This window comes from Theropithecus gelada, chromosome 1 (genome assembly GCF_003255815.1).
Source record: "Theropithecus gelada isolate Dixy chromosome 1, Tgel_1.0, whole genome shotgun sequence".
Classification (NCBI taxonomy): domain Eukaryota; kingdom Metazoa; phylum Chordata; class Mammalia; order Primates; family Cercopithecidae; genus Theropithecus; species Theropithecus gelada.
In genome coordinates this window covers 72,597,725-72,666,503 of record NC_037668.1, presented here as the reverse complement: position 1 = coordinate 72,666,503, position 68,779 = coordinate 72,597,725, and the positions used below count along the sequence as shown (strand labels likewise).

The window sequence follows — 68,779 nt, the reverse complement described above, 5'->3', positions numbered from 1 at the left end:
TGGTAGGGCTTTCTCTTGCCCCCGGTTTTGCGGCGCTTGTGCCAGTTGTCCCGAGAAATGCCTGCATGTGGAAGCGGGGAAGGAAGCTTGAGCCACTGTGACTCGGTGGTAGCGACTCGCCAGCTCCCGACCCCCGCGCCGGCAGGCCGCACGCTCAGCTCTCCAAGGTTGGCTTCCCCACCGCGCACTCGGGAGTATGCAGCATTACCGAGTCGTCATCATACACGTGCGGCCCAGCCGGGGCCACCTCCGCGCGGCAGCCATGTTAGCGCCGCTTGGAGCCTGCAGCCCGCGGCCCGGAACTCGGAGTCCAGAGCCTTCGCAGCCCCCAGAGAGGGGCTCGGCGGCCGAAACCCGAGGGCCACCACTCCTCGTGGCTGTCCCTGGCCGGGGGTCGGGGCGCCTGGACTCCTCAGTAGGCTGTGAAGCAGGATGGGGCCTGATTGAGCTCAACCCCCCATCACGCGCCTAAACGCAGAGCGACACTCACCCATCGCTCGGCGCTGGCTGGAAAGAGAAATCGCAAAGATTCACGGTACGGTTTGTAAAACGCTGCCCCGCCCCTTTACTTTACGTCATTTCTGAGCGCCGAAACAACGTCGGGCGACTAGACTTACGTGTTTGCTGCCGCGCCTAGGGCAACGAGTCTGGGAGGCTCCCGCAGGCTGCCTTCATCCGCAGACCCTAACCGACCCGCCTCCGACCTTGGGTTGGGGGAAGGGGGTCTGCGGCGTCGGCACATCCGGGCGTGTTGAGACTAGTTTCAGAGGCTGCTGCGGTCGTTTAGGATGAGATGTGGGTGCGGCTGCGTTGAAAAAGGGTGGAAGGCAATGGAGTTGGAAACGACTGTGGACTTGGGTTTTGTTTTGAAGGGTTTGGTGGTAGGTTGGACATGGGGATTGAGGGAGAGGGTGGTGTCAAGGATTCCTAAGATTCTCACTTGATCAATCGAATAAATATTGGGGCCACTTACTGAGATGGGGTAGGCTCCTAAGGTAGGAGCTGTTCTGGACACGTTCATTTTGAGATCTTGCTAAGTCATGTAAGTGGGAATGACAGGTAGGAAGCTGGTCATCCTTATAAGGGACCTGCACTGAAGATGTTTTGGGAATCGTTAGTTTATAAATGCCACCAGAATGAACGGAACTTAGAGAGTATAAAGAAGGGATCAGTTAACTTTTCTGAGCTGGAAGAATATATATATGTTTTTGTTTTTTTTTTTGAGACGAAGTCTCGCTCTGTCGCCCAGGCTGGAGTGATTGGCGCTATCTCGGCTCACTGCAAGCTCCGCCGCCTCCCGGGTTCAAGCCATTCTCCTGTCTCAGCCTCCGGAGAAGCTGGAACTACAGGCGCCCGCCACCACGCCCGGCTCATTTTTTTTTTTTTTTTTTAGTATTTTTAGTAGAGACGGAGTTTCACCGTGTTCGCCAGGATGGTCTCGATCTCCTGACCTCTTGATCCGTCCGCCTCGGCCTCCCAAAGTGCTGGGATTACAGGCGTGAGCCACCGCGCCCGGCCGGGTATATATTTTTTAATAAAAAAAAAAAAAATTTTAGGCCTGGCGCAGTGGCTCACGCCTGTAATCTCAGCATTTTTGGGAGGCGGAGGCGGGCGGATCGCGAGGTCAGGAGTTTGAGACCAGCCTGGCCAACATGAAGAAACCACGTCTGTACTAAAAAAATACAAAATTTAGCTGAGCATGGTGGCGCTCACCTGTAGTCCCAGCTACTCAGGGAGGCTGAGGCAAGAGAATCGCTTGAACCCGGGAGGCGGAGTCCAGCCTGGGCAACAGAGCTAGACTCCATCTCAAAAAAAATTTTTTTTAATCTTTGTGGGTACATAGTAGGTATATATATTTATGGAGTACATGAGATAATTTTGTTTCAAGCATGCAGTGTGAAGTAAGCACATCATGGAGAATGGGGTATCCATCCCCTCAAGCATTTATCCTATGAGTTACAAACAATCCAATTAATCCTAGCACTTTGGGAGGCTGAGGCGGGCAGATCACTTGAGGCCAGCAGTTTGAGACAAGCCTGGCCAACATGGCTAAATCACGTCTTTCCTAAAAATACAAAAGTTAGCTGGGCATGGTGGCGGGTACCTATAATTCCAGCTACTTAGGAGGCTGAGACAGAAGAATTGCTTGAACCCAGGCCGGGCGTGCTGACTCACGCCTTTAATCCCAGCACTTTGGTAGGTCGAGGTGGGCAGATCACCTGAGATCAGGAGTTCAAGACCATCCTGGCTAACATGGTGAAGTCCCGTCTCTACTAAAAATACAAAAATTAGCTGGGCATGGTGGCGTGTACTTGTAATCCCAGCTACTATGGAGGCTGAGGCAGGAGAATCGCTTTAACCAGGAGTCGGAGGTTGCAGTGAGCTGAGATCGCACCACTGCACTCCATCCTGGTGAGAGTGAAACTCCGTCTCAAACAAAATAAAACAAACAAAACAAAAAAAATTAGCCGGGCGTGGTGGTGGGCACCTGTAATCCCAGCAACTCGGTTGGGAGGCTGAGGAAGGAGCATCGCTTGAATGGGGAGGTGGAGGTTCCAGTGAGCCGAGATGGCACCAATGCACTCACTCCAGCCTGGGTGATGGAGTAAGACTGTGTCTCAAAAAAATAAAATACACAATTAAGTTATTGATTATAGTCACCCTGTTTTGCTATCAAATAGTAGGTCTTATTTATCCTGATATTTTATTTTTGTATCCATTAGAGATCCCCACTCCCCCCCACCCTCCCACTACCTTTTCTAGCCTCTGGTAACCATCCTTCTACTCTCTAGAGGTCCATGAGTTCAATTGTTTTGATTTTTAGATCCCACAAATAAGTGAGAACATGCGATTCTCTTTGCATGCATTTGTCTTTCTGTGCCCAGCGTATTTCACTTAACATAATGACCTCCAGTTCAACCCATGATGTTGCAAATGACAGGATCTCATTCTTTTTTATGGCTGAATAGTAACCCATTGTGTATATGTACCACATTTTATCCATTCATCATTTTTTTTCTTCTTTTTGAGATGGAGTCTTGCTCTGTCACCCAGGCTGCAGTGCAGTGGCATGATCTCAGCTCACTGCAACCTCTGCCTCCCAGGTTCAAGGAATTCTCCTGCCTCCTGAGTAGTTGGGATTATAGGCATGCGCCACCATGCTCGGCTAAATTTTTGTATTTTTAGCAGAAACAGGGTTTCACCATGTTAGCCAGGCTTGTCTCGAACTCCTGACCTCAGGTGATCTGCCCAACTCGGGCTCGGCCTCCCAAAGTGCTAGGATTACAGGTGTGAGCAACCACGCCCAGCCCCATTCATCTTTTTTAATTTTAATTTTAATTTTAATTTTTTTTGAGACAGTCTTGCTCTGTCGCCCAGGCTAGAGTGCAGTGGTGCGACGTTGGCTTGCTGCAACCTTCATCTCCCGGGTTCAAGCTATTCTCCTACCTCAGCTTGCCAAGTAGCTGGGGTTACAGGTATGGGCCACCATGCCTGGCAAATTTTTGTATTTGTAGTAGAGATGGGGTTTCACCATGTTGGCCAGGCTGGTCTTGAACTCTTGACCTTAAGTGATCCGCCCACCTAGGCCTCCCAGAGTGCTGAGATTACAGGTATGAGTCACTGTGCCCAGCCTGATTTCCTTTCTTTTGAGCATATACCCAGCAGTGTAGGAACCTCCAAACTGTTCTGCATAGTGGTTGTACTAATTTACATTCCCAACAACAGCGTAGGAGGGTTCCCTTTCCTCCACATCCTCGCCAGCATTTGTGATTGCCTGTGTTTTAGAAATAAGCCATTTGAACTGGGGTGAGATGATATCTCATGGTAGTTTTGATTTGCATTTCTCTGATGATCAATGATGTTAAGTACCTTACATATGCCTGTTTGCCATCTGTATGTCTTATTTTGAGAAATGTCTTCAAATCTTTTGCCCATTTTTTGATTGGATTATTAGTTTTTTCCTGTAGAGTTGAGCTCCTTATATATCCTAGTTATTAATCCCTTGCAGATGGGTAGTTTGCAAATATTTTCTCCCGTTTTGTGGGTTGTCTCTTTACTTTGTTGATGGTATCCTTTGGTGTGCAGAAGCTTTTTAACTTGATGTGATCCCATTTGTCCATTTTTGCTTTGGTTGCCTGTGTTTATGGGGTATTGCTCAAGGAATTTTTGTCCAGACCAATATCCTGGAGATTTCTCCCAATGTTTTTTTTGTAGTAGTTTCATAGTTTGAGGTCTTAGATTTAAGTCTTTAATCCATTTTGATTTGATTTTTGTACACATTCAGAGAAACTTTCTTAGCAACAAAGTATAGAGATGATCCCTAAAGTATAGTCTTTAACATTTCTTTTTTTTTTTTTTTTTTTTTTGAGACTGAGTCTGGCTCTGTCGCCCAGGCTGGAGTGCAGTGGCCAGATCTCAGCTCACTGCAAGCTCCGCCTCCCGGGTTCACGCCATTCTCCTGCCTCAGCCTCCCGAGTAGCTGGGACCACAGGCGCCCGCCACTTCGCCCGGCTAGTTTTTTGTATTTTTTAGTAGAGACGGGGTTTCACCGTGTTAGCCAGGATGGTCTCGATCTCCTGACCTCGTGATCCGCCCGTCTCGGCCTCCCAAAGTGCTGGGATTACAGGCTTGAGCCACCGCGCCCGGCCTAGTCTTTAACATTTCTTAAAAAGAATATGTAGGAGGCCAGGGGCGGTGGCTCACACCTGTAATGCCACCCTGTCGGGAGGCTGAGGCAGGTGGATCACGAGGTCAAGAGATCAAGACAATCCTGGCCAACATGATGAAACCCCGTCTCTATTAAAAATACAAAAATTAGCTGGCCGTGGTGGCGTGCATCTGTAGTCCCAGCTACTTGGGAGGCTGAGGCAGGAGAATCGCTTGAACCCGGGAGGCAGAGGTTGCAGTGAGCCGAGATCACGCCATTGCACTCCAGTCTGGCGACAGAGCAAGACTCCGTCTCAAAAAAAATAAAAATAAAAAAACGTAGCAGCCAGGCATGGTGGTATGCACCTGTAGTCCTAGCTACTTGGGAGACTGAGGCTGTAGGATTACTTGAGCCAGCAATTCAAGGTTACAGTGAGCTATGATCATGCCACTGCACTCCAGCCTAGGCAACAGAGCAAGATCCTGTCTCAAAAAAAAAGAAAAGAAAAGAATTGACCTAAGCAGCCTCTCCAGCTGCCTTTAAAAAAGTAATAATAAAATAATAAAAAATAAAAGAAATACAAGAAAAAAGCATAGGTCCAAGGCTTTAAGAATGTCTACATTCCGGCCGGGTGCGGTGGCTCATGACTGTAATCCCAGCACTTTGGGAAGCCAAGGTGGGCACATCACCTGAGGTCAGGAGTTGGAGACCTGCCTGACCAACATGGCGAAACCCCATCTCAACTGAAAATACAAAATTAGCCGGGTGTGGTGGCACACGCCTGTAATCCCAGCTACTCAGGAGGCTGAGGCAGGAGAATTGCTTGAACCCGGGAGGCAGAGGTTGCAGTGAGCCGAGATTGCGCCATTGTACTCCAGCCTGGACAACAACAGCGAAACTCCATCTCAAAAAAAAAAAAAAAAGGAATGTTGTCATTTCAAGGCCAGATAGAGAAAAACAGCTGGTAAAGGACACAGAAAGAGAAATTAGAGTGGCTAGAGGAAAGCCAGCACAGGGTGCTGCCATAGCTTAATGCTTCTGTGGATGCTAGTTAAAATGAGGACTAAAAAGTGATTAGGCTGGCCGGGCGCGGTGGCTCAAGCCTGTAATCCTAGCACTTTGGGAGGCCGAGACGGGCGGATCACGAGGTCAGGAGATCGAGACCATCCTGGCTAACACGGTGAAACCCCGTCTCTACTAAAAAATACAAAAAACTAGCCGGGCGAGGTGGCGAGCGCCTGTAGTCCCAGCTACTCGGGAGGCTGAGGTAGGAGAATGGCGTAAACCCGGGAGGCGGAGCTTGCAGTGAGCAGAGATCCGGCCACTGCACTCCAGCCTGGGTGACAGAGCGAGACTCCGTCTCAAAAAAAAAAAAAAAAAAAAAAGGTGATAAGGCTGGGTGTGGTGGCTTATGCCTGTAATCCAGCATTTGGGGATGCCAAGCAGGTGGATCACCTGAGGTTAGGAGTTCGAGACCAGCCTGGCTAACATGGTGAAAACCCATCTCTACTAAAAATACAAAAATTACTCGAGTGTGGTGGTGGACGCCTATAGTCCCAGCTACCCTGGAGGCTGAGGCAGAAGAATCGCTTGAACCTGGGGGGCAGAGGCTGCAGTGAGCCAAGATCACTTCACTGCACTCTAGCCTGGACTACAAGAGCGAAACTCTGTCTCAAAGGAAAAAAAAAAAAGGTGATTATTGGATTTAGTAACCTGAAAGTCCTTGGTGATATTGGCGAGAGCAGTTTCTGTGTAGTACAGTGAGAAAAATCTTGAAATAGACTGGAAAGTTAAAAAATCCAGTGTATGTAGACGATTCTTTTGAGAGGTATGACTTTAAAGGGGAAAGAGAGAATTAGGTTGTTGACTGGAAAGGAATGTAGAGCAGAAGGGTAGTGTTTTTTTTTTTTTTGAGAAGGAGTCTCGCTCTGTCACCCAGGCTGGAGTGCAGTGGCCAGATCTCGGCTCATTGCAAGCTCCGCCTCCTGGGTTCACGCCATTCTCCTGCCTCAGCCTCCCAAGTAGCTGGGACTACAGGCGCTCGCCACCTCGCCCGGCTAGTTTTTTGTATTTTTTAGTAGAGACGGGGTTTCACCGGGTTAGCCAGGATGGTCTCGATCTCCTGACCTCGTGATCCGCCCGTCTTGGCCTCCCAAAGTGCTGGGATTACAGGCTTGAGCCACCACGCCCAGCCAGAAGGGTAGTTTTTTAAGGGAGTAAACTGATGAGTAGCTTCTGCTACACTTGGCTGCAGATCCTGTGGAAGAAATTCTCTTAACTTTATCCCTTCTTTTTTTTTTTTTGTGATGGAATTTTGCTCTTGTCCCCCAGGCTGGACTGCAATGGCGTGATGTTGGCTCACTGCAACCTCTGCCTCCCAGATTCAAGTGATTCTCCTGTCTCAGCTTCCTGAGTAGCTGGGATTATAGGCACACACCACCATGCCCAGATAATTTTTGTATTTTTAGTAGAGACAGGGTTTCACCATATTGGCCTAGCTGGTCTTGAACTCCTGACCTCAAGTGATCCGCCCACCTCAGCCTCCTAAAGTGCTAGGAGTATAGGCATGAGCCACAGTGCCCGGCCTATCCCTTCTTTCTTGTATCTTCAACCTTCCAGTGGTTTCCCAGCACATTTAGAATAAAATCTAAATTCCTTACTTGGGCCTAGACAACTCCAGTGTTAGGCCTCTGCTTATCTCTTTGCTTATTTCCTATCTCTCCAATCTCTCGCACATGGACATTGCTGTGCCTGCCTTAAACCTTCAGGCTGTGCCTCAGGCCTTCTTGCTCTGGCAGGAAATGCTCTTCACCCAGGTCTTAGCATGGCTCCCTCCTTCAATTCATTCAAGTCTGCTCAGAATGTCACCCCTCTACACACACTGGGAGGCCTTTTCTGAGCCTGTTTTTTGTTTTGTTTTGTTTTGAGACGGAGTTTTGCTCTTGTTGCCCAGGCTGGAGTGCAATGGTACAATCTCGGCTCACCACAACCTCTGCCTCCCAGATTCAAGCGATTCTCCTGCCTCAGCCACCCGAGCAGCTGGGATTACAGGCGTACACCACCACGCCCGGCTAATTTTTGTATTTTTTTTTTTTTTTAGTAGAGATGGGGTTTCTCCATGTTGGTCAGGCTGGTCTTGAACTCCCGACCTCAGGTGATCTGCCTGCCTCAGCCTCCGAAAGTGCTGGGATTACAAGTGTGAGCCACCATGCCTGGCCTTTTTTTTTTTTTAAATTTTAGACACAGGGTCTCATTATACTGCTCAGGCCAGAGTTCTGAGTCTGCTTTCTAAAGTAGCGACACTCTCTCATCTTTCTCTACCCACTTACTACCTATCATTTGTTTACATGCACATTATCTGTTTTCTCCACTGAAATACAATGTACATAAGGGTAGAAACTTATTCTTATTCACTGCCATATTTCTAACACCTATACATAGAATAATGCTTGCTATTTAATAAGTACTCAATACTTTTTTTTTTTTTTTTGGAGATGGAGTCTCACTCTGCCTCCCAATCTGGAGTGCAGTGGCGTGATCTCGGCTCACTGCAAGCTCTGCCTCCCGGGTTCATGCCATTCTTCTGCCTCAGCCTCCCAAGTAGCTGGGACTAAAGGTGCCCACCACCACACCCAGCTAATTTTGTGTGTGTGTATGTATTTTTAGTAGAGACGGGGTTTCACCATGTTAGCCAGGATGGACTCGATCTCCTGACCTTGTGATCTGCCCGCCTCGGCCTCCCAAAGTGCTGAGATTACAGGCATGAGCCACCGTGCCCGGCCTTTTTTTGTTTTTGATACGGGGACTGGCTCTGTCGCCCAGGCTGGAGTGCAATGGTGCAATCTCAGCTCATTGTAACCTCTGCCTCCCAGGCATAAGCCATCCTCCCACCTTACCCTCCCAATGAGTTGGGACCACAGGCACATGCCACCATGCCTGGCTTATTTTTATATTTTCTTTAGAGATTGGGTCTCTTTTTTTTGAGATAGCCTCGCTCTGTTGCCCAGGCAGGAGTGCAGTGGTGCGACCTCAGCTCACTGCAGCCTCTGCCTCCCAGGTTCAAGCGATTCTTCTGCCTCAGCCTCCCGAGTAGCTGGGATTATAAGCGTGCGCCACCACATCCAGCTCATTTTTGTAGAGACAGGGTTTCACCAGGTTGGCCAGGCTGGTCTCCAACTCCTGGCCTCGTTTTCCGCCCATCTTGGCCTCCCAGAGTGCTGGGATTATAGGCGTGAGCCACAGCACCCAGCCAAGACTGGGTCTCATTTTGTTGCCCAGAATGGTCTTGAACTCCTGAGCTCAAGCAGTCTGCCCGCCTCGGCCTCCCAGAGTACAGCACTCAATAAATATTTAAATGGCACTTAAATATTCAATCTAATTATTGTTCTACTCACATTGTATTTACTTGGTTTTCCCAGGTTTAATATAGCATATTAATGGAGTAAAGGAAGAAACAAAACTACATGATCACTTCAAAACACAGAAAAAGCATTTGACAAAATCCAATACCCTTTGGCGATTAAAAGACTCAACAAACTAGAAATAAAAGCAAACTCCTGGCGTAGTGCAGTGGCTCATGCCTGTAATCCCAGCACTTTGGGAGGCTGAGGTAGGAGGATTGCTTGAGGCCAGGAGTCTCTGTGACTGAGGGCTTCCCAAACACTCATTTGCTTGTATGGTTCCTAGGTTAAACCTTTTAGTGGCACTTCATTACCATTCCGATAATCCATGCTCCATGACATGGAATATAGAGTTCTCCAGTTCCTAAACTGTTCATGCCCTGTGACTGGGCCCTCAGTCCACTGGGCAGACTTTTTCTTCAAGACCAAATTGGTGTTTCCCTTTGGATCCTTCCCTGACCAGCAGGTTAAGTGCTTTATTCAGCCTTTGTATGAATGGTAATGAGGCATCACTAAAAGGTTTAAGGCTAGGAACCATACAACCAAATGTGTGTTTAGGGAGCCCTCAGTCAGGGAGACTCCTTGCCTCAACCCCACAGAATCTAACAGGCCCTGGGCTGACTATAATAGGGTGCCTTCTTTTTCTTTTTTTTTTTTTTTTTTGAGTTGGAGTTTTGCTCTTGTTGCCTGAGCTGGAGTGCAATGGCGTGATCTTTGCTCACCACAACCTCCTCCTCCTGGGATTACAGGTATGCGTCACCACGGCCAGCTAATTTTATATTTTTAGTAGAGACAGGGTTTCTCCATGTTGGTCAGGCTGGTCTTGAACTCCTAATGTCAGGTGATCTGCCCGCCTCAGTCTCCCAAAGTGCTGGGATTACAGGCATGAGCCACCGAGCCTGGCCTTTTTGTTTCTGTTTTTTGAGACGAGTCTTGCTCTTGTTCTCCAGGCTGGAGTGCAATGGCACAATCTCAGCTTACTGCAACCTCCACCTCCCGGGTTCAAGCGATTCTCCTGCCTCAGCCTCCTGAGTAGCTGGGATTACAGGCGCCTGCCACCACGCCCGGCTAATTTTTTGGATTTTTTGTAGAGATGGGGTTTCACCATGTTGGTCACAAACTCCTGACCTCAGGTGATCCGCCCGCCTCGGCCTCCCAATGTGCTGGGATTACAGGTGTGAGCCACCATGCCCGGCTTTCTTTTTTTTTTTGAGACAGAGTCTTGCTCTGTCATCTAGGCTGGAGTGCTGTGGCACAGTCTTGGGTCACTGCAACCTCCACCTCCCAGGTTCAAGCAATTCTCCTGCCTCAGCCTCCAGAATAGCTAGAACTATAGATGCGTGCCACCATGCACTATGCCCGGCTAATTTTTGTATTTTTAGTAGAGATGGGGTTTCGCCACGTTGGCCAGGCTGGTCTCGAACTCCTTACCTCGAGATCTGCCCGCCTTAGCCTTCCAAAGTGCTGGGATTATAGGCGTGGGCCACCATGCCTGGCAGCCATCTTCCTTCTACTTAGAGTTCCTGTTCCCAGGCCTACTAAGCATCTCATAGACATCAAACAAGTCACGGGAGTCTTCAGCTTGTCATTGGAATTATAGGCATGGATATGGCCTCCTGGAAGTACAGAATTAGTACTACCGAGAGGCCAAACGTACAGTCATGTCCTTAGTCCCAGAAGGCTCAGACATATCCCAGGCCCTTTCCACACAAACAGCTAATTTATTTTTTTCTCTTTATTGTTACATACAATGTATAAACACATAAAACGGAAAACAGTAGGGATCCTCTTGGATCTCTAGGAAGACAGTAAGGTAGAAAGTCATCTCAGAAACATTTTTTTGAAGTACAAGACATTCAGTGCTCGGACCAAAGGTGTAGAAGGTTTAGAGCCAGCAGATAGCTGGACTAAAGGCTCCCTCTCTCTCCCCAGAGCCAGGACAACCCCAGGGAGCTCTCCATTAGCAGCCAGTCCACACAGGCAGGATGCTGTGGAGAAAGCTCTATGCTGAGAACATTCTCCTTGATGGGAAGAAGGGCAACACAAAAGGGTAACTAAGAGCTCCTTCCTCCCACGAGGGCGACAACCGAGGAAAAGAAAAGGAGTGTTCCATGTCACTCGGACCCCTCCCCAGCTGCTTGGGCCCAGATGCCCCCATATGTGGCGTTTACCAGAACCTGTCCCAGCTCAGACCCTGCCTAGACCCACCAGGTGCCCAAAATTCTCTGGGGAGGGCCAGGGAAGAGGCTGGGTGTCAAAGCAAACAGATCTTTATTTGCAGTCATCACTGGGGCCGTTTCTTGCTGCTTATTTGTCTGCTAGCCTGCTCTTCCAGCTGCATGGCCAGGCGCAAGGCCTTGATGACATCTGGAAGAAAGGGGTAGTGGTACATATGGGGTTAGTGAGAGTCTGAGGAGCCCCCATTCACTCAAGGCAGAGCTGCTATCACTTGCAGCTGCCCAAGAGCCAGCAGAGGCCACCATCGTCCACCTGCACCCCATCCAGCCATACCCACCTCGCAGGGCCGAGAAATGCTTGGCTTGCTGGGCCAGAGCAAATTCCGCTTTGTTCACAAAGGTCTCTAGGTCATAGTCCGGCTGCTCAGTCATCTCAGAGAGCTCAAGCCAATCTGGTCCTTGCTACAACACAGGGAGGACCTTGTCAGTTCAATAACCATTTAGCAAATCATTCCTGGGGTCCTAACAACTGCAATGCAGACAACTGAGCAAGATGCCTTACCTCTGGTCCATGACCCACAACCTGCCTGTGCACCCTCTTCCCAAGGAAATCTTTAGCTTGAATTCACCCTCTTCCTACCCCAAGCTTCTTTTTTCTTTTTTTTGAGACCGAGTTTCACTCTTGTTGCCCAGGCTGGAGTGCAATGGTGCGATCTCGGATCACCACAACCTCCACTCCCCGAGTTTAAGGGATTCTCCTGCCTCAGCCTCCCAAGTAGCTGGGATTACAGGCATGTGCCACCATGCCCGGCTAATTTTGCATTTTTAGTAGAAACAGGGTTTCTCCATGTTGGCCAGGCTGGTCTCGAACTCCCGACCTTAGGTGGTCCACCAGCCTCAGCCTCCCAAAGTGCTGGGATTACAGGACTGAGGAACCATTCCTGGCCTCCTACCCCAAGCTTATCCCCATCTCTTATATCAAACGAATAACATCATTGGTCCTGATGCCCAAGCTAGAAATTTGAGTGATTTTTATTTGTTTTGAGATGGAGTCTCACTTTGTCACCTAGGCTGGAGTGAAGTGGCGTGCAATCCTGGCTCACTGCAACTTCCGCCTCCCAAGTTTAAGCGATTCTCCTATCTCAGTCTCCCGACTAGCTGGGACTACAGGTGCACGCTACCACACCCAGCTAATTTTTTTTTTTTCTTTGAGACAGAGTCTTGCTCTGTCGCCAGGCTGGAATGCAGTGGCGCGATCTCGGCTCATTGCAACCTCCGCCTCCCGGGTTCAAGCGATTCCCCTGCCTCAGCCTCCCAAGTAGCTGGGACTACAGGTGCGTGCCACCACGCCTAGCTAATTTTATTTTTTAGTAGAGATGGGATTTCACCATGTTGGCCAGGATGGTCTCGATCTCCTGACCTTGTGATCCACCTGCCTCAGCCTCCCAAAGTGCTGGGATTACAGGCGTAAGCCACCATGCCCAGTCTGAGTGACTTTATTCTTTCACCCTACTTGTCACCAAATCCTCCCCAATTCTGCTCCCTAAATGGTTCTTTTTATTACAATTTTTGCTGCTCACACTACCTTTGGGATATTTATTTATTTTTATTTTTTGTAGAGATGGGGCCATGTTGCCCAGGCTGGTCTCGAACTCCTGGGCTCAAGTGATCTTCCTTCCTTGACCTCCCAAAGTGTTGAGATTACAGGCATGACCCACTGCACCTGGCCAAATGATTATTTTATTTTATTTTTGAGACAATCTTGCTCTATCGCCCAGGCCTGAGTGCAGTGGCACTATCTCGGCTCACTACAACCTTCGCCTCCCGGGCTCAAGTGATTCTTCTGCCTCAGCCTCCCAAGTAGCTGGGATTACAGGCACCTGCCACCACGCCTGGCTAATTTTTGTATTTTTAGTAGAGACGGGGTTTCACCATGTTGGCCAGGCTGGTCTCGAACACTTGACCTCAGGTGATTGCCTGCCTGATCACCTGATTCTTTTTAAATAATAAATATACAGCCGGGCGCAGTGGCTCACGCCTGTAATCCCAGCACTTTGGGAGGTCGAGGCGGGTGGATCACCTGAGGTTGGAGTTCGAGACTAGCCCGACCAACATGGAGAAACCCTGTCTCTACTAAAAATACAAAATTAGCTGGGCGTGGTGGCACATGCCTGTAACTCCAGTTACTTGGGAGACTGAGGCAGGAGAATTGTTTGAACCTGGGAGGTGGAGGTTGTGGTGAGCCGTGATCGTGCCATTGCATTCCACCCCCAACCCAAAAACAAGCAAACATAAAACAACCAGATAATAGGCTGAGCATGGTGGCTCACACTCGTAATCCCAGCACTTTGGGAGGCTGAGGTAGGCGGATCACTTGAAGTCAGGAGCTCAAGACCAGCCTGGCCAACATGATAAAACCCCATCTCTACTAAAAATACAAAAAATGGCCGGGCGCGGTGGCTCAAGCCTGTAATCCCAGCACGTTGGGAGGCCGAGACGGGCAGATCACGAGGTCAGGAGATCGAGACCATCCTGGCTAACACAGTGAAACCCCGTCTCTACTAAAAAATACAAAAAACTAGCCAGGTGAGGTGGCGGGCGCTTGTAGTCCCAGCTACTGGGGAGGCTGACACAGGAGAATGGCGTGAACCTGGGAGGCGGAGCTTGCAGTGAGCTGAGATCCGGCCACTGCACTCCAGCCTGGGCGACAGAGCAAGACTCTGTCTCAAAAAAAAAAAAAAAGGAAAAATTAGACGGTTAGACGGGCATGGTGGCAAGCACCTGTAATCCCAGGTACTCAGGAGGCTGAGGCAGGAGAATTGCTTGAACCCAGGAGGCGGAGGCTGCAGTGAGCCAAGATTGCACCACTAAACTCCAGTCTGGGTGACAGAGTGAGATTCTCTCAAAAACAAAAACATATATATAGAGAGAGTACATATTTTGGGGGGTACCTTTTAAGATTTTGATGCTTGTATATCTAAATGGTTTGTGAATCTCAAGCCCTCATTCCAATCCCATGAACACGGACACAGCTTGGTCTAGGCACTAGTTTCTCTCTTTTTTTTTTTTTTCCCCCGAGATGGAGTCTTGCTCTGTCACCCAGGCTAGAGTGCAGTGGTGCGATCTCGGCTCACTGCAACCTTCGCCTCCCGGGTTCAAGTAATTCTCCTGCCTCAGCCTCCCAAGCAGCTGGGATTACAGGCACCCGCCACCACACTTGGCTAGTTTTTTGTATTTTTAGTAGACATGGGGTTTCGCCATGTTGGCCGGGCTGGTCTCAAACTCCTGACCTCATGATCCACCTGCCTCGGCCTCCCAAGGTGTTGGGATTACAAGCATGAGCCACCGTGTCTGGCCGGCACTAGTTTTTCTTGAACCCTTTCCAACAATCTCCTAACTGCCTCTACTTTTGCTTTTCCCAAGCTCCCAAACCAGGCTCCACATGGTGACCATATGATCTATCTAAAGCTCTGACATGCCCATGTCACCACTCTGCTTAACACCCTCCAAAGGCTTCCACTGTCCTCATGATGCAGTCCAGGCCTGTGACCATCTAGAAGGCTCTTTAGCATCAGATCCCTGCTGACCTGTCCACAGCCTTAATTACCCGCCATCACCTCTTCATTCCTTTTGCTTTGACCACAGTGAGCCTCTCATTCATCCTGAAAGTGCCATGTGCTTACAAAACTCTGTACCCCTGAGCACTCCAGGAAGGGGAGGACAGGCCTGAGCACTTACTCTTCACAGTCCCTCCTCAGTTACACCTGCCCCAAGTTCTTCCTTCCTGCTCTGCAATCCTCTGAGCGCCCCACCATTAGGATGTAAATTCCTGCCTCCCGGTCACTTCCTCTTCCACAGTAGGGATTACAGTAGCAGGGGCACCTACCACTTACTAAACCCTGGCCACACACTGGGTACTGTGCTGATGCTTTATAAGCATATTACGGAACCCTCAAATACAACCATCCTACCTTGACCATTTCAGAGATGCAAAAACTGAGGCCCAGTGAGGCTAAATGACTTTCATAAGGAAATCAGCTTGTTAATGGAAGAGATAGGATTGATCTCAAGTCACACCCTTAGGGCCTATTACCTATACTTCATGTTTTTTGGCCCTTGGATCCAGCACAAGAGTTGCAACATTCACCAAAAAAACAAGAGAAGATCCCTGCATATGGATCACCCTTCAAATCCTCTATCAGGAGCATGGAGGAGAGACTGGCTCTGGTTAGTGTGATGTCAGAAAGCCTACGTGTGCCAACCTGCAGAAGGGGTTGTGATAATTAGAAGAACAGCTGGGTTAATAGGCAAAACATTAAAGAGTGCTGGTGTAGAGGGCTGCTTCTTGTTACCCCAATGTGAACACCTGTGGGAACAAGACCCAGGTCATGTTCTGGGAATGGTACGGAACACACTGAGGGCCGTGATGCATCCAGTTCTCTGGCCAGGGCCAGCTGCCTACCTGTATGATCTCCTTGAGCTCTTCCACAGCCCTCTCCTCCAGCTCTCTGATCTGAGTCATGGCTTCGTTAAAGCTGGACATCTGGGAAGACAGTTCCTCCTCTTCCTTGGATAACTGAGAGGGCCAAAAAGAAAGGCAATTGTGTGATCAGTTGCCACCTCAGCAGGCCACACTTCTGTCTTGCTTGGCCCCATCCTGGTCCTTACATTGCCTGGAATCAGCGCCCCGTTAGAGCAGGCTTCCATCTCTTCTGTTTCCATTTGAATCAACTGCTCTCCACTGGGCCCACTGTGGGGGCTCAGCTCCTTGACCCTGAGGAAACAAGGAGGTCTCAGATCCCCACAGCAGCCCCCTTGGTACTCACCACAGGAGCGCGGTACCACCCAGGCTTTGAGGCTTGAGGCTCCAAGGGAATGGAATGGCAACCTTGCCTTCAGCCAGGAGAGAGTCAACTGAAGCTGGACTGGAAAAGCCCCTCACCTTGCTGACTCCCCAGCAGGGCCCAGAGAGGACTGGGACAGACCTAGCTTTATGGCTGAACTCCCAAGTCCCAGGTTCAGAGTCACAGAGGAGTATACAGTAGGCCCCGAGGCCCCAGAGCCTCCTCCCCTCTCATCACTGCCCTTCCCTTGCCCAGTCCTGTTCCCCATCCCACCTAGCTGTAGGTACTAGTACCTGTCTGCATATCTCAGTGTGTTTAAAGTATATTCACAGGAGCTTATGCCCGGTGAGATCGTGGCAATCTGCAAAAGAGGGATGGGTGATTAAAGGCTGAGAGGCACAGTGAGGATGCTAGATAGCCTGCCCCCGAGGGGCCTCCACTCGGAGTTTCTTCAAGCTTCGGAGACGCACATGGTATTGATGGGAGGACTCATTTAGCACTGTGCTGTGCTAGGCCACTTGCCCCATGGGCATTGCAAATTAAGATGCCTCAGACTTTGGTTTCCTACTTTCAAAGACACATCTAATTATCTTTCGCTTCATTATTCCTTTACTGAGACAGTCTTGCTACTGAGGTCCTATCTTTTCTTTTTTTTTTTTTTGAGACGGAGTCTCACTCTGTTGCCTAGACAAGAGTGCAGTGGTGCGATCTTGGCTCACTGCAAGCTCCGCCTTCCGGGTTCATGCCATTCTCCTGCCTCAGCCTCCTGAGTAGCTGGGACTACAGGTGCCCGCCACCACACCCGGCTAATTTTTGTATTTTTTAGTAGAGATGGGGTTTCACATGAGCCAGGATGGTCTCAATCTCCTGACCTTGTGATCCGCTCGCCTCCGCCTCCCGAAGTGCTGGGATTACAGGCGTGAGCCACCGCGCCCAGCCCAAGGTCCTATCTTAAAGCTCTGTGGCTTCTGCTGGAAACTTCAGTTCCCTTAGGCCAAGGGATAATGCCTTAGGTACAGGGTTTAGAGCTTAGTCAGAAAATCCTACCTTCCTTATGAAAAAGGCCCCTACCCAAAGGGTAGGGGAGAATATTCTCTTGAGGGGAAGGATGGCAGATCTCACATACAAGGGCTTGGGGATAAAACAGGGAAGAGGAAGTCATTCAAGAACACAGCTTTATGATGCAGGCTATTTCTATTTTCTAGGCTGGGAGCCAATGAACCTGAGGGAAGCCATGGAAGAAACAAGGACTTCCCTTTCCTGCTGACCCAAAGGCCCATCTTCTGAATTCTGGAACCCCTTTTTCATCCGGTAATGGAGGAATGACCTCTCCCAAAGCAAGAGCTGCATCTACACATCTTAAAGGGAATAGATCCCTTCCTCCCCGCTTGGTTAGGCCACAAGGAGGCTGGTGCATTAAAGCAGGATCTGGAAGCTCAGTCACAGTAGAGCCTGGAAACGCAGGCAGCTGGCAGTGCTGAGCTTCCCGCCCAGGGACAGGACTAAGTGTCTCTGTGGAACGCAACTCTGTCTCCTCTTGCACCATCACCTTCAAAGTGACCCTACTCACCATGCAAGTCCTAGAGTTCTCCCCAATGAAGGAGTCCCTCAGCACCTGTGTCAGCTTGCTCTCACGGAACGGGGTGTGAGCCTTGTTCTGTCCCAGGGCCCTGATGCACTCCTGTGGGGGCAGCAGGAACAACTGAGGTCCCTTCTTTCCTTGCACTGACCCCTCCCCATCCCTTCCCAGCAGCTCTCCTGGCCAACCAGCTATAGCTGCCCCACTACCTTCAGGGCTAAGAGACTCTTGTTGATTTCTGCGCCCTCCATGCGGGTCTGCCGGTCAGCACTGGAAGTGTCTGCACCTCGCTCATTCCCTGCCAGATCTACCAAAGAGAACTTGCCATGCATTCTCCCTTTAGCTCGAAGAAGAATCTGGAAGCAGGCGTGGGAGCGGGAGGAATTGGAGTTGGCAAATGTCTGCCCAGAGGTTCTGTGGTAAAGAAAGGTTATGAGATGCTGTGGTCACCAGCCCCCAAGGCACCCAAGTCCACAGATGTTCTCTAGGAAGGGAAGGACACAGATTAGGAGGCGAAGAAATCCTGTGTCTTCCTGTCCCAGGCTTCCATCTTGCCCTCCCTGGGTAGCAATTCTCCCTCCAGCTCTGGACCTAACACATTTTCCTGGCAGCCAAATTAGTACTGGATTCTGGACTAGGGAATCCAGTCCTTTGCCAGACCTGGAGCCCTAGAAGGACATGGGGAAGGATAAATTGCCTCTGCTACAAAGGGCCCACAAGGAAGGGGGAAGCTGTCATGAACCACCTGCCAGAACTTGAGGACCCTGTAGAGGGCAGCCCCCTCCCTGGGCCTCCATAGCTGCCTAGCGCTCCACTGTACCAATATTCACAGCCCTAGTGGAAAAGTGCTCCCCTACTTTTGTGCAGAGGGGGTATGAACCCATTACTTCCAGCCCAGAACAGACCCAGAGCTCCTGACTTCCACCACAAAGGGAGGGAAGAGCAAAGAGGAACCCAGAGAAGCCAGGAAGCATGACTTTGGGGTAACACTTTGACTTTTTTTTAAAATTTTTTTGAGAGTTTCGCTCTGCCATGCAGACTGGAGTGCAGTGGTGCGATCATAACTCCTGGCCTGAAGTGATCCTCTTGCTTCGTTTTCCCAAACTGCTGAGATTATAGGTGTGAGCCACTGTACCCGACCTGACTTGGTTCTGATTAGCCTCTGGCCCTGGGGTCATATGTCTTTTTTTTTTTTTTTTAGACGGAGTGTCGCTCTCGCCCAGGCTGGAGTGCAGTGGCCGGATCTCAGCTCACTGCAAGCTCCGCCTCCCGGGTTCAAGCCATTCTCCTGCCTCAGCCTCCCTAGTAGCTGGGACTACAGGCGCCCGCCGCCTCGCCCGGCTAGTTTTTTGTATTTTTTAGTAGAGACGGGGTTTCCCCGTGTTAGCCAGGATGGTCTCGATCTCCTGACCTCGTGATCCGCCCGTCTCGGCCTCCCAAAGTGCTGGGATACAGGATTGAGCCACCGCGCCCGGCCCTCATATGTCTTATAGAGACCCTATAAAGCAGAGGCCTTCGCAGCCCTTACCAAACTGGGCAAAGCAGCACTCTGTGTAAACAGAAATGTGCTCAGAGTTAGACTTTACTCATAAACTAGACATGAGAAGGTCGCTCCTTCCCCCGCACCAGGACTCTGACCTGCAGGCGCTGCCCATGTCGATCATCTTAATGACGTCATCAGCAGAGTTAACCAGGTGCTCCTGCAGCCCCACCACTTGCACCTGTTGCTTGCCGTCCTCCAGCACGCGCAGCTTGGCCTTCTTGTTGAGCAGGTCAAACAGCTGTGCCAGGCAGGGGGAATGAGGCTAAGGCCACTGGGCACCAGGCAACCTACCCGACTGCTCCCTCCTACAGAGCCTGCCCAGCTCAGACAAGAGCCAGCAGCAGGAAAGGCAGAGAACATTGAGATGATGGATGTCAGCCTAGCAGAGGGCAATATACTTGGGATCTGAGCCAAACTGCCTCAGTTTACTGTGACTCTGGTATCTTACTAGCTGTGTGAGCCTGGGCAAGTTAATAACCACTCTAGCCTTGCATCTCATCTGTAAAGCTGAGACAGATAGCACTTAGAATAGCACATGGCTCCTAATATCTTATTCTTATTATTTTGAGACGGAGTTTAGCTCTTGTTGCCCAGGCAGGAATGCAATGGCGCAAGCTCTGCCTCCTGGGTTCAAGCGATTCTCCTGCCTCAGCTTCCTGAGTAGCTGGGATTACAGGTGCCCACAACCACACGCAGCTAATTTGTTGTGTGTTTTTAGTAGAGATGGGGTTTCACTATGTTAGCCAGGCTGGTCTCGAACTCCTGACCTCAGGTGACTTGCCTGCCACAGCCTCCCAAAGTGCTGGGATTATAGGCGTGAGTCACCACACCCAGTCCCTAATATCTTATTAATGATAAATATTAGCTATTTTTATTATCTAGATCCCACTCTAGGGAAAGCAACTCTGTAGAAGCACACAGTGCATACAGAGAGGGGTGGAAAGAGATGTATGGGGGTGCGGGAAGGGAAAGAATGAATATGGGACTGAATGTGCACAATCAGCGAAGAAGGGATGAAGGAAATAGGCTGAGGGAGGTCAGGACACACACAGGCAAACCTGGCACCTGAGAGGGGGCCCTGAGGAGTATTCTTGCCATATTTGTTGAACTTAGGTGCCATCTCACCATCAGATGAAACCCCCTACACGTGCATGCCAGGGCAGAGTGGCCCATCAGTGGCTTGACAGCTAACAGGTTTTTGGCTTCAACTTCTAGCCAACTTCAAGGTTTTAAAATGTGCTGGGTCCCAACAGTGTAAACAAGGGGCTTCCCACCAGCTACCTTCCCATTGTAGATCTCGAAGAATGTCACATAGACTTCCAAGCCCAATTTCCGGTAGCAGGGTTGATTCTTCAGGAGGAAGACGTCCCGGGCTGAGGGAGAGAACCTTGCTAAGCAAACAACATACCTTTTGGTGCCCAACCCTGAAGCAGCAGTACACAGTACTTACAGGCCATGGCGTAAATCCCTTTGGATGCATTCTGGGCTTTCCCAGAGAGGTCTCCGCCCATAGTCTGCAAAGGGAAGGGGTAGATGACCATGCAAAACGGCCGCTGGCCTAGGGCAGAGCACTACTGGCCCATCACCACAGTGGGCCACAACAAAGCCAGAAGGCTGGACCTAAAGCCCCTCCCTGTGTCTGACATGGCAAGGCCATCTGGTGATGGGGCATCTGCAACAAGGGGCCTTTCTTAAGAAACTCATGGTCTCCTTTTATAGGGAGCCAGGGATGCACAATGGAAAGGCTCTTTCCCTGCCAGGCCTCAATACTCACATGTGTCTTGCCACTTCCTGTCTGGCCATATGCAAAACAAGTTGCTTTTCCACCTTCAAAGATTGTCTGTACCAGTGGCCTTGCTGTGAACCTAGAAGAGGAGTAGAGTATTTGTATCTGTTCCCAACATGTGCTTCTTGGAACATGTCCTGCCACCCTTCCACTGCAGAGTTCTCAGGGTCGATTCCTCCTTCTAAGAATAGCACTCCTCTCTTGCCTCAGTGATCCCACCTGACCCCAACCCCACTTACAAATCTAAATACTCTTAGCAAACTGGCAGTGGGATGGGGGTTGGGGGATCCCTGGGCTGACTATCCAGGAGCAAGCTGATGGCCCATACTCTAAGTCATCCAACCTTTCCTCTGACCCTGGAGACACAGGATGAAAGCCTAAGCTCAGCATCCAACTTCCAGCAGAAGAGACACTACTGGCTGGGCATGGTGGCTCACGCCTGTAATCCCAGAACTTTGGGAGGCTGAAGTGTGTGGATCACCTGAGCTCAGGAGTTTGAGACCAGCCTGACCAACATGGTGAAACTGTCTGTACTAAAAATACAAAAAATTAGCCAGGTGTGGTGGTGCATGCCTGTAATCCCAGCTACTTGGGAGGCTGGGGCAGGAGAATTGCTTAAACCCGGGAGGCGGGGGTTGCAGTGAGCTGAGATCTCACCACTGCACTCCAGCCTGGGTGACAGACTGACTGAGACCCCGTCTCAAAAAATAAATGAATAAAAATAAAATAAAATAAATATCCCTATGAGGGTACTGGGTGCTGTATTAGAAAGGGCAGATCCGGGGCCAGGCGCAGTGGCTCACACCTTTAATCGGAGCACTTTGGGAGGCCAAGGCGAACAGATCACCTGAGGTCAGGAGTTCAAGACCAGCCTGACCAACAGGGCGATACCCTGTCTTTACTAAAAACACAAAATTAGCCAGGTGTGATGGTGGGCACCTGTAATCTCAGCTACTCAGGAGGCTGAGGCAGGAGAATTGCTGGAACCTGGGAGGCGGAGGTTGCAGTGAGCTGAGATTGTGCCCCTGCACTCTAGTCTGGGCAACAAGAGTGAAATTCTGTCTCAAAAAAAAAAAAAAAAAAAAAAGCGGCAGAGCAGATCCCAGTGGACAATAAGATGGCTGCATAAGGCACAGGAAGAACCCCTGGAGCCTGGCCAGCCCTGCCTCAGCGCATAATGGGTAATACCTCATTATCCAGGATCCACTCAAGGATGGGCCACTAAGCTGCCAAAGGGTATGACCCAAAGAAAACACAGAAGCGAGGAAGAGCCTCAGAATTCAGCATGTCTGTGAGTAGTGTTACCACCATGTCCCACAACAAAAATGGAAGGGCACAAGGAGGGAAAAATAGATGCAAGGGACTAACCTGTAGACAACTTCATTTGAAGCTGTTTCATCAAATGCAAAGTCAAAGCAGAATGCTTGGTTCTCCAAATACTTTGTTAAGTCCACTTTCAACTTGGGTTCATGTACCAAGAGGAGACACTTGCTAGGAATGGAAATCACATCAATTTCCTTCTTGGCCAATTCTGTAGAAGGAGAGTATTTCAGGGGGTGCTCCCTGGAAACAGAAGGCCCCTTAATCAGTCTGAAGCCTCTTCCTGACTGAACAGGACTTACCTTGCTTATTCAGTGGGCGTTTCCTAACACAGACACATATTCTGTGCTCTTCGATCTGCAAGTGGATGAGAGGAGGCAACCAACAGCAAAGGGTCAGAGCAATTTCAAAAGCAAGCTTGTCCAGAACTTCCACCCCTTCCAATCCCATGTCTGGCCCAGTCAGAGGACAAGGTCTAACACTAGGACCCCTGCATCCTCCATTAGATACTCCAGAGCACAAGATGAGAGCACTGGATTTTGTTCCCATTTTTCTCACTCTGCTGTCTACAGGAGTTTCAGCACTACTTTCATGATTCTTACTAATGCAGGAATCTAGCCAACCTATGGTAGTGGGAGTGGAACCCAGTTTATAAAGATCAGACCCCTCCCATGTGGGCCTCACTAGCTTCAGCCCACCAAAGGATATTAAAAAATAACCTCAGCTGGACATATTGGCTCACGCCTGTAATTCCAGAACTTTGGGAGGCCAAAGTGGGCAGATCATGAGGTCAGGAGTTCGAAACCAGCCTGGCCAACATGGTGAAACCCCATCTCTACTAAAAATATAAAAATTAGCTGGACTTGGTGGCACATGCCTGTAATCCCAGCTAATGGGGAGGCTGAGGCAGGAGAATTGCTTGAACCCGGGAGGCAGAGGCTGCAGTGAGCCAAGATCATGCCATTGTACTCCAGCCTGGGCGACAGAGTGAGACTCCGTCTCAAAAAATAACATAAAATAGCCTCTGCCAGGCACGGTGGCTTACACCTGTAATCCCAGCACTTTGGGAAGTCGAGGCGGGCAGATCGCTTGAACCCAGAAGTTCGAGATTGGCCTGGGCAACGTGGTGAAACCCCCATCTGCCAAAAATACAAAAAATCAGCAGGGTGCGGTGGAATGCATCTGTGGTCCCAGCTACCCGGGAGGCTGAGGTAGGGAGGATCACTCAAGCCCAGGGAAGTGGAGGTTGCAGTGATCCAAGATCGCACCACTGCACTCCAGCCTGCGTGACAGAGACCCCATCTCAAAAAAATAAAACGCTCAAAGGTGAGTAAAGATTCCTGCATGCCCTCATTCCTGTAAAGAGAAGTTTTCTGTCCCTCAATTGTACACTTATTCAAGAAAGAGAAGTTCTTTAGATGTACTTACAGGATCAGTCATAGTAAGTGGATGACATTCCAAAGTAGCCCGAAATTCTTTAATCATTCGGGCAAATTCCCAGTTTGGAAAACTACTGTCATACTCCTGGTTTGAGACGGGAGTGAAAAAGGGCAGACTGTTAAGATATAAGTGCTCTCAGACCCCTATGCGGCAGCAGCAATAGCTCTTTGCTCACCACCCTTCACAGTTGTCAAAGTCCCCGCCCTGGCTGTAGGTTGAGAAGCCAGGTACAAAGCACTGGGGAAGAGACTGGCAGAGGGGCCTAAGCATACACCAAAGCATGCTAGAAACTGGGACTAGGGCCAGTTCCACATTCTAGGAGGCACAGCAGCAGACTGGGCTACCTAGAAGCAATGAACCCAAATAAGGGGACTGTACTGCAGTCCCTGCCCTCCAAATGCGTACAACTCAGGGGAGGGTGGGAGAAAGCAGACCAATTATGCCCTGCAGCCCCTCTGGCCATCCTGCCATGTGAGCATGTGGCTTGCTTACTAGACAATCAGCATGAAATATTCCTCATCTAAGGACCTTCAGAAACATTTCTGAATTACTTGTTCTCTGAATCCTGATAAACCAGTTATTTCCTGGATATCAGAATTGGAGCCTCAGAGGCCAGATGCAATGGCTTATGCCTACAATCCCAGCACTTTAGAAGGCCAAGAGTTCCACACCAGCCTGGGCAAAATAGCGAAACTCTGTCTCTACTAAAAATACAAAAAAGTAGCTGGCACACGCCTGTAATCCCAGCTACTTGGGAGGCTGAGGCACAAGAATCACTTGAACTCAGAGGTGGAGGTTGCAGTGAGCAGAGATCACACCACTGCAGTCCAGCCTGGGCAACAGAGCAAGACTCTGTCTCAAAAAAAAAAAAAAAAAGAATTGGGGCCTCAAGAACTGGAGCCTCAGAAATGCTGGGGCCCAACTGTATCTCGGCTGTGTGTAGGGTTTCGGTTAAGGACACCTGTCCAAAAACCCTTGCCCTAGCCTCCCAAGAAAGGTACCTGAGCTCGTTTCATTCTCATTTCAGAGTTCTGGGCCTTCTTCTCTTCTCGCTTGTTCTTCATTTTTTCCACTTCCTTCACAATACATGATTTCCTCCGAACTACAAAAACATTAAAAAAAAAAAAAGGAAGTCCACTCTGTTACCAGTCTAAGCCAGCCTGCTCTTTTCTGGCTATTTACTGAGTACTGGGCCTTTCCCAGGGAGAGGCCTTCTCTAGATCCTTACTCTTAAATCACTATATGCAAAAAGAAGTAATAGATGTGACTCTCGGGATGGACAAGTCCACAAAGTAGTGGCCTGGCCAGTGTGAAGTCAAATAGTGATAACTGTACTCCAGTTCTAACCCAAACTTTCCCTAAGCATCTTGGCTACTTTCTCAACAACCACAGAGGTGAGACAGTTCTTGTTTGTTTGTTTTTTTTTTTGAGATGGAGTCTTTCTCTGTCACGTAGGCTGGAGTGCAGTGGCCGGATCTCAGCTCACTGCAAGCTCCGCCTCCTGGGTTTACGCCATTCTCTTGCCTCAGCCTCCCGAGTAGCTGGGACTACAGGGGCCCGCCACCTCACCCAGCTAGTTTTTTGTATTTTTTAGTAGAGACAGGGTTTCACCGTGTTAGCCAGGATGGTCTCGATCTCCTGACCTCGTGATCCGCCCATCTCGGCCTCCCAAAGTGCTGGGATTACAGGCTTGAGCCACCACGCCCGGCCAGACAGTTCTTGTTTTGTCTTGATAATGAAAGACTGATTCCATGGCCAAAGGAAAACATGCCCCCATGTGACAAACAGGGCTTGAACTCAGGTGCCAAGGTAAGCCAGGTTTAGGACGGGATGTTAACTATCTGTGCCTCACTGGAAACAGAACAGCAGACAGCTCAGTGTGTCTACCTGAGTTCACAGGGTTTGCAGAAGAGCTGCCTCGGATGGAATGGACTTGCTCTTCCACCTCCTCGCTGACCATCTTCAATGGTATTTCAGCCACTGCGGGGCAGGAAGGCCTAGGGTGGGCAGCTGTAGGGGAACAAGAGTCACTGGAGAAGCAGGCAGGTATACCACAGGCATCTCACCTGAGCCCATGGCCCTGGTTATGGGCCGGGAGAGTGACCTGCGTGCTCAGCAAGGCTCTTACAGTAGGTGCAGAGCTTGTACTTTTCCCTTCACCTCAGCCCACACTCTCACCCTGACCACGTTTTCTGCAAGGGCTGGTTCCTAGGGTCAAAATATCTTAAAGAGTATGTGAACAGTTTAGTATGGGCTTTGACATGAAGGGAAAAGCCTCTGAGGACATGAACTCTTTAGGCTTCACCCAAGCATGAGTTCTCAGGTCAGGCCAGGTCTGGTCTTAGGGAGAAAAGCCAGGCCTTTCTGACTTCTCCCAAGCCTCAGGAACCCAGGTGGTTAACAGGAGCAAAGACTGAAAAGCTAGGGTGATGGGTAACTGGGGAAACAACTAACCAGATTGATTCAATACAGAAAGGTCCAATCCACAACACCTCATTACTTCCCATACTTGGTCATGACCCATTCATTTACTTTCATCCTATTAGAGCTGAATTTGATATATGTAAAGTGTAATGGTTGTGTGTCTTACAAAATTTGCATCTACTTTATATAATCTATTAAAGACTGACAAACAATTCACATTAAAAATTTTTGTTTATATTTACTAATTTTCCACACCTCATCTGACTCACTTAAAAAATTTTAAAATTGTGCGAACCCGGGAGGCAGAGCTTGCAGTGAGCCGAGATCACGCCACTGCATTCCAGCCTGGGCAACAGAGACTCCGTCTCAAAAAAAAAAAAAAAAAAATTCAATTTATATAAAGTACAAAAAAGGGCCGGGCGCAGTGGCTTATGCCTGTAATCCCAGCACTTTGCGAGGCTGCGGCGGGCAGATCATGAGGTCAGGAGTTTGAGATCAGCCTGGCCAATGTGATGAAACGCTGTCTCTACTAAAAATACAAAAATTAGCTGGGTGTGGTGGTGTGCACCTGTAGTCCTAGCTAGTCGGGAGGCTGAGCCAAGATAATCACTTGAACCTGGGAGGCAGAGGTTGCAGTGAGCCGAGATCAAGCCATAGCGCTCCAGCCCGGGTGATGGAGTGAGACTCTGTCTCAAAAAAAAAAAAAAGTATAAAAAGAGGGCCAGGTGCGATAGCTCACACCTGTAATCCCAGAACTTTGGGAGGCCAAGGCAGGCGGATCACATGAGGTCGGGTGTTTGAGACCAGCCTGACCAACATAGAGAAATCCCGTCTCTACTAAAAAGACAAAATTAGCCGGGCATGGTGGCACATGCCTGTAATCCCAGCTACTTGGGAGGCTGAGGCAGGAGAATCGCTGGAACCCAGGAGGCGGAGATTGAGGTGAGCCAAGATTGAGTATTGCACTCCAGCCTGGACAACAAGAGCAAAACTCCATCTCAAAAGAAAAACAAAGTACAAAAAGAAGGCTGAGCACGGTGGCTCACGCCTGTAATCACAGCACTTTAGGAGGCCAAGGTGGGCAGATCACTTGAGGCCAGGAGTTCGAGACCAGCCTGGCCAAAATGGCAATACCCCATCTCTACTAGAAATACAAAAATTAGCCGGGCATAGTGGCACATGCCTGTAATCCCAGCTACTCAGGAGGCTGAGGTGGGAGAACTGGTTGAACCTAGGAGGCGGAAGTTGTGGTAAGCCAAGATCATGCCATTGCACTCCAGCCTGGGTGACAGAGTGAGACTCCCGTCTCAATAAATAAATAAAAAAATACAGAAAGAAAAAAAGCTAATTAATGCTATTAGAAGTCAGGATTATCGGTACCCTTGAGGGGATTAGGAGCTGGAAATGTGCCCAACAGGGACTTCTGAAGTTCTGGTAATGCTCTGATCATATTAGTTACAAGTGAGTTCTGTTTATGAAAATTCACTGAACTCAATGCTACGTGTACTTAGACCTTAGACTCCTCAACTATGTCAGAGGGCTTCTGCCCAGTCTTTCACTGCTTGTGAAAGACTGATTCCATGGCCACAGGAAAACATGCCCGCATGTGAGAAACAAGGCTTGCACTCAGGTGCTTTGAAGTACTGGTAATGTTCTGATCATGTTAGATACATAAGTGTGTTCAGTTTACGAAAATTCACAGAACTATGTACTCAATGCTATGTGTACATGTCTGTGTGTATGTGTGTGTAATGTTTCAATTAAGTTTTTTTTTTTTTGAGGCGGAGTCTTCACTCTGTCCCCCAGGCTGGAGTGCAGTGGCACCATCTCGGCTCACTGCAAGCTCCGCCTCCCGGGTTCGCGCCATTCTCCTGCCTCAGCCTCCCGAGTAGCTGGGACTACAGGCGCCGCCACCGCGCCCGGCTAATTTTTTGTATTTTTAGTAGAGACGGGGTTTCACCTTGTTAGCCAGGATGGTCTCGATCTCCTGACCTCGTGATCCGCCCACCTCGGCCTCCCAAAGTGCAGGGATTACAGGCGTGAGCCACCGCGCCCGGCCTCAATTAAGTTTTTTAAAAAAGAGATGATTTCCAAATAAGCAAGCCGTGTTGGTAGGGAAGGAGCAGACTAGTTCTGAAGCTGGGGGAATGGATGAATCTCAGGATATTCTAGCACAGGGACCAAGCAATGTGCTTCAGGGCCTCAAACATGGCAGGTGCGGGGCACTTTCGTTACTCACGAGGAACTGAAAACTGCTTGCGAGTGTTTGCAGCTGCAGGCAGCTCCACCTCCATGTCATTCTCCTGAGCAGTGATGCGAAGCTCTGAGACAGTGGACATGCGAGTGGAGCGAGTTCGAAGACCTGGAGAACCAAGAGCAGTAGCCAGTCAGTGCTGCATGACCTGGAGGGTGGTCAGGGGCAAACCTCCAAGTTTTGTACAAGGTGAAATTGGTCCCAGCCACCAGGAAAGGGGCTCACCAACTTCCCATATTCCTTAGAAAGGAAAAATTAGACCAAGTACCAGTACCCCCAAATTGTGCAAATTTTGTCCACATTGTGCAAATCCAGGAGCTCCTGAGGGCAAGGACATCTCCCACAAAGAGCATCTGTCTTGAGTAAGTACAGGGACCTATAGCTATCTTGAAAACATTTCTGGAGAGAGAGACCTAATCTAAGTCCTTGAGAAAAAGTATTATTATTACTATTTTATTTTATTTTTTTTTGAGGAGTTTCGCTCTTGTTGCCCAGGCTGGAGTACAGTGGTACAATCTCGGCTCACTGCAACCTCTGCCTCCCGGGTTCAAGCAATTCCCCTGCCTCAGCCTCCCGAGTAGCTGGGACTACAGGCGTGTGCCACCACACCCAGCTAATTTTATTTTATTTTTTTTTTAGTAGAGATGGGGTTTCACCATGTTGGTCAGGATGGTCTTTATCTCTTGACCTTGTGATCCACCTGCCTCAGCCTCCCAAAGTGCTGGGATTACAGGCGTGAACCACCGCGCCCAGCCCATCTTTTTCTTGAGACAGAGTCTCACACTGTCAGCCAGGCTGGAGTGCAGTGGTGCAATCTTGGCTCACTGCAACCTCTGCCAAAACCAACTTCTACCGAGTTTCTGAGTATTGTAAGTTCAAGCTGATGGCTATATATAATCCATATCTTGAATTTTTACAATCTTTCTGTTTCCCTAATGATTTTATCTTATTTTTTATAATAAGATTGGGTCTTGCTATGTTGCCCAGGCTGGTCTCAAACTCCTAGGTTCAAGCCATCTTCCTGCCTCAACCTCCCAAAGCACTGGGCTTACAGGTGTGAGCCATTACATCTAGCCCCAAATGATCTGTAATTTTTTTTTTTTAAGACCAAGTCTCGCTCTGTCGCCCAGGCTGGAGTACAGTAGCATGATCTCCGCTCACTGCAACCTCCACCCCCTGGGCTCAAACAATTCTCTTGCCTCAGCTTCCTGAGTAGCTGGGATTACAGGTGCCCGTCACCACGCCTGGCTAATTTTTGTATTTTTAGGAGAGACAGGGGTTTCACCATGTTGGCCAGGCTGGTCTCAAACTCCTGACCTCAGGTGATCCACCCACCTAGGCCTCCTAAAGTGCTGGGATTACAGGCATGAGCCACACTGCGCCTGGCCAGTTTTTTGTATTTTTAATAGAGACAGGGTTTCACCATGTTGACCAGGCTGGTCTGGAACACCTGACCTCAGGTGATCTGCCCACCTTGGCCCCCCAAAGTGCTGGGATTACAGGCATGAGCCACCGCTCAGGGCCTTAAAGACTTTTTTTTTAATTAAAATGAGCTGTGTAGCTGGGCATGGTGGTGTGTGCCTGTAGTCCCAGCACTTTGGGAGGCTGAGGCAGGAGGATTGCTTGAAGCTAGGAGTTCAAGACCAGCTTAGGCAAAAAAGTGAGACCCCATCCTAAAAAAAAAAAAAAAGCTATTGGCTGGGCATGGTGGCTCACGCCTGCAATCCTGGCAGTTTGGGAGGCTGAAGCAGGAGGATCCCTTGAGGCCAGGAGTTTGAGACCAGCCCAGGCAACATAGTGAGACCTTGTCTCTACGGAAAAAAAAAAAAAATTAGCCAGGTGTGATGAGGCACACCTGTAGTCCCAGCTACATGGGAGGCTGAGGTGGGAGGATTGCCTGAGCCCAGGAGTTCAAGGCTACAGTGAGCTACGATCATATCATGGTATTCCAGCATGGACAACCAAGTGAGACCCTGCCTTTGAAAAATAAAAAACAAAAAGCTGTGGCAATATCCTTTGAGGACATGAACATGGAATGGGACTGCTGCGAGTCCCAACTCTCCTGCATTCCCTTGTGGTACACCCAGCAAGAAAGGGCCAGCACCACAACAGTCAGGCCCAAGCTTGCAATGGCACCACCCTCCACCCAGGGCCCCCAGAACCTGAAGCTCCAGTATTCTGGGAGTCCCTGAGGTAGCTGGATCCTTTCGCGGCAATGATGACCCCTAGACCTGGAGAGCTGTGCAGGTCACCAGCCTTCAAGGTACAACTGGCTTTAAGCTGGATCTTTTGGGAAGCTTACCCCCTAGAGTCACAGTCTATCATGTCGTCAAAGTAGGTTTTCACAGACTACTTCTGCAGAGAGAGCCCAACCTCCTAGACCACGAGGCAATGCTGTTATTCTCTCCAGCCCCAGCCATCCCTCTCTATAGTGCCACCAACTGTACTTCTAAACAACCCACAGACCTAGTGTCTCCCTTTTTCAAAGCCTCTTTCCAGGGCATACTGTTCCCCTGAGGGAAGAAAACAGGCCTACCAATGGCTGATTCCCACTCTTCTTAGCATCAGGCTCTGGATTATACAGAAAAGGTTTCCAGGCCAGACAGCAAATTTCCTAAATGCACCAGGTCTCTTAAAGGTTGGCCTGATAGCTGTAGGTTGGATTCTTCCTCATAGAGAAAGAAGCTTGGAACATAGGCAGGACTCAGCCCACATAGAAACCACCTGCAAAAGAGGAGCTTCCACAACTCTGAGTCCTAGAAACATAATTCCTGACACAAATTCCGTGACAGTAAGCTAGTAGAAATCCACTTACTTTCTTTTGGAGCAGGAATTTTGGAGTTGACGGATCTCCGTTTTTGTTTCTGAAAAACAAATCAAATTGTCACAATATATGGCTCTTATCAATTCTCAAGGGCCTATCCTGGGCCCATGTATTATGCTAAAATGCCAGACAATCAATCAGCAAAGAGCCAATAAGCAAAGTGAATCCTCTGGGGCACTGGCTGCAGCCAGATGACAGGCACCTACCTGGATTGTTACATTTTCCTGCAGGGGCAGATTGTCCTTTGGATGTAAGGGAAGAAGCTGTAAGAGTTCTGGGTTTATTGCAGCCACATCATCAAAATCAATCTGCAAGGAGCAAGTAAAAGTTTCAATGAAACAACATTGTTCAATCCAAATACATTTCTTTTTTCTTTTCTTTTTTTCTGAGAGAGTCTCGCTCTGTCACCCAGGCTGGAGGGCAGTGGCGTGATTTCGGTTCAACGCAACCTCCGCCTCCTGGGTCCAAGCAATTCTCCTGCCTCAACCTCCCGAGTAGCTGGGACTATAGGCGTGTGCCACCAAGCCCAGATAATTTTTGTAGTTTTAGTAGAGACCAGGTTTCACCATGTTGGCCAGGATTGTCTCAACCTCCTGGCCTCAGGTGATCTCACCTTGGCCTCCTAAAGTGCTGGGATTGCAGGTGTGAGACACTGTGCCTGGTCCCCCCAGGCTGAGGTGGGAGAATCGCTGGAATCCAGGAGGTGGAGGTTGCATTGAGTTGAGATTATGCCACTGCCCTCCAGCCTGGGCGACAGAGTGAGACTCTGTCTCAAAAAAACACAAAAACATTAAAAAAAAAAAAAAAAAAAAAAGTCGATAGGGCTACCCCTAAATTCAAACTTTACCAGCTTTAAGTTCCACTAAGTATGAATAGCTATAAAACAAATAGTTACTCCTTAATAATGGTTTACCATCTAGATGGATATGGGTTTCTGATTTCCAAGCCAATGGTAGACGTCAGTGATGAGAATAAGGTGAAGAGGAGGGCAGACAGGCAGGCAAACTGTTGGGTACTCCACAGCAGATCTAGGCCACTTGGCTCCCCTGCTGTTTTGCTGGGCAGTGAGGTCCTGCTGGGCACAGCCCCCTAAGCACCTCTTGCTGGCTGACACGGAGGAGGAAACAAGTTCTAACTGTCTGGTGAGAGTCCAATGGAGGCCCTTTAGGATCTTATGGGCAGGGGCAAGTTCCCGACAGCTACTACCTAACCCTAAGACTACCTACATTTTCTTCTGGGCCCAGAAACTTCTTCCCCAGTTATGGCTTCCTGCCCATGCCTTACCTATTTCCTGTTGATGCCTGCAATGAGGTCACAATTCTAAGTTTACATCATCAGAGTCCTGCAATCCTCCAGGAACAACTCAAACTTCACCAGGATAACTTTACAACAGGTTCAGACATATCAAATTTGTCCCAACTTGTTATTTGTATTTTAAAATGTGATAGAGCTGAAGCATGTACTCCAGGGTGAGGGCTTTACTGCCTAGATACGAAACCTGCAGTTATTAGCTGCCTATTCAAGCATTTGTTAGGCACCACGAAGACAGCAGCCTGCAAGAGGAAAGTAGTCAAAGATGCATTACGACATATGTAGGCCGGGCACAGTGGCTCACGCCTGTAATCCCAGCACTTTTGGAGGCTGAGGCGGGCAGATCACCTGAGGTTGGGAGTTCGAAACCAGCCTCACCAACATGGAAAAACCCCGTCTCTACTAAAATTACAAAATTAGCCGGTGTGGCGCACGCCTGTAATCCCAGCTACTCAGGAGGCTGAGACAGAAGAATCGCTTGAACCCGGGAGGCGGAGGCTGCAGTGAGCCGTGATAGCGCCATTGCACTCCAGAGCAACAAGAGCAAAACTGTCTCAAAAAAAAAAAAAAAAAAAAAAGCCAGGCACGGTGGCTCATGCCCGTAATCCCAGCACTTTGGGAGGCCGAGGAAGCTGGATCACGAGGTCAGGAGATTGAGACCATCCTGGCTAACACAGTGAAACCCCGTCTCTACTAAAAATACAAAAAATTAGCCAGGTGTGGTGGCAGGTGCCTGTAGTCCCAGCTACTCAGGAGGCTGAGGCAGGAGAATGGTGTGAACTTGGGAGGCAGAGCATGCAGTGAGCCAAGATCGCGCCACTGCACTCTAGCCTGGGCAACGGAGCGAGACTCCACCTCAAAAAAAAAAAAAAAAAAAAGGGATAGAATCACTAAATGCAAAAGCTGGCAAGCACTTCAGTAATCACACTTCTATCCACATTTCTGGGACAGCCACAGACTATTGGTACACACCTCCCCCATTTCCAACCCCTAAACTACAGAGAGCATAAACAACAAGGAAAATCAGTTTTTTGTTTTCTTGTTTTTTGAAACAGAGTTTCACTCTTAGCACCCATGCTGGAATGCAGTGGCATGATCTCAGCTCACTGCAACCTCCACCTCCCGGGTTCAAGTGATTATCCTGCCTCAGCCTCCCCAGTAGCTGGGATTATAGGCACGCGGCACTATGCCCAGCTAATTTTGTATTTTTAGTAGAGACGGGATTTCACCACGTTGGCCAGGCTGGTCTTGCGCTCCTGACCTCAGGTGATCCATCTGACTCAGCCTCCCAAAGTGCTGGGATTACAGGCGTGAATCACTGTGTCCAGCTTTTTTTAGACGGAATCTCACTCTGTTACCCAGGCTGCTGGAGTGCAATGGCGCGATCTCAGCTTGCTGCAACCTCCACCTCCCGGGTTCAAGCGATTCTTCTGCCTCAGCCTCCTGAGTAGCTGGGACTACAGGTGCCTACCACCATGCCCGGCTAATTTTTTGGATTTTTAGTAGAGACGCGGTTTCACCGTATTGGCCAGGCTGGTCTTGAATTCCTGACCTCGTGATCCGCCCGCCTCAGCCTCCCAAAGTGCTGGGATTACAGGCATGAACCACTGCACCCCGCAAAAAACAGAGTTTTAAGCCTTGCTCTGACAATCAGCTGGTTCTCATGTTGATAATTCAGGGTGAACATCCCAGGAGAAAGGAATAAGCGTGTAAGAGCAGCAGGGAATTAGGCACAGTCACAGAGCAGTAAACCACCTCATTTGCCAGGGGATAGGATATGTGGAAGAAGAGTGTGTGGTACAAAGAAAAAGGGTGATTGGAATCAGAGCTCAAGCCAGGCGCGGTGGCTCATGCCTGTAATCCCAGCACTTTAGGAGGCCAAGACGGCCAGATCACTTTAGGTCAGGAGTTTGAGACCAGCCTGGTTAACATGGTGAAACCCTGTCTCTACTAAAAATACAAAAATTAGATGGGTGTGGTGGCAGGTGCCTGTAATCCCAGCTTCTTGGGAGACTAAGGCAGGAGAATCGCTTGAACTTGGGGGATGGAGGTTGTAGTGAGCCAAGATTGGCTCACTGAGGGAGATCGTGCCACTGCACTCCAGCCTGGTGAGAGTGAGACTTCGTGTCAAAAGAAAAAATATCAGAGCTTGAAAAGGCCTGAATGCACCATTAAGAAGTTTGGATCTTATTCCAAAAGCAGTATTTGATCTGAGGTAAGACAAGGGATATATTTCTGAACAAACAACAAAAACAAAAAACGAATCACAAAGGACTGATAATAGCTGGCTGAAAGGAATTTTAGGAACCTCTTGATTCTTTAGCGGCAGATAGTATTCAATCCTTTTATCTCTCAAATATACCACCTAAATATCTCTACTATACGTACTATGCTAAGCAAGCTTTTTACATGTTTTATCTTTTTTACTTATATTTTTTTGAGACAGGGTCTCACTCTGTCACGCAGGCTGGAGTGTTGTGCCTCACTGTAGCCTTGAACTCCTGGGCTCAAGCAATCCTCCTGCCTTAGCCTCTGGAGTAGCTGGGACCACAGGCGCAAGCCACTATGACTAGCTAATTGTTTTTTATTTTTAGTAGAGATGAGGTCTTGCTGTATTTGCCCAGGCTGGGCTCAAACTCTTGGCTTCAAGAGGTCCCCCTGCCTCAGCCTCCCAAAGTGCTGAGATTATAGGTACTGTGCCCAGCTACATGTATTATTTTATTACGCTCCATGGAAGAGGGTCCAAGAGTCTGTCTCCTTCACCTCTGTATCCCTAGCACCCCGTAAGTGTCTAGCATTTTGGAAGCAGTCCAAAATATCTGCTGAGTAAATCCTCACAACAACCCTGTGAAGTAGACATTATCATCATCCTCACTTTATAGATGAGGAAACCAAACTTCGAAGAGGGGCAGAAACATGCCCGAGAACACAAAGCAGTGGCAGAGCCAGACTAGAATCCAGATTTTCTTTTTTTTTTTTTTTTTTTTGAGAGGGAGTCTGGCTCTGTCGCCCGGGCTGGAGTGCAGTGGCCGGATCTCAGCTCACTGCAAGCTCCGCCTCCCGGGTTTACGCCATTCTCCTGCCTCAGCCTCCCGAGTAGCTGGGACCACAGGCACCCGCCACTTTGCCCGGCTAGTTTTTTGTATTTTTTAGTAGAGACGGGGTTTCACCGTGTTAGCCAGGATGGTCTTGATCTCCTGACCTCGTGATCCGCCCGTCTCGGCCTCCCAAAGTGCTGGGATTACAGGCTTGAGCCACCGCGCCCGGCCCCAAATCCAGGTTTTCATACTCCTAGCCCAGTGACCTTTTCACTACACCACAATGCCGCTAGAACAGAAGTGTCTTAGTCACAGTGCTCTCCTCAAAATCCCCACTGCCTACAGAAGAAAACCTAACCAGCTCAGTGCCAGACACGAAGACCTTTGTCTCCTTTTTCAGCTGTTTTGCTGCTGCCAAGCATCCTGGGCCCTGCACTGCTTGTGGCCAGGTTCTTCATGGTCCCTGTGTGTGCCATCTTGCTGCTTCGGCTAAGCCTTCACACTCCACTCTCCAAGCCCAGCCCATTCTCAGAAAGTTTCCACCTCTGAGCTGCTCTAGCAATGCTCATCTGGGCCATTCATCACAAGTTGCCTTTTGTTATTTGGTGATTCAGAAACGTATTTTTGTCTCCTCAGCCAGGTTATTGATTTCATTCACCTAACTGATATCACAGGTAGTGTTCATGCAGAACCTAGCTTGGGCAAGCAAAGTTTTCTAAAACCTAAAATTTTGTGCAGTTTGCTTTTTCTTTTTTTTCGAGACGGAGTTTCACTCTGTTGCCCAGGCTGGAATGCAGTGGCGTGATCTCAGCTCACTGCAACCTCTGCTTCCCGAGTTCAAGTGATTCTCCTGCCCCAGCCTCCCAAGTAGCTGGGATTACAGCCCTGTGCCACCAGGCCCAGCTAATTTTTGTATTTTTAGTAGACATGGGGGTTTCACTATGTTGGCCAGGCTGGTCTCAAACTCCTGATCTCAAGTGATCTGCCTACCTCGGCCTCCCAAAGTGCTGGGATTACAGGTGTGAGCCACCATACCAGGCTACAGTTTGCAGTTTGCTTTCTACAGACATACCAGAAAACGATTGATTGCTTCAATTTAGAATGGACCTGACTAAATAAAATCCCAATGCATCTGGAAGGGGACCATTCTTTTTTTTGACAAGTCCTTATTCTGTTGCCCAGGAGGCTGGAGAGCAGTGGCACAATTTCAGCTCACTGAAACCTGTGCTTTCCCAGACTCAAGCAATTCTCCAGCCTCAGCCTCCAGAGTAGCTGGGACCACAGGCATGCACCACCATGCCCGGCTAATGTTTTTTTGTATTTTTTGTAGAAATGCGGTTTTGCCATGTTGCCCAGCCTGGTCTTGAACTCCTCAGCTCAAAGCGATCTGCCCGCCTCGACCTCCCAAAGTGCTGGGATTATAGATGTAAGCCACTGTGCCCAGCCAAGAAGACCAATTATTTTTTTTGAGGAAAGGTCTCACTCCGTCATCCAGGTCAGAGTGCAGTGGCTCGATCATGGTTCACTGCAGCCTCAACCTCCCAGGCTAAATCGATCCTCCCACCTCAGCTTTCCGAGTAGCTGGAACCACAGACGCAAGCAACCACACCCTGCTAATTTTTTATTTTTTGTAGAGACAAGGTCTCAACATTTTTCCCAGGCTGGTTTCGAACTCCTGGGCTCAAGCAATCCTCCAGATGAGGCCTCTCAAAGTGCCAGGATTAGAGGCAAGAGCCACCGCACCCAGCCAATTTTTTTTTTTTTTTTTGAGTCAGATTCTCACTCTGTCGCCCAGGCTGGAGTGCAGTGGCACAGTTTCGGCTCACTGCAACCTCCACCTCCTGGGTTCAAGCAATTCTCCTGCCTCAGCCTCCCGAATAGCTGGGATTACAGGCTAGTACCACCATGACCGGCTAATTTTTGTATTTTCAGTAGAGACAGGTTTCGCCATGTTGGCCAGGATGGTCTCGAACCCCTGACCTCAGATGATCCACTCGCCTCAGCCTCCCAAAGTGCTAGGATTACAGGCGTGAGTGAAAAGAGCACAGCATCAGAACCTAGGCTCTCACAGATTCCACTTCTGCACAGATCCTTTATGTAGGAAGGCATTAAATGTGGTAGAGGAATTCTCATAGAACCTACCTCTTTGCCCTTTGTGGCACCTCCTTCTGCCCATTCCACTGAAACACAGGATTTCTCCAAGTTCACAGTCCTTACATTGGCACTGTGAATTAAACCTATAAAGTATGAAAAAACCAGAGTTACCCTCTCTTTCCTGAGAGCTTCACTTTTAGGATTCCACAGAGATTCCCAAAGTGGAGTTAACCTGAAGGAGCAGGCGGCTGCCTTTAAAAAACAAACAAACAAACAAACAAACAAAACTAAGAGAAATAAATCTCCTGGGCTTCACCTTTAGAATATCCACAGTGAGGTGGGCAGGGGACAGGTTTCTAAATTGAGCTGCATGGGATAAGGATTCACCCCTACTCAAAAGAGAGCCTACAAAAAAAAAGAGAGCGGGAGCCTACAGAAGAGAACACACAAAAGTATGTTTGAGCAGAGGATTCCTTAAAGCCCTTAGATGAACTTTTCCTCAACATAGCATTAAGGATCTGGCCCTCTTGGGGTTTTCCTAACTCACTTCTGGCGGTCATATCTGTCCATTTCCCTAATGACACGGGTATTAGACGTGCCAGAAGTGCGGTAGCTGCTTAAGCAAAAGAGAGAACGACTACAAGCTGCTCAAGAGCAGGGATCTTGTCTGTCCCGTTAACCCTAAGTCCCAGTGCCTGACATACTGCAACTGTGCAATATTATTCCAGAGTAGAGGGGCCAGGAGACCGAGGTCCCCATAAGAGCAGGGCATTTTCCGGGGAGAATTTTGGAAGGGAAGTGAATTTACAAGCCCCAACTTCCCTGGGTCTACCAGCCTTGGAGAAGGTCCGCCCACTCCCGGGGGACAGCGAAAGGGACCCACGTCCAGCGCAGACTCTCACCCGTGTAGGGAAGAATGACTGCCAGTGCAGAGACCAGGAGTTAGTGCGTGTGAAAAGGAGGGAGGGAGAGAAAGAGAGTGAGAGCCCATTTGTGTGTCTGGGGAGAGGCAGTAATTTCCGTCGTCTCACCGCTCACGAGTCCCCTTGACCTAGGGACCCCGCTCCTCACCATTACTGCGTTGGATCTTGATGGCGAGACCGGGAAACAGGCGGGCCTGAAGCGACGAGTCCATGGCCATTCGGAGGGTCAGCAAGGAAAAGAAACGCGCAATGCCAGGAAACCTCAATTCCGCTAACCCTAGGAAGTCTTAACGCCGCGTAAACCGCCGCAGTTTAAATCCCGCGCGCAAGCGTCCTTAAAACGTCATCCCGCTGTCCCCGCCCTCACTTCCGCCGGTCAGCGGCGCCCTGCGGAGCCTTGGGGGATACGCAGTTCCGAACCGTCTTCCGACGCCCGGCACCGCCCATGCGTCTGGCCACACCCCCGAGCGCTGTGCCTCCTGGGAACTTTGGCGCTCCGCGGGGTCTGGGGCTCCCGCTTCCTGGTATTGTGTTTGGTCATCTAGTACAGCCGGGTTCCCGAAAACTGGGAAACTTCGGTATGTATTTCAGAGTGAGGGCTCTGGAATCCTACAGACATAGGTTCGAATCCTAGCTTCTTCAGTTGCTAGTTCAATGACCTCGAGCAAATTGGAGACTTGGCCGGGCGCGGTGGCTCACTCCTGTAATCCCTGCACTTAGGAAGGCTAGAGGTGGGAGTGATCGCTTGAGATCAGAAGTTCGAGACCAGCCAGGGCAACGTAGCCAAGACCCTGTTCTCTAAGCAAAATAAAACCACAGGTTAGAAACTTGACTTAGTTTTTCTTATTGCACAGTGGAGAAGCATGTTTCGTCATTCAAGGAGTTACGTATAAATTTCCAGGAAGACACGATTCACCAGATATTTATTGAGTGAATGTCTACCACGTGCTAGGCATGGTACTAGGAAATGGAGATAATAGTAGTCAACTAGGCACACAGTTCCTGTCCTCTTTTTTTTTTAATTAGAGACAGTGTTCTTGCTGTGTTGCCCAGGCTGGTCTTGAATTCCTGGGCTCAAAGATCCTCCCTCCTTCGCCCCCCAAACTGCTAGGATTACATATGTGAACCACGAATTCCAGCCTCCTGTTCTTGACGATCTGCCTGCCTCAGCTTCCCAAAGTGCTGGGATTACAGGTGTGAACCACTGTGCCTGGCCAGGAAAGGTCTTGTTTGAAGAACTGATGGCTGGAAGGCAGTGGGGGAGAGGAACATCAGAAGAAGTTGAAGAGGTGGGCAGGGGCAAAATCATTGAGCATCTTGTGGCCTGTAGTAGTAATTTTGGCTTTTATGCTAATGAGAAGTCATTGAAAAGTTTTAAGCAGGGGACTAAGAAGATCTGATTTACATTTTACTTTCTTTTTTTTTTCTTTTGAGACAGAATTTCACTCTTGTTGCCCAGGCTGGAGTGCAGTGGCGCGATCTCGGCTCACTGCGACCTCCACTTCCCGGGTTCAAGCAATTCTCCTGCCTCAGCCTCCAAAGTAGCTGGGATTACAGGGATGCGCCACCATGCCTGGCTAATTTGGTATCTTTAGTAGAGATGGGGTTTCACCCTGTTGGTCAAGCTGGTCGTGAACTCCCGACCTCAGGTGATCCACCCGCCTCCGCCTCCCAAAGTGCTGGGATTACAGGTGTGAGCCACCGCGCCCAGCCTACATTTTACTTTTATGTCAGTCAAACTTGCTGTTGTGTGGAGAGTAGAGGTGAAAGGGGCAAGACAGAGTGCAGAGAGCACTTAGTAGGCAAGAGATTATGCTGGCATAGGCCAGGGTGGTGATACTGGATTGGAAGTACGGCTGAGAGAATTGATTCAAGATACCCCATGTTTGGGAAGTGAAGTGAATGGATTTTGCTGATGGATGTGAATGACAGGGTTGGTCATGGATGACTCCTGGTTTCTGGCTAGAGCACCTGGCTGCATGATGGACCATATACTGAAAAGGGAGAGTGGGATTGTGAAGGAATGAGTTGGGGGTTAAGTCCAGGGTTTCATTTTGTTCATTTTGAATTTGAGATGTCTACAAGACATCTGAGTGTAGGTGTAAACTGAGCAGCTGGATGTACAAACTGGGAGCTAAGGTAGAAGTCAAAGTGAGAGATTGAGATTTGGCAGTCTGCGTTATGTAGATGATATTTGGAGTCATGAGCTGAATACTATCTAGGAAAAGAGCATAGATGGAGATGAGAAGAACATGTATACTTAAGCCATGGGACTTGCCAATATTTTGAGGTAGGGCAGGGGAGGAGGAGCCAGCAAAGGAGATGGGATTAGGGTGGTTTGAAGGGATGAAGAAAACAAAAGAGTTGGGGGCAGTTCCTTAGAAGTCAACCGATGGAATGAAGAAGGTGAAAGTAACTCTGGAGAGCTACTCAGAGGCCAAATAAGATGAGGACATTTTAGTATCCTTTGGATTTATTAGCACCTAAGTCATTGCTGACCTTTTGCAGTCTTGGTGAACTATTGAGGGTGAGAACCAGACTAAAGAGACAAGAATAGATGGAATATTGTTTAGGGATATGCTGTGGTTTGAATGAGTCCCCCAAATTTCATGTGCAGGAAACTTAATCCCCCAATTCATATATTGATGGCATTTGGAGGTGGGGCCTTTGGGAGGTAATTAGGATTAATAAAGTCATCAGGATGGGGCCCCACGATGGAATAGTAGCTTTATAAGAAGAAGAGGGACTTGAGCTGACATGCTCTTGCCCTGTCACGATGTTATAGTGTCTGCCATGTTATAATATAGCAAAAAGGCCCTCACAAGATCCAAGCACCATGCTCTTAGACTTCTCAGCCTCCAGAACCATGGATGAAATAAATTTATGTTCATTATAAATTACCCAGTCTCCAGTATTTTGTTGTAGCAACAGAAAATGGACTAAGCTGGATGCAGTGGCTCATACCTGTAATCCCAGCACTTTGGGAGGCCAAGACAGGCAGTTGCTTGAGCTCAGCAGATCCAGACCGCCATGGGTGACACAGTGAGACCCCTATCTCTGCAAAAAATACAAAAATTAGCTGGGTGTCGGTGGCACATGCCTGTAGTCCCAGCTACTCAGGAGGCTGAGGTGGGAGGATCACCTGAGCCTGGGGAGTTCGAGGCCACAGTGTGCTGTGATCGTGCAACTGCACTTCAGCCTGGGGAACAGAATGAGACCCTGTTTCAAACAAAAAAAGGAAGGTGGGCCAGCTGTGGTGATTCACACCTGTAATCCCAGCACTTGGGGAGGCTGAGGCAAGAGAATCACTTGAGGCCAGGAGTTCAAGACCAGTCTGGCCAACATAGCGAGACCCTATCTCTACTAAAAATACAAAAATTAGCTGGGTGTGATGGCACACGTCTGTAATCCCAGCTACTCAGGAGGCTGAGGCACAGGAATCGCTTGAACCCAGAAGGCGGGAGTTGCCAGTTGCAGTGAGCTGAGATCGCACCACTGTACTACAGGCTGGGTGACAGAGACTCTATCTCAAAAAAAAAAAAAACAGAAAAAAGGCTGGGCGCGGTGGCTCACGCCTGTAATCCCAGCACTTTGGGAGGCTGAGGCGGGTGGATCCCAAGGTCAGGAGATCCTGGCTAACACAGTGAAACCCCGTCTCTAATAAAAATCCAAAAAATTAGCCGGGTGTGGTGGCACATGCCTATAGTCCCAGCTACTTGGGGGCTGAGGCAGGATAATTGCTTGAACCTGGGAGGGGGAGGGTGCAGTGAACTGAGATTGCGCCACTGCACTCCAGCCTGGGCGACAGAGTGAGACTCTGTCTCAAAAGAAAAAGAAGGTGGCCAGGAGCCAGTTGTGGGGAGCCTGTGACTGCAGCCAGAGTGGAAGAGAGTCAGACACCCTGACATGCGGGGGAGGCTGAGAGAGAGCTCTTTAGTGGTGCTCACCGTTGACCTTTCCTCCACATGCCACTCTTACCCCCCAAGGCCCTTGTGGGTCGTTAACTGCCCCATTGCCACTATGAGGCAGAAAACCAGCAGCACTGTCTCGGCGCCCTAGCCTGGCCAGGTAGGAACAGACCCGACTTTAAACATAATCCACTACCTCCTCCTATACTATGTATCCTGGGTTCTGGGCTTTAGTTTTCCCCTGTCACAATCACTGATGCCCCCAAGGTGATGTGAAGTCAAAGGGGGATACATTTGCAATAATAGGAAAACGACAAACTGAGAAACTATTTTTTTTTTTTTTTTTTTTTGAGACGGAGTCTCATTCTGTCACCCAGGCTGGAGTGCAGTGGTGTGATCTCAGCTCACTGCAAGCTCCGCCTCCCAGATTCAAGTGATTCTCCTGCCTCAGCCTCCCAAAATGCTGGGATTTTTGTTTTTGTTTTTGTTTTTGTTTTGAGATGGAGTGTTTTTTTGAGCTGGAGTGCAGTGGTACGATCTTGGCTCACTGCAACCTCCGCCTCCCGGGTTCAAGCGTTTCTCTTGCCTCAGAATCCTGAGTAGCTGTGACTATAGGTGCCCACCACCACACCTGGCGAATTTTTTTTTTTTTTTTTTTTTTTTTTTTTTTTTGAGACGGAGTCTTGCTCTGTCTCCCAGGCTGGAGTGCAGTGGTGCAAACTCGGCTCACTGCAAGCTCTGCCTCCCAGGTTCATGCCATTCTTCTGCCTCAGCCTCCCGAGTAGCTGGGACTACAGGCGCCCACCATCATGCTTGGCTAATTTTTTTTTTTTTTTTGTATTTTTTAGTAGAGACGGGTTTTCACCGTGTTAGCCAGGATGGTCTCGATCTCCTGACCTCATGATCCGCCCGCCTTGGCCTCCCAAAGTGCTGGGATTACAGATGTGAGCCACTGTGCCCGGCCTAATTTTTGTATTTTCAGCAGAGATGGGGTTTTGCCATGTTGCCCAGGCCTGTCTCAAAATCCTGACCTCAGGTGATCCGCCTGCCTTAGCCTCCCAAAATGCTGGGATTACAGGCGTGAGTCATCACATCTGGCCAGAAACTGGTATTACAGGAAGCAGAATTAATAGATCTGACAGGCCGGGCGCGGTGGCTCAAGCCTGTAATCCCAGCACTTTAGGAGGCCGAGGCGGGCGGATCACGAGGTCAGGAGATCGAGACTATCCTGGCTAACATGGTGAAACCCCGTCTCTACTAAAAATACAAAAAACTAGCCGGGCGTGGTGGCGGGCGCCTGTAGTCTCAGCTACTTGGGAGGCTGAGGCGGGAGAATGGCGTGAACCCGGGAGGCGGAGCTTGCAGTGAGCCGAGATCACGCCACTGCACTCCAGCCTGGGAGCACAGGGAGACTCTGTCTCAAAAAAAAAAAAAAAAAATAGATCTGACAGTCTGAAATAAGCATAATGGGCTGGGCATGGTGGCTCATGCCTGTAATCCCAGCACTTTGGGAGGCTGAGGCGGGCAGATCACTTGATCTGGCCAACGTGGTGAAATCCCATCTCTACTAAAAATGCAAAAAATTGGCCGGGCGCGGTGGCTCAAGCCTGTAATCCCAGCACTTTGGGAGGCCGAGACGGGCGGATCACGAGGTCAGGAGATCGAGACCATCCTGGCTAACACGGTGAAACCCCGTCTCTATTAAGAAATACAAAAAAAAACTAGCCGGGCGAGGTGGCGGGCGCCTGTAGTCCCAGCTACTCGGGAGGCTGAGGCCGGAGAATGGCGTGAACCCGGGAGGCGGAGCTTGCAGTGAGCTGAGATCGGGCCACTGCACTCCAGCCTGGGTGACAGAGCGAGACTCCACCTCAACAAAAAAAAAAAAAAAAAAGCAAAAAATTAGCCGGGCGTGGTGGCGGGCGGGCGCCTAATAGTCCCAGCTACTTGGGAGGCTGAGGCAGGAGAATGGCGTGAACCCGGGAGGCGGAGCTTGCAGTGAGCCGAGATTGCGTCACTGCACTCCAGCCTGGGCAACTGAGCGAGACTCCGTCTCAAAAAAAAAAAAAAAGAAATCCGGTGGTGTTTGTAGTCCCTATCTCACTTGACCATTCATTTGACATAGGTGACCAGTCCTTTCTTTTTTTTTTGAGACGGAGTCTAGCTTTGTCGCCAGGCTGGAGTGCAGTGATAGGATCTCGGCTCACTGCAACCTCTGCCTCCCGGGTTCAAGCGATTCTCCTGCCTCAGCCTCTCGAGTAGCTGAAATTACAGGCACATGCCCCCACGCCCAGCTAATTGTTGTACTTTTTTTTTTTTAAGTAGAGATGGGGTTTCACCGTGTTAGCCAGGATGGTCTCGATCTCCTGACCTCGTGATCTGCCCTCCTTGGCCTCCTTTTTTTTTTTTTTTTTTTTTTGAGACGGAGTCTTGCTCTGTCGCCCAGGCTGGAGTGCGGTGGCGCAATCTCCACTCACTGCAAGCTCCACCTCCCGGGTTCACGCCATTCTCCTGCCTCAGCCTCCTGTGTGGCTGGGACTACAGGCGCCCGCCACCGCGCCCGGCTAATTTTTGTATTTTTAGTAGAGACGGGGTTTCACCGTATTAGCCAGGATGGTCTCGATCTCCTGACCTCGTGATCCGCCCATCTCGGCCTCCCAAAGTGCTGGGATTACAGGCGTGAGCCACCGCGCCCGGCCCTTGGCCTCCTAAAGTGCTGGGATTACAAGCGTGAGCCACCACGCTCAGTCCTTTTTTTTTTTTTTTTTGAGACAGACTCTTGCTCTGTCACCCAGGCTAGAGTGCAATGGCATGATCTTGGCTCACTGCAATCTCTGCCTCCTAGGTTCAAGAGAGTCTTCTAGGGCCGCGCGCCGTGGCTCAAGCCTGTAATCCTAGCACTTTGGGAGGCCGAGACGGGCGGATCACGAGGTCAGGAGATCGGGACCATCCTAGCTAACACGGTGAAACCCCGTCTCTACTAAAAAATACCAAAAAAAAAAAAAAAACTAGCTGGGCGAGGTGGCGGGTGCTTGTAGTCCCAGCTACTCGGAAGGCTGAGGCAGGAGAATGGCCTAAACACGGGAGGCGGAACTTGCAGTGAGCCGATCCGGCCACTGCACTCCAGCCTGGGCGACAGAGCGAGACTCTGTCTCAAAAAAAAAAAAAGAGAGTCTTCTGCCTCAGCTTCCTGAGTGTCTGGGACTACAGGCACACGCCACCATGCCTGCCTAAGTTTTTTACTTTTAGTAGAGGTGGGGTTTCACCATATTGACCAGGCAGGTCTCAAACTCCTGACCTGGTGATCCGCCTGCCTCGTCCTCCCAAAGTGCTGAGATTACAGGCGTGAACCACCACACCCAGCCTTTTTTTTTTTTTTTTTTTTTTTGAGACAGAGTCTCATTCTGTCACCCAGGCTGGAGTGTGGTGGCACGATCTTGGCTGATTGCAACCTCTGCCTTTTGGGTTCAAGGGATTCTCCTGCCTCAGCCTCCCGAGTAGCTGGGATTACAGATGCCCGCTACTACGCCCGGGTAATTTTTGTAGTTTTAGTAGAGATGGAGTTTCACCATTTTGGCCAGGCTAGTCTCGAACTCCGGCCTCAGGTGATCTGCCTGCCTTGGCCTCTCAAAGTGCTGGGATTTTAGGCACCTGGCCTGACCAGCCCCTTCTTGCAACTTTTTTTTTTTTTTTTTTTTTTTGAGATGGAGTCTCGCTCTGTCACCCAGCCACAATGCCCGGCTAATTTTTTGTATTTTTAGTAGAGACAGGGTTTCACTGTGTTAGCCAGGATGGTCTTGATCTCCTGACCTTGTGATCCGCCCACCTCAGCCTCCCAAAGTGCTGGGATTACAGGCGTGAGCCACCGCGCCCGGCCCCTTCTTGCAACTTCTTTCTGCCCTTGGTTTCTGCGCTGGTTTCCCTCCTGCCTCCTCTTCTCCTTCACATGCTCCTTCTGCTGCACCTCTTCTTTATGTCCCTTTTCTCTTGGACCTAGCCTAGATTTTTTTCTCTCTTTCCTGAGTCATCTGGTCTGGAGTGGGGCCTGATAATTTGCATTTCTAAGAAGTACCCAGGTGCAATAGGTGTCTTTGCTAGCGACCCCTGAACAAAGTACCACAAAACTGGTGGCTTACACGACAGAAACTTGTTGTCTTGCAGTTCTAGAACCCTCATCTTAATATATTACATCTGCAATGATCCTTTTCCAAACAAAGTCACATTCTGAGGTGATGGGAATTAGGACTTCAATATATGAATTTTGGGGGTGGGGTGGAGGTGGGGGACACAATTCACCTGTAACAGGAAGTGATGCTGATGATGCTTTAAAACACTAATCTGGTCAGGCGCAGTGAGTGGCTCATGCCTGTAATCCCAGCACTTTGGCAGGCTGAGGCATGAGGATCACTTGAGCTCAGGAGTTCTAGAGCAGCCTGGGCCACACAGCAAAAACTTGTCCATATAAAAAATACAAAAATTGGCTGGGCATGAAGACACATACCTGTAGTCCCAGCTAGTTGGGAGGCTGAGGTGGGAGGATCACCTGAACCTGAGCCTGGAGATCGAGGCTGTGGTGAGCCATGATCCTGCCACTGCCATCCAACCTGGGTGACAGAGTGAGACCCTGTCTCCAAAAAAAAACCACACCAAACAAACAAAAAAAACACTAATCTGATCATATTCTCCTTTAAAGCTTTTCAGTGACTCCTCAATGTCCTTAAGGTAAATCCAAGTTAGCTTGGTATGGAAGGTCCATCAAGATGTGGTCCCTGTCATTTAGCCACTTGCCCTGTCACCACTTGGCTCACACTGCTTAGGGTGTCCCTCTGCCTAGAATGTCATCACCACCCTACTTTGGATCCTTTCATGCTTGGCACATGTCACTCACTGAACATTCTATTATCAGCGCTCATCACACGTGCCTGTCTCCTAGCACAGGATTTCCTAGTACTCAATAAATTTTTGGTAAATGACTGTGTGAATACAATTATTTTACGGCTCTTTTTTTTTTTTATTTTAAGTGCCAATTACAAAATAAGGTCACTTTTTTTTTTTGACGGAGTTTCGCTCTTGTTGCCCAAGCTGGAGTGCAGTGGTGCGACCTCGGCTCGCTGCAACCTTCATCCCCTGGGTTCAAGCGATTCTCCTGCCTCAGGCTCCCAAGTAGCTGGGATTGCAGTCATGCACCACTACGCCCGGCTAATTTTGTACTTTTTTTTTTTTTTTTAAGTACAGACGGGGTTTTTCCATGTCAGTCAGGCCAGTCCTGAGCTCCCGACCTCAGGTGATCCGCCCAAAATAAAGTCACTTTTTAGTTAGACCAGGCATCTATAGTTCTGAAAATCTGGCTTCTGCTCTGTCCCCTGGTGGTGGCCCAACGCCTAGAAAAAGTAATGAACTATTTAGGGTATTTCTGGAAACCGAGGAGGGGGTGGTGACTCAGCGTCATTTACATACCCACAATGCATTGCACACAGAACACGTCCTACTTTAAAAGGAGATTCTCCCTTTTTTCCCCTTTTTCCTTTGTCATAAAAACGAAGCTCCTTTCACACAATTGTCTGAGATAAAAACAGAAGTCGCTAGCTCCTTTGGGTTAATAGTAACCATTGCTAATCTAGTAGTGACCGTCACCCGAGGACTGTGTGCAACAATGGCAGGGTATACTCTGGTTTCTCTTCAAATCGTATAAATCTTTCGCCTTTTACTAAAGATTTCCGTGGAGAGGAACAATTCCGAGTCTTTAAACCAATTTTTTGAAAGGTCCCACGTTTGTGGGACTAATTAAGAGTGTTCAAAAGTCAGACAAAGATCGTTTGTATTTTTGAAGCAGTTTGCTCATTGCTGTGTGTGAAGTGGCATTTCGTTTGTTCATTCAGCTTAAACCATACTGTTATTGGGGGTGTCACTTATCTTTTTATAAATGGAGTTTTACTCATTATCTAGGATGGAGAACAGTGACTAATCTCTGCCTCCTGGATTAAAGGGATTTTCCTTCCTTAGTCTCCTTACCACATTGGTCAGTCTTGGCCTCCCAAAGTGCTGGGATTACAAGCAGAAGCCACCTTGCCAAGATTTAGTGTTTTTGTTTTGTTTTTAATTAATTCTAGAAACAGGGTCTCAGTGTGTCATTCAGTCTGGAGTGCAGTGGCACGATCATAGCTCACTGCAGCCTTAGAACTCCTGGCCTCAACTGATTCAAGCACCTCGGCCTCCCGTGAGCCACCGCTTCCCGCTTGGCCAGTTTAGTTTTTAAAGGTTTTTTTATTTTATTAAAAAAAATTTTTTTTTAAACTTATGATCACTTTAGCCCAGTGGTTCCTAGATTTTTGGATTTCCCAATTATTAAAATTTCCAGAAAAATTCTGGGGTACTATTTTTTACCATTATACAAAAGAAAACATTTCAAGACTAAAAACTAAAACCAAATGACAAAAAAAAAAAAAAAGAAAGAAAAAGAAAAAGAAAAAGGACTAAAAACTAAAAATGACTTGATCGCAACGTAAAGGATAGGAAATCCAGCCTGACACGGTGGCTCACACCTGTAATCCCAGCACTTTGGGAGGCCAAGGCGGGTGGATCACTTGAGGTTAGGAGTTCAAGACCAGCCTGGCCAACATGGTGATACCCCGTCTCTACTGAAAATACAAAAGTTAGCTGGGCGTGGGCACGGTGGCAGGCGCCTGTAATCCCAGCTATTCGGGAGGCTGAAGCAGGATAATCGCTTGAACCCGGGAGGTGGAGGTTGCAGTGCGCCGAGATTGTGACATTGCACTCCAGCCTGGGTGACAGAGAGACTCTGTCAAAAAAGTAAAATAGGCCGGGCACGGTGGTTCATGCCTGTAATCCCAGCACTTTGGGAGGCCAAGGCGGGCGGATCACGAGGTCAGGAGATCAAGACCATCCTGGCTAACACGGTGAAACCCCATCTCTATTAAAAATACAAAAAAATTAGCAGGGCAAGGTGGCAGGCACCTGTAGTCCCAGCTACTCAGGAGGCTGAGGCGGGAGAATGGCATGAACCTGGGAGGCGTAGCTTGCAGTAAACCGAGATAAAAAATTAGCCAGGCGTGGTGCCGCATGCCTGTAGTTCCAGTTACAGGAGAATCGCTTGAACCCAGGAGGCGGAGGTTGCAGTGAGCCAAGACCACACCACTGCACTCCAGCCTGGGAACAGAGTGAGACTCCGTCTCAAAATAAACAAATAAATAAATTAATTAATTAATTAAAAAAATAGGAAATCCATTTAGCTTTAAAGAAAACATAACAACAAAACATATATATGTATAGTTAACTCTTCTCTCCTCTGTAGGTACAAAAAAAGGAAAGCTGAGGCTTAAAATAAGTTTGGGGAAAGCAGAACTGCCTTAGACCAACAATGTCAGGGCTGGTGATGCCCTCTTGTGGCATCCTGGAGAATTACTGCCATCTGACTTCATTTCCTCCGACTTGGAGGGACTATTCCCTCACAATACCTCAGTCACTGATTCATGCATGCCAGGCATTGTCCTAACAGTATCCCTGTCCTCGTGGAGTTTACAGTCAGGTGGAGGACATACAATTAATAAACATAATAAGGTAATGCCGTGGAAAAAAAAACAGAGTAAGATGGGAAGGGAGATGATGAGTATAGAGAGTCGTAGTGTGCATTGCAATTTAAAAAGAGTAGGCCTTCTTGTAGAGTTGAAGAGAGGTAGGAGAGTGAGCCATGTGGATATATGGGGTGAAGTTCTAGGCAGAGTGAACAGTCAGTACAATAGCCTTGAGACAAGAGCTTGTTTGCCAATTTTTTTTTTTTTTTTTTTTTTTTGAGACAGAGTCTTGTTCTGTCGCCCAGGCTGGAGGGCAGTGGCCTGATCTCGGCTCACTCCAAGCTCTGCCTCCCGGGCTCATGCCGTTCTCCTGCCTCAGCCTCCCGAGTAGCTGGGACTAGAGGCGCCCGTCACCACGCCCGGCTAAATTTTTGTATTTTTAGTAGAGACGGGGTTTCACTGTGTTAGCCGGGATGGTCTCGATCTTCTGACCTCATGATCCGCCCGCCTTGGCCTCCCAAAGTGTTGGGATTACAGGCGTGAGCCACCGTGCCCAGCCTGTTTGCCAATTGCAAAAAAAAAAAAAAAAAAAAAAACCCGCAAGGGAGTCCATTGTGCCTGGAGCAGAGTGAAGGAGAGACAGAGGCAGAAGAGGGAAACCTGAGCACCTAGGGCCTTCATTCAGCGAAATGGGGAGCCCTGCAAGGTTTCAGCACAGTGATAAATCTGAAGCTTAAAAGGATAACCCTGGCTGTCATATTAAAAAGAGAACAGGTATTGACCAGGTACGGTGGTTCACACCTGTAATCCCAGCACTTTGGGAGGCCAAGGTGGGCAGATTACTTGAGCCCAGGCGTTCGAGACCACCCTGGGCAACATAGTGAAACCTGATCTCTAAAGTAATAAAAATAATAATAGGCTGGGCCCGGAGGCTCATGCCTGTAATCCCAGTACTTTGGGAGGCTGAAGTGAGTGGATAATTTGAGGTCAGGAGTTCGAGACCACCTTGGCCAACATGGTGAAACCCCGTCTCTACTAAAAATACAAAAATTAGCTAGGCGTGGTGGCAGGAGCCTGTAATCCTAACTACTTGGGAGGCTGAGGCAGGAGAACTGCTTGAGCCCAGGAGGTGGTGAGTGTCAGTGAGCCTAGATCATACCACTGCACTCCACCCTGGGTGACAGAGTGACATTTCATCTCAAAAAAAAAAAAAAAAAAAAAAAGAAAAGAGAAGAGGAAGAGGGAGAAAAGCAGAATAACATTGCAGAGAGATGATAGTGGCTCAGCCCAGAATATTAGCAATAGAGGTAGTGAGATATGGTTGGATTCTGGATGTATTTGGAAGATAGAGCCAACAGATCTAATAGATATGGATGCTAAAGACAGACATCAAAAAGCACTCCACTATTTTGTTTTGTTTTATAGGAAGGATGAGTTGCCATGAGTTGAATTGGGGAAAGTGGCGCGAGATTAGGAGTTCAGTTTTAGACACAATGAGGTGGAAATATTTTACTGGAAATAGAAATGTAGGAGTCATTGGCCTATAATGATACTTAAAGTTCTGAGACAGGATGAAATCAGCAGGGTGTAAAGCAGATAGAAAAGAGACTCCAGACCAGGAGCCCTGCCTCACTCCAACTTGAATGAGACTGAATTGAAGAGGAGAAATCTTCAAAAGAAAAAACAAGACTAGGCACACTCAAGCCAGGCACAGTGGCTCATGCCTACAATCCCAGCACTTTGGGGGGCCAAGGCAGGGGATCACTTGAGCCCAGGAGTTGGAGACCACCCTGGACAACATAGTGAGACCTCATCTCTACAAAAAAAGAAAAAAAAATTAGCTGAGTGTGGTGGTGGCGCACACATGTAGTCCCAGCTACTCTGGAGGCTGAGGCATGAGAATTGCTTGAGCCTGGGAAGCAGAGGTTGCAGTGAGTCGAGATTGCACCCCTGCACTCCAGCCTGAGCAACAGAGTGAGACCCTGTCAAAAAAAAAAAAAAGAAAAAAAAGGCTGGGTGTGGTGGCTCAGGCCTATAATCCCAGCACTTTGGGAAGCCAAGGCAGGCAGATCATGAGGTCAGGAGTTCGTGACCAGTCTGGCTAAGATGGTGAAACCCCATCTCTACTAAAAATACAAAAATTAGCTGGGCATGGTAGTGCGCGCCTGTAGTCCCAGCTACTCGGGAGGCCGAGGTTGCAGTGAGCTGAGATGGTGCCACTGCACTCCAGCCTAGCGATACAGCAAGACTCCGCCTCAAAACAAAAAAACCCAAAACAACAAAAAACAAAAAAACAAAGACTATGCACACTCCAGCCCCTCCTGGAAGAACCTACCTTTTTCCAGAAATCCTCAACCCAGTCTCCGCCTACCTGCCCTAAGAACCCTTAAGATTTCCCCTTTACCAGGCCCCTCCCCCTGGGAGAAGGTGCTTGGAGCATTAGCTCCCCTTCTCCATTCCTATGATTCAAGATTTTCTTCTTGGTGACTTTGCAAGCCGGGGACCTCCGGCTAGCAATGCCCTACCAGGTCTCACTTGCCAGGTTACCTGCTGCAGGACATGGCCTTTACTTGCTGCAGGAGACGACCCACCCACTCAGCCCAGTTGGCGGAGTCTAGTTTAAGCACTGGTTCTGGAGTTCTCATCCCACAAGCCCAAGAAGAATGAGGAGGCACTGACAATTGAAGAGTGAGCAAGGTGGGGTTTTACTGAGTGATAAAACAGCTTTTGGTGGCTGTGGGGGGTGGTCCCCCTACCTGAAAGTGGGAAAGTTCCCCTAATATGGCTGAGTCCAGTGCTTCTATGGGCTCAGAATGGGGGAAGGGCAGGCCATAGGTAGTACTGGAAAAGGCAACATTCAGTTGGTTAAAAGGCATTATTCAAAAAGAATCAATCAGGAAAGGGTAGGCAAACAGAAACAGAAGTTCTCATTCTGGATTGTGGGTTTCATCCAGGACCACCAATCGGTCTTTCAGACTTCAGGCTGTTTTTCGCTTGAAGGTGGGGTTTCACTGGGGACCCACCCCTATCTGCCTAGGCATTTGGCCTCCTCCTGTTGCTGTCTCCTAGATCAATGAATAAAGCTTCTGCTCTGCTTTATGGAACCTGGCTTTGTTCTGTTGGTGCAAATGGGACCAGGCAAGGAAAGGACCCATTAGGATCAAATGACCCCCTTTAATGTAACAGCTGGAGAAAAACCAGGTGGGCAGGGTGTTCTGGAGGGACCCAGGGAGTGGAGGGGAGGCCCTCTATTCAGGCTATGCCCTTGAACCTTCCAGGGCATTGGTGGCCCTTCCCTCTGGATCTGCTTTTTTTTTTTTTTTTTTTTTGAGAAGGAGTCTCGCCCTGTCGCCCAGGCAGGAGTGCAGTAGTGTGATCTTGGCTCACTGCAGCCTCTACCTCCCGGGTTGAAGTGATCCTCCTGACCCAGCCTCCCGAGTAGCTGCGATTACAGGTGTGTGCCACCACACCCGGCTAATTTTTTATTTATTTTTAATTTTTTTAGTAGAGACGGAGTTTGACCATGTTGGCCAGGCTAGTCTCGATCTCCTGACCTCAGGTGATCTGCCTGCCTCAGCCTCCCAAAGTGCCAGGATTACAGGCGTGAGCCACTGTGCCTGGCCTGTTTTTGAGATGGGGTCTTGCTTTGTTGTCCATGCTGGCTTCCAACTCCCGGGCTCAAGAGCTCCTCTTCCTTCAGCCTGCAGAGTAGCTAGGATTACAGGTGCAAGCCACTGTCCTAAACTTGGACATGCTTTTCAACTTGAGGAGCACAGGCACCACCACCTGTCATCATAGCTCTCACTTGACCTCCCTCCCCCTCCACACACACAAAGAACAGACAGGTATCAAGGCTGTTTATTGACTCTTCACAGCCAGCGGTTCTCCCTCTGCCCTTCTGGGGTGCCTAATCCCCGTCTCCCCCGCCTGGAGCCAAGTGGAGTGGCTCTGAGCTTGACCCCAGACGCCTTCCTCTTGCCAGGCTTCCCTGCCCCGCAGCCTTGGCCTTCCTGGTTTGCCACAGGGGCTGTTACTCCTTTGATTCCACATCCTCCTTCTCGAAGTGTGTGAGGTAGGCCATCTGAGCCGAATCATGCGAGCCACAGAGAATGTTCATGCTGTAGGAGCTGCCGTGGAGGCGCAGGGCTGCAGGCAAGAAAGGCGGACGTGAGGCTGTGCTGGCGGCGCCTGCGCCCGGCTTCCTTCGTCCCACACTCACCTTTGGTAACATTGACTTTGTTGGCCGCCAAGATGTCCGCCTGAATGCTATCTAATTTCATGTACAAGTCCTCAGCGTTGTTCTGAGGACAGGAGCAAGGGGGACCCGGCTGGGGTGCCAGGGCAGTCTGGACTTGGAGTTGGGCTTGGCAGAGGGATGTTGCAGGTGGGGGGCGAGTTGGCAGCCTGACCGAAAGGGCAGGAAAGGGAACAGGAAGGTGGCGGGTGGAGGAGCCTAGGCCAGAGCAGTCCCTCCTGCAGCTGGTGGCCAGGTCCACTCTGCATGTGGAACGCTCCAGGATGGGGACTGTGTGAAGGGGCACCACACTGTCCGAGTCGCCGTCTGAGGGCGCACTTACCAGGAAGAGCTGGTAGAGTTCTTCTCCCATGCCCTTTCGCACGTGCTCCGCCACCAAAGGGAACATCTGCACGAAGCACTGCGCCGCGCGGGCGGGGCGGCGTGACTGCGGGGGCGGCGGGACTGTGGCTGCCGCAGCCCTTCCCGCCCCCTCGCTAGGCGCAGTGCGCACCTCCAGCGTGAGGCTGGCCAGCCGCTGGCTGTTGCTGTGGTCCATGTTGCCCATGGCGGCCATTAGGCCGTGCACCACGTGCAGGTACAGCAGCTCCTCGGCGATGCTCATGTCGTTGCGTGCCAGGACCCTGGGCCGGGGGATTCGGGCTGGGCCGATGCGCTGGGCTCACCCGGCGCACAGCGTCCTGAGCGCTCCCGGGGCCCGCGGGCAGCGCCAAACCAGGTTTGTAGCCACCCACTACCCTCTGCCCGCTTACCCGATGGCCTTGGCGGCCGCGGCCTGCTGCAAAAACATCGGCAGGCTGGGGGCGAGCTGGAGAACTGAGGGGTCTGAGGAGAGGGCGGCCGTGAGGCAGGAGACCCCCCTCCCTTGACCCAGGCAGCTCCATCTGAGCAGGTCCCTACCACTGAGGATCTTGGCCTGCAATTTGGAGGTCTCCTTGACCGACGGTATCAGCAGCGCCACGAGGCCCTTGAGCAGCGCCTGGCGCACATCGTAACCCACCAGGTCCTTGATCAACTCGATGGCTGGGGAAGGGCAGAGGTGCTGGTGAGAGGCCCCAGGCCCCTCCGCCACCGAGGAAGCAAGGAACCCCGTGAACCAAGTCGCCACTCGTCACTGTCCTCCTCTCGACCTTTTACTGACCAGCACTGTGCAGGGCGTGGGGAAGCTGGGAAAGCGAACCTCAGTTGAAGAGCAGGAGGCGGGGGCTGAAGGGGGAGGAGGAAGAGTTGTATGGTGAGTCCACCTGTGGAGGCGGCCTAGGATGTCAGCGCTGGAGGCTGAGAGGCCCCAGAGAGGTGGACCTTCGCCTTGGAGGAATCCAGGTTTCATGGAGGAGGGAAGTGCTGGGTCTTTATAGGAAGACAAGATGGAGAAAGACAAGGGATGAGAGGGAGACAGAGAAAGTGGGTGAGAGACTTGTGGCAGGAAATGAGAAAGGGGAAGCAAGGTAGGCACTCCTTCTAACTATCGTCGAGCCCTCTCCACCAGGCACGGTGCCAGGCTTCCCATACAGCATCCGTAGAAGCTCTCCAGAACCAGATGAAGTTCACTTCCCCGTTTTACCTTTGCCAAAATTAGGCACAGAGAGGTAAACCACTTTGCCTAAGCTACACAGCTAGGAAATGGTGGAAGCAGAAGGAGGGGAGGATTTGGTTAGGAAGGAGAAAGGGACTAGAATTTATGGAGGGCGTTTCCTGCAGGCTTTCCTGTAGATATTTTACAGGCGTTCATTCAGTCCAGCATTCACTCAGCCTTTCGGCACGGCTGCATGTGAATGCCTATCGTGCCAGGCGCGGCATTGGGTGTTGAAGATACAGACTGAATTCATTCATTCAACCAACCTTCCGTAAGCATGCACAAACAGGCAGCGATGATATGGTGACAGGTGCTGTGGAAGGAGTCAGTGGTTGAGCTGTGGGAGCACCAGAGAAAATCGGCAAGGATTGAATGTTTTTGTAAAGAAGAGAAAGGAACCACAGAGGTAGAGGGGGCAGGAGGAGATGCTAAGGCAATGGCACACCAGCGTAAATGCTACCTTTTTTTTTTTTTTTTTGAGATGGAGTCTCACTCTGTCGCTCAGGCTGGAGTGCAGTGGCACGATCTTGGCTCACTGCAACCTCCACCTCCTGGGTTCAAGAGATTCTCCTGCCTCAGTCTCCCGAGTAGCTGGGATTACAGGTGCCCGCCACCACGCCTGGCTAATTTTTTTTTGGTATTTTTAGTAGAGACAGGGTTTCACCATCTTGGCCAGGCTGGTCTTGAACTCCTGACCTCGTGATCCACCCTCCTCGGCCTCCCAAAGTGCTGGGATTGCAGGCATGAGCCACCGCACCTGGCAGGTAAATGCTTTTTTTTTTTGAGACAGAGTTTCACTCTTGTCACTCAGGCTGGAGTGCAATCCCTCACTGCAACCTCTGCCTCCCAGGTTCAAGCGATACTCCTGCCTCAGCCTCCCAAGTAGCTGGGATTACAGGCGTCTGCCACCACGCCCTGCTAATTTTTGTATTTTTAGTAGAGACAGGGTTTCACCATGTTGGCAAGGCTGGGCTTGAACTCCTGACCTCAGGTGATCCACCTGCCGGCCTCTCAAAGTGCTGGGATTACAGGCATGAGCCACTGCGCTGGCCTTTTTTTAATTATTATTTAAATTTTACTTTTTTTCTGAGACAAGGTCTTACTATGTTGTCCAGGCTGGTCTTGAACTCCTGGGCTCAAGCGATCCTCCTACCTCTGCCTCCTGAAGTGCAGGATTACAGGTGTGAGTCACTGTGCACCCGCCACTGCTACTCTGAACACATGTAGCGGCTACATGGAAGATAGAACTTGACTACCAGCTCAGTAGTCAAGTGCCTCTCTCTCTCCATTTACCAGTAAGATAGAGGGTTTAGGGGAAGTCCTTGTTCCCCACTCAGCTCATTTGCATCCCAGAATGCAATGTAGATATGAGAATTATTACCAGGGTTACCTGCTTGAATAATATTTAAAAAATTTTTTTCTTTGTCAGGAGATTTTACCCAGTGAGAAATGTTTACGACAATTTTCTAGAGTGGAAGAAAAGCTTCTGTCTGCAGGTCCAAAGGCACCGTAAGTGAAGGGGGATCAGTCAATATCAGGGACGCCAGGCACAAGGACAGTGGCTATGCTCTGGTTTCTCTTCATAACGAATAAGTCTTTCGCCTTTTACTAAAGATTTCCGTGGAGAGAAACAATTGAGTTTACCACCAAATTTTTTGATGTCCTGCTTAGGCAGGGCTAAGTATCTAGTCTGATTAAAGATAGACATCTGAATGTGGTATTTTATGCTTGTTGGTCTTAGCATTCTGGGAGAATGGGGTAGACCTACTAAAATCTAACAGTGTGTTGACGGTACCACTAATCCTAGTTATTTGCGGTTCTGAGGTAGGTTAAGGCAGGAGGATTGTTTGAGCTTGGGGAGTTAAGGCTGTGGTGAAAGAATGTGTCGCTACACTCCAGCCTAGGCAGCACAGCAAGACCCTCTCTCTTATCAGGCCACTAGTAGAGACAGGGTTTCACTATGTTGGTCAGGCTGGTCTCGAACTCCTGACCTCAAGTGATCCACCTGCCTCAGCCTCCTAAAGTGCTGAGATTACAGGCATGAGCCACCATGCCCGGCGTGTTTTGCCTTTTGATGCTGTTAGTTGCTTCAGGATCAGCAAACGGCCTCAACTTTGAGGGCTGGCTTACCTTTCTGGGTTCTCAGCTTCCCCTGGATTTCGGTATGATAATTCTTCATTGTACTGCTCTCCAATGCTATTAATAAGACTACATTCTTTTTTTTTTTTTTTTTTTGTAGATATTTTAGTAGTTCCAGGAGGGATATTTGTTGAAATTGCCCAGCCCACTATGATCAGAAAGATGAGTCTTCTTTTTTTTTCCTGGAGGTGGAGTTTCACTCTTGTTGCCCAGTCTGGAGTGCTATAGTGCGATCTTGGCTCACCACAACCTCCGCCTCCCAGGTTCAAGCGATTCTCCTGCCTCAGCCTCCCGACTAGCTGGGATTACAGGCATGCACCACCACGCCCAGCTAACTTTTTGTACTTTTAATAGAGACAGGTTTCTCCATGGTGGTCAGGCTGGTGTCTAACTCCCGACCTTAGGTGATCCACCCGCCTCGGCCTCCCAAAGTGCTGGGATTACAGGTGTGAGCCACCATGCCCGGTCCAGAAACGCTTCGTATGACCAACCAGCCACTGCCGTTGGGCTGCCTCTTTCTTCCAGGTCTTCCAGGGTAGCCCTCGCAATCCCATCTGCCCATCCTCTGCAGCCTCTGGTTGCCCAGATGTGGTCCTATTTTGGAATCAAAGGCCCAGCAACATTGTGGAGGGAAAGGGACAAGCCCCGGGAAGGTGCAAAGCACTCGAGCTTCCCTGGCTTCCCCCAAACACTCTGATCTGAATAGAATGGCAGACTGGACATCTCTGGCTGCGTGGCAGCCGCAGCCTGCACTGGCTGGTGCCTGAAAGTGTTTCTCACTTGTTCTACTATTTGGTTTCTTCCCTCTTCTTGAATTGGTGCAGCTCATTTTTTTGGAGCCAAGTGGCCTGGCCCCTCATGCATCTGATGACACTTGGCTTTGTTGCCTGCAGCACATCCCTCATTAGTAGTTGGGCTCTTTCCAGGCACAAGCTGGCAGCATGTAATGCCAGGACATCCTGGGCAAATGTCTGCCTATGCCCAAGAGCTCTTCCTGCAGCGAGACATGACTTGGTGGACATTCAGGGTAGAAACGAATGGGTGACGATATTTTTATGAAAATTTCCTGACCACAAATAGCATTTTCTGCCCATGGAGAACCAAATACTCCAGGAGACAAATGTCTAGTTCTGACTATTCAATTTACACTAAATGCTTAATCTTTTGCTAATTATGTATTTGTAACACTTGGAGCTACTTGGAAAAATGAAGATTTATTCACTGAATCGTTTTTGACTGAGTTTTAAAATTCACAGCTGTCACTGTTTATACCCAAAGTGAAAGTACTGGTCTCTGCCCAAATGTCTTCACAGGAACCACAGCCAGCTACAACTCTTCATCTATCGTGCCAGTTACTAAGAAGGGCAATTCCTTCAGAAAGCAAAGGACAACAAAAGACTATCTTTGGCAGCTTTGCCTAAAGCCTGTGGTGCTGATAACACCCAAATGTCCTAAAGCTGAGCAATCACTGATTTATTCATTGATTCATCCATTTAACAAAATTCTCATTGAGCATCTTGTCTGTGCCAGGCCTCTGGGCTTGGGCTATGAAGAGGACTAAGATCTAATCACTGGCCTTAGGGACATCACAGCTGAGTGGGGGACACCAATAGGGAGACTGGCATTTATGATGCAGTGTTATCAGGGCCATGGGAACACAAAGGAAGCCAGGCTGGTTGATGGAGTGGAGATGATAGGGGATGGAGAATCAGGAGAAGGATTCCTTGGAGAAGGTGATGCTTGAATTGGCAAAACCATGAGGAGAAGGGAGGGGCTGGAATGTAGAATGTGGCAAGTGCTATGTTGGATAGTGCCATGTCACACTTGTGGCCAGGCAAAGGAGATCTGGTTGAGAAACAGGGATGCTGGGCCATGCATCAGAGCTAAGCCTGTGGAGGTGGGCCAGCTCCATCTTCTGAGGGGCTTTGCATGTGCCAACAACCCAATACAGCAGGTATTTTTCTCATCTTTCATTTCAGAGAAAAGGAAGGCTCAAAAAAGTTGGGTAGCTCGCCCAGGATGAGATAGCTAATAAGAATAGTTTTGATTGCAGGCCAGGCGCAGTGGCTCATGCCTGTAATCCCAGCACTTTGGGAGGCTGAGGCGGGTGGATCACGAGGTCAGGAGTTCAAGACCAGCCTGGCCAAGATGGTGAAACCCCGTCTCTACTAAAACTACAGAAATTAGCCAGGTGCAGTGTCAGGCGCCTGTAATCCCAGCTACTTGGGAGGCTGAGGCGGGAGAATCTCTTGAACCCAGGTGGCAGAGATTGCAGTGAGCCGAGACTGCGTCACTGCACTCCAGTCAAGGTGACAGAGTGAGACACCATCTCAAAAAAAAAAAAAAAAGTTCTGATTCCAAAGCCCACATTCTTCACCACTAAGCTCTACTGCCTCCACTCTGGTGGTGGACTAGGAAAATGAACCATGTGTGGGTGCCGTACTGGAGAGATGAAGTTTGGTGTAGAGGCCAGTGCAGGTGAACAGTATGAAGACCTGAATTACAGCAGTGGAGACAGAATGGAGAAGAGGGAACAGATCTGAATATTGAGGAGTTAGAATTGACTGGTCTTGTTAGAAGTTGGTTGAAGGTGGGAAGCAAAAAGACATGACAATTACCAATATTTCTAGCCTGGGTAGATATTTCACTGAGCTGCCAAGGATATTTCACTCAATATTTCACTGAGATTGGGACCTTGGAGAAGAAAGCCTTTGAAACTGGAATATCAGAAGTCCACTGGTGACATCTGAGGGGAGGTGTTCTGAAGGCAAATGGACACACGGGTCTAGAGCTGTAGAGAGGTCACTCAGCTACTCTGTCCTCCACCCATAAAATGGGGAAAGTAATAGTGTCCACCTCCTTGGCTTGTTGTGATGGGTAAGTGAGTAAAGATCAAGGGCAGTACCCAGCATAGAGTTAACACTCTATAAAGGTTAGCAACTATTGTTTCTGTCATCAAGGTGGTAGGTGGTAGGTGGTAATTAAAGTTGTGGGAGTGGACGAGGTGCCACAGACAGCAAAGAAGGAGAAGAGGACCTGGGGTTGAATGCTGGAAAAAAAAATTGACACCTAGGGGACTGGTAGAGGAATGGGAATGTATAAAAGACCAAGAAGCAGTTTCTAGAGCCATAGGAGGAAGCCAGGAGAGTACGGGTTCGGGAGGGATGAGAGTATTCAAGGAGGAGGTATCGTCAGGAGGGTTTGAATGTTTGAGAGTTCAGGCCCCATGAAGCTGAGGGGGTACTCTGTGGGGCCCATGCCCATGCTCATTTGACAAACAGGGATTGAGCTCGTGCTAGGTGCAGTGCTGGTGCTGATGAAACAGCAGTAAATGAAACAGATGTGACTGGGCGCAGTGGCTCATGCCTGTAATCCTAGCACTTTGGGAAGCTGAAGCAAGCGGATCACTTGAGGCTAGGAGTTCAAGACCAGCCTGGCCAATATGGTGAAACCCTGTCTCTGCTAAAAATACAAAAATTAGCCAAGTGTGATAGCAGGCGCCTGTAATCCCAGCTACTCAGGAGGCTGAGGCAGGAAAATCGCTTGAACCCGGGAGGTAGAGGTTGCAGTGAGCCAAGATTGTGCCACTGCACTCCAGCCTGGGCAACGGAGTGAGACTCCATCTCAAGAAAACAAAAGACAGGTGTGAGGTGCTCGCCACTCACACTCCATGGAAACTTTAGTGGTGCAAGAGACTCATTCCTCCAATCCAAAGAGGAACTTTGGAATCCTCAGCCTATCAACATCAGAGGAAACCTCAGCGATCAGTTGTCTGATCATCTCATTGAATAGATGAAGAAACTAAGAATAAATGACTTGCCCAGGAAACCACAGTGAACAAGAGACAGGGCTGTAGCAGCAGGCTTAGTATTCCTTTGGCAGAAGGAGCCACAGAAATGGCATTGTATCTGGGAACTGTGGATATTCCATGCAGCCATTTCCAGGGTGCTAACAGCACCGATGTTTTATAATTCTTTGCTCCCAGAGCCTTGCAAAACCAGGGTTCCGGGTCTTTCTCTGCAGGTCCAGACAAGACTGCCACCTACTGGACACCTATGAGAAATGCGCTTCCTTACAGAGGTTTGCTTCCTTTTCCAGCAGGGCACCAGCATGAACATGTTTGGCATGTTGCACTGCTGTAAGAAACAGACCAGTCAGGCGTGGTGGCTCATGCCTGCAATCCCAACACTTTAAGAGGCTGAGGCGGGAGGATCGCTTGAGCCCAAGAGTTTGAGGCTGCAGTGAGCTGTCAAGCCACTCAACTCCAGTCTGGGAAACAGTAAAACCGTTTCCAAAAAAAAGAAAGGCCGGGGGCAGTCAAATCAGCTTGAGCAACATCGTGAGATCCCATCTCTACAAAAAAATAAAAAAAATTAGCCAGGCATAGTGGCATGTGCCTGCAGTCCCAGCTGCTTACTTGAGCTCAGGAGGTTGAAGCTGCAATGAGCCGTGCATGAGCACTGCACTCCAGCCTGGGTGACAGAGTAAGGCTCTGTCTCAAAAAAAATAAAAATAAAAAAAAAGGAAGAGACCAGTGTCAGGCATCTTCCTGACATTCTGTAATTAATTCTGTCTCTGTCTCTGATTTCTGTATACCCTGCTACTTTTTTTGAGGCGGAGTTTTGCTCTTGTTGCCCAGGCTGGAGTGCAATGGCACGATCTCAGCTCACTGCAACCTCTGCCTCCCGGGTTCAAGCGATTCTCCTGCCTCAGCCTCCTGAGTAGCTGGGATTACAGGCATGCGCCACCGTGCCTGGCTAATTTTGTATTTTTAGTAGAGATGGGGGTTTCTCCATGTTGGTCAGGGTGTTCTCGAACTTCCGACCTCAGGTGATCGGCCTGCCTTGGCCTCCCAAAGTACTGAGATTACAGGCGTGAGCCACCATACCTGGCCCCCGTTACCTCTTCCCCCTCTCTCGTGGAGACGGAGCCTCACTCTGTCACTCAGGCTGGAGTGCAGTGGCATGATCTCGGCTCACTGCAAGCTCCGCCTCCCAGGTTCATACCATTCTCCTGCGTCAGCCTCCCGAATAGCTGGGACTACAGGTGCCCGCCACCACGTCCGGCTATTTTTTTGTATTTTCAGTAGAGACACGGTTTCACCGTGTTAGCCAGGATGGTCTCGATCTCCTGACCTCGTGATCCGCCGGCCTCGGCCTCCCAAAGTGCTGGGATTACAGGCATGAGTCACTGCGCCCGGCCCCCTGCTACCTCTTTAACTACAACATGTTCAAAGCCCAATGTTGAAACAATAAAAATATCTTTTATGCACACCTTTTGTTTTTAAAGTCAGGCAACAAAGTAACTAATGTATGTGCTATGGTGGTATTTTAATTGCTGGATCAAGAATTACTATGTTGCCGCCGGGCGTGGTGGCTCCAGCCTGTAATCCCAGCACTTTGGGAGGCCGAGACGGGTGGATCACGAGGTTAGGAGATCGAGACCATCCTGGCTAACATGGTGAAACCCCATCTCTACTAAAAAATACAAAAAACTAGCCGGGTGAGGTGGCGGGCGCCTGTAGTCCCAGCTACTCGGGAGGCTGAGGCAGGAGAATGGCATAAACCCAGGAGGCGGAGCTTGCAGTGAGCTGAGATCTGGCCACTGCACTCCAGCCTGGGCGACAGAGCCAGACTCCGTCTCAAAAAAAAAAAAAAAAGAAAAAAAGAATTACTATGGTGTGTCTTCCACTGGTATCTGCTTTCACCCAGCCCAACCAGTCCGTGTACTGATGTTTTGAACTATCCCTGAGACCTGAGTCAAGCACCACTGTCCTGAAAAAGGAGGCAGTATAAGCCAAGGGCAGGATGCAGATGTTTTGAGGGGCAGGCAAATGGGGAAGTTGGAAATAAGATTCCCCCCAAGATTTTCAGTTAAATCCCTTGGAAGACTGTTTTACAGACTTTCATAAACGCTAAATAAAGTGTCACAGTTGAAGTGCTCATATACTTTTGGGGAAGTAATGCATCTTTTAAAAATAGCAGGTTTTTATGTAAAAGTCTCCCTCAGTGTCAGAGCCTTCTGACTGCTGTTCAGTGAAGCTGTACAGGACAGGTGGCCTCTTATACAGCAGGAAAGGCTAAAATTACTGCCCATGTCAGCTGAGAAGTACAAAGCAGGGCCGGGCGCAGTGACTCACGCCTGTAATCCCAGCACTTTGGGAGCCTCAGGCGGGTGGATGGCTTGAGCCCAGGAGTTGGACACCAGCCTGGCCAACATGGTGAAACCCCATCCCCACTAAAAATATGAAAATTACCCAGGCGTGGTACCGTGTGCTTGTGGTTCCAGCTACTTGGGAGGCTGAGGCAAGAGGATCTCTTGAGTCCAGGAGGTGTAGGTTGCAGTGAGCCAAGATCACGCCACTGAACTTCAGCCTGGGTGACAAAGAAAGACTGTCTCAAAAAAAAAAAAAGGGCCAGGCTCAGTGGCTCTTGCCATTGCACTCCAGCCTGGGTGACAGAGCAAGACTCCATCTAAAAAAAAAAAAAAAAAAAAAGTGTAAAGCAAAGGCATCATGTTCTGTAAGACAAAAATACTAGTTTTAAAACGAGATCCAGATGGTGTGGTGGCTCATGCCTGTAATCCCAGCACTTTAGGAGGCTGAGGCGGGTATATCACCTAGGGTTAGGAGTTCGAGACCAGCCTGACCAACGTGGTGAAACCCTGTCTCTACTAAAAATACAAAAATTAGCTGGGTGTGGTGGCACATGCCCGTAATCCCAGCTTCTAGCTTCTTGGGAGGCTGAGGCAGGAGAATTGCTTGAACCTGGGAGGCAGAGGTTCCAGTGAGCCAAGATCACACCACTGTACTCCAGCCTGGGTGACAGAGCCAGACTCCATCTCAAAAAAAAAAAAAAAAAAAAGAGATCCTGATGTATTTGCTTAACCATGTGAGGGGTATGAAGCTAAGAAAACATAATTTTAAAAATATGGTTTACTGTAATCTTAATAATGTTGTCTTTTTTTTTTTTTTTTCGTGGTTCCCAGTAGCTGGGACCACAGGTGTGAGCCACCATGCCCAGCCAATCTTTGTAGTTTTAGTAGAGACAGAGACAGGGTTTCATGGAGTTTCGCTCTTGTTGCCCACACTGAAGTGCTGTGGCGCGATCTTGGCTCACTGCAACCTCTGCCTCCCAGGTTCAAGCAATTCTCCTGACTCAGCCTCCCAAGTAGCTGGAATTACAGGCTCCTGCCACATGTCCGGATAAGTTTTGTATTTTTAGTAGAGAGAGGATTTCACTATGTTGGCCGGGCTGGTCTCCAACTCCTGGCCTCAGGTGATCTGCCCGCCTTGGCTTCCCAAAGTTCTGCCTTTGGGATTACAGGTGTGAGCCCCTGCACCCAGCCAGGTCTCAAACTCTTGGCCTCAAGTGATCTGCCCGCCTCGGCCTCCCAAAGTTCTGGGACTACAAGGGTGTCCTTGAGTTTTTATTAGATTCTCAAAGCTGGTAAAAACAAGGCAAGTCTTGTTCTCCTCATACTGAAGACAGAACAGTGTGGTGGTGAGGAGATGGGTGCAGGAGGCAGACTGCCTGGGTTCCATCTACAGCTTTCTCACTATCATTTTGAGACTGTGGACAGGTTATTTAATTGCTTTGTGCCTCAGTTCCCTCATCTGTGAACTGGGGAGGAAAATAGTACCTACTTCACAGAGTTGTTGTGAGGAATAGATGAGATCATAAAAGAGCTTAGAACAATGCTGGGCACACAGTCATTGTTGGTCACTAGTAGTAGTTATGAGTTAACATCACTATTAGTATTACTGTTGCAACAAAGCTCTGTGAGAAAAAGGACTTGTTTCATTTGTCACTATACGCTCAGTGCCCACCCCAGCGCCATTCTTTTTAATAAGTAAATGAATAAATGAGAAACTTAAATCATTGAAAATGAAAACAACAAAGGACATTATCAAGAAGGTGAAAAGAACCTACAGAATGGGAGAAACCATATATTTGAAGAGCACAGAAACTAGAATATATAAAGAACTCTTACAAACCAACAACCAAAAGACAACCCAATTTTAAAAATGGAAAAAGGACCTGAAAAGACATTTCTCCAAAGAAGAAATACAAATGGCCAACAGGTCTATGAAACAAGTCTATGTTCACCGTCCGTATTCATTAGGAAAATGCGCTTCACATCCACTAAGATGGCTATAACTAAAGAATCCCCAGAATAACAAGTGTTGGTGAGGATGTGCAGAAATTGGAATGCTCACATATTGCTGCTGGGAATGTAAAATGGTACAACTACTGTGGAAAACAGTTTAGTGGGCTCCTCAATGAGTTAAACAGAATTACCATATGATCCAGCAATTCCACTCCTAGGTATATACCCCAAAGAACTGAAAACAGGTACTCAAACAATTACATGTATGTGGATGTTCATAGAAGCACTGGTTCACAATAGCCAAAAGCTGGAAATAGCCCAAATGTCTAATAATGAATGAATGGATAAACAAATTGTGGTATATACATACAATGGAATATTATTCAGCCATGACAAGGAATGAAGTACTGATACATGTTACAATGTGGGTGAACCTTGAAAATATTATGCTAAGTGAAAGAAGCCAGACATAAAGTCATGTATTGTATGATCCCATTTATGTGAAATATATGGAATAGGTAAATCCACAGAGACAGAATGAAGATTGGGGCTTCCCAGGGACTGAAGGGAGTGGAAGGGGAACAGATGCTCGCTGAATTCAGGGTTTCCTTGTGCGGAGATGAAAACGTTTTGGAACTAGAGATGGTGGTTGTACAACACTGTTAATGTATACTAAATGCCACTGAATTGTTCATTTTAAAATGGTTAACTTTGTTATGTGAATGTCATCTCAGTTAAAAAATGTGCTTTTATGAAGAAGAAAGAAGTAAACCCAATCTCTGATTAATTTCTAGATCAATCATACCTCTTAGAATTAGAGGCCGGGCGCGGTGGCTCAAGCCTGTAATCCCAGCACTTTGGGAGGCCAAGACGGGCGGATCACGAGGTCAGGAGATCGAGACCATCCTGGCTAACACGGTGAAACCCCGTCTCTACCAAAAAAATACAAAAAATTAGCCGGGCGAGGTGGTGGGCACCTGTAGTCCCAGCTACTCAGGAGGCTGAGGCAGGAGAATGGCCTAAACCCGGGAGGCGGAGCTTGTGATGAGCTGAGATCTGGCCACTGCACTCCAGCCTGGGCGACAGAGCAAAACTCCGTCTCAAAAAAAAAAAAAAAAAAAAAAAAAGAATTAGAATTAGCTATTCTCCTGCCTCAGCCTCCTGTGTAGGTGGGACTACAGGCACATACCACTACCTAAGTAACTTTACACAGCCAAGAACTGAAGGAAATTAACAATGAGGTTCTTGCCACCACCAGTCTCTCCAGGTTTCAGGGGGCCGGGGAGGAGGTGTCACACATTCAAAGCCTTGTCCATGTCTGTTCGGTTTGGTCAGTTATGGTCCCTGCACTAGCGTCTCTAGAGGATTCCACTGTGTTAGTGCAGTAGTTTGCTCAGCTACAAGCCCCACTGTTGTACTTTGGGGCTGAAGAACCATACTTTCAACTTTGATATTAATATATGAAATGATAATTTTATTAGCAAGTCTAGTTAATTCCAGGTTCTAGGTCAAGTAGACAAAAATTGTATTCTACAAATGACCACTTTCCAAATTTATAAACAGTTCAATTTTACTATTAACTTGTTTCTTATACATATTTGTTAGCATATTTTCAGCAATTTTTTTTTTTTTTTTTTGAGATGGAGTCTCCCTCTGTCACCCAGACTGGAGTGCAGTGGCATGATCTTGGCTCACTGCAACCTCTGCCTCCTGGGTCAAGCAATTCTCCTGCCTCAGCCTTCCTGAGTAGCTGGGACTACAGGTGCGCACTACCACACCCAGATAATTTTTTTTTTTTTTTTTTTTTTGAGACAGAGTCTTGCTCTGTTGCCAGGCTGGAGTGAAATGGCATGATCTCAGCTCACTGCAACCTCTGCCTCCTAGGTTCAAGCTATTCTCCTGCCTCAGCCTCCTGTGTAGGTGGGACTACAGGCACATACCACTACGCCCAGCTAATTTTTTGTATTTTTAGTGGAGACGGGGTTTCACTGTGTTAGCCAGGATGGTCTCAATCTCCTGACCTCGTGATCCGACTGCCTCTGCCTCCCAAAGTGCTGGGATTAAAGGCGTGAGCCACAGTGCCTGGCGGAGATAGAGAAAACAGGAAGGACAAGCTTTGGGAAGAAAATCAAGAATTCTGGCCATAAATTTAAGATGTCTGTTAGACATCCACATGGGAAGCCACTTAGGGAAAAAGTATACAGAGATGAGAAGGAAGAGGGTGACCTAACAGTCTTGTAGGGAAATAGGAGAAACAAGCAAAGGAGACTAAGGCAAAACCAGACAGTGGGAGGAAAACTTCTATCACAGAAGCCAACAAAAGAAAGCGAGGGAGTGATCAACAGGGTTGAAAGCAGCTGGGAGGTAAAGTAGGAAGGAAATGGTAAAGAAATGAATAGCTGGGCCGGGCGCGGTGGCTCAAGCCTGTAATCCCAGCACTTTGGGAGGCCGAGACGGGCGGATCACGAGGTCAGGAGATCGAGACCATCCTGGCGAACACGGTGAAACCCCGTCTCTACTAAAAAATACAAAAAACTAGCCGGGCGAGGCGGCGGGCGCCTGTAGTCCCAGCTACTCGGGAGGCTGAGGCAGGAGAATGGCGTAAACCCGGGAGGCGGAGCTTGCAGTGAGCTGAGATGTGGCCACTGCACTCCAGCC

The 68,779-nt window shown here is 49.0% G+C and overlaps 3 protein-coding genes and 3 non-coding genes across 9 annotated transcripts in view; 2 read left to right on the top strand and 4 right to left on the bottom strand.

Moving 5' to 3' along the window:
- The window catches only part of RPS8 (ribosomal protein S8), a 3,260-nt gene extending 2,606 nt beyond the window's left edge, over positions 1-654 (bottom strand). Inside the window, exons 1-2 of one of the 2 annotated variants that reach the window (XM_025387671.1) lie at positions 491-654; positions 1-61 (exon numbers count right to left, since the gene is read on the bottom strand). The exon at positions 1-61 is cut by the window's left edge and continues 46 nt beyond it. In XM_025387671.1, coding sequence (XP_025243456.1) covers positions 1-61; positions 491-494 — 65 coding nt within the window. In that variant the 5' untranslated portion in view covers positions 495-654. The remainder of the gene's footprint in view (positions 62-490) is intronic. The other variant, XM_025387679.1, reaches the window with a different exon arrangement.
- Positions 148-227, bottom strand: LOC112615948. Its single transcript, XR_003117513.1, has one exon. It is a non-coding gene; the product is annotated as a small nucleolar RNA SNORD55/SNORD39 (small nucleolar RNA).
- Positions 655-10,749: 10,095 nt separating the features above from the next.
- Positions 10,750-38,936, bottom strand: KIF2C (kinesin family member 2C). Of its 2 annotated transcripts, XM_025387632.1 has the most exons (21): positions 38,754-38,936; positions 37,731-37,825; positions 31,446-31,547; positions 31,231-31,279; positions 28,401-28,523; positions 25,625-25,747; positions 24,739-24,839; positions 23,726-23,821; positions 22,600-22,654; positions 22,346-22,508; positions 20,966-21,056; positions 20,642-20,705; positions 20,473-20,564; positions 19,287-19,429; positions 17,858-18,062; positions 17,640-17,750; positions 16,363-16,430; positions 15,894-15,999; positions 15,688-15,801; positions 11,564-11,687; positions 10,750-11,415 (listed from the first exon to the last, which is right to left on the bottom strand). In XM_025387632.1, the coding sequence occupies exons 1-21, from the start codon at positions 38,821-38,823 to the stop codon at positions 11,333-11,335; spliced, it is 2,178 nt and encodes a 725-aa protein (XP_025243417.1). In that variant the 5' UTR covers positions 38,824-38,936; the 3' UTR covers positions 10,750-11,332. The 2 variants fall into 2 exon arrangements, with proteins under 2 accessions (XP_025243417.1, XP_025243426.1); XM_025387641.1 differs by lacking the exon at positions 25,625-25,747 and having other exon boundaries at positions 10,800-11,415.
- Positions 38,937-48,173: 9,237 nt separating this feature from the next.
- On the top strand, positions 48,174-48,292 carry LOC112615100. The gene has a single exon (XR_003117276.1). It is a non-coding gene; the product is annotated as a U5 spliceosomal RNA (small nuclear RNA).
- A 5,590-nt stretch (positions 48,293-53,882) lies between these two features.
- ARMH1 (armadillo-like helical domain containing 1) overlaps positions 53,883-68,779 on the bottom strand; it is a 53,611-nt gene continuing 38,714 nt past the window's right edge. Inside the window, exons 7-12 of one of the 2 annotated variants that reach the window (XM_025380673.1) lie at positions 55,198-55,320; positions 55,050-55,122; positions 54,791-54,920; positions 54,620-54,697; positions 54,262-54,343; positions 53,883-54,188 (exon numbers count right to left, since the gene is read on the bottom strand). In XM_025380673.1, the coding sequence (XP_025236458.1) occupies positions 54,073-54,188; positions 54,262-54,343; positions 54,620-54,697; positions 54,791-54,920; positions 55,050-55,122; positions 55,198-55,320 (602 nt within the window). In that variant the 3' untranslated portion in view covers positions 53,883-54,072. The remainder of the gene's footprint in view (positions 54,189-54,261; positions 54,344-54,619; positions 54,698-54,790; positions 54,921-55,049; positions 55,123-55,197; positions 55,321-68,779) is intronic. The other variant, XM_025380681.1, reaches the window with a different exon arrangement.
- Positions 57,438-57,552, top strand: LOC112615104. Its single transcript, XR_003117277.1, has one exon. It is a non-coding gene; the product is annotated as a U5 spliceosomal RNA (small nuclear RNA).

Excerpts from the sequence above, each read along its gene's own strand:
- KIF2C (XM_025387632.1), bottom strand. The coding sequence starts at position 38,823 with ATGGCCATGGACTCGTCGCTTCAGGCCCGCCTGTTTCCCGGTCTCGCC. Across the intron at positions 28,524-31,230 it reads AATTCCTGCTCCAAAAGAAA|GTCTTCGAACTCGCTCCACT; the intron begins GTAAGTGGATTT and ends TTGGTTCTCCAG. Across the intron at positions 22,655-23,725 it reads CACTTACTATGACTGATCCT|ATCGAAGAGCACAGAATATG; the intron begins GTAAGTACATCT and ends ATCCACTTGCAG.